Source organism: Ylistrum balloti, unplaced genomic scaffold, assembly GCF_031769215.1.
Source record: "Ylistrum balloti isolate Yb309-2 unplaced genomic scaffold, AGI_CSIRO_Ybal_v1 Utg371122, whole genome shotgun sequence".
NCBI classification, from domain to species: domain Eukaryota; kingdom Metazoa; phylum Mollusca; class Bivalvia; order Pectinida; family Pectinidae; genus Ylistrum; species Ylistrum balloti.
The window spans coordinates 149441-221529 of NW_026782616.1; the positions used below are offsets into that span (position 1 = coordinate 149441).

General features: G+C 35.2%; 5 protein-coding genes across 5 annotated transcripts in view; 1 reads left to right on the forward strand and 4 right to left on the reverse strand.

Annotated features, from left to right (window-relative positions):
• Positions 1 to 190, reverse strand: part of LOC132560828 (excitatory amino acid transporter 5-like) — a 13952-nt gene extending 13762 nt beyond the window's left edge. The window contains exon 1 of the mRNA XM_060225519.1: positions 52 to 190. Within this exon, the coding sequence (XP_060081502.1) occupies positions 52 to 190 (139 nt within the window). The remainder of the gene's footprint in view (positions 1 to 51) is intronic.
• Positions 191 to 11174: 10984 nt separating this feature from the next.
• On the reverse strand, positions 11175 to 14644 carry LOC132560839 (trafficking protein particle complex subunit 2-like protein). Its single transcript, XM_060225530.1, has 5 exons — positions 14606 to 14644; positions 13784 to 13956; positions 13286 to 13373; positions 12601 to 12680; positions 11175 to 11956 (listed from the first exon to the last, which is right to left on the reverse strand). Exons 1-5 carry the CDS (start codon positions 14636 to 14638, stop codon positions 11914 to 11916), a joined length of 417 nt encoding a protein of 138 aa, XP_060081513.1. The 5' UTR covers positions 14639 to 14644; the 3' UTR covers positions 11175 to 11913.
• Positions 14645 to 16705: 2061 nt separating this feature from the next.
• LOC132560837 (FACT complex subunit SPT16-like) lies at positions 16706 to 42708 on the forward strand. Its single transcript, XM_060225528.1, has 25 exons — positions 16706 to 16828; positions 20574 to 20672; positions 22166 to 22330; positions 22643 to 22702; positions 22963 to 23055; positions 24057 to 24203; positions 24725 to 24876; positions 25958 to 26130; positions 27974 to 28138; positions 28441 to 28553; positions 28941 to 29105; positions 29914 to 30029; positions 30714 to 30796; positions 31206 to 31276; positions 32713 to 32840; positions 33148 to 33283; positions 34323 to 34449; positions 35166 to 35284; positions 36820 to 36945; positions 37211 to 37399; positions 37861 to 38030; positions 38298 to 38427; positions 39190 to 39331; positions 40603 to 40671; positions 40859 to 42708. The coding sequence occupies exons 1-25, from the start codon at positions 16760 to 16762 to the stop codon at positions 41185 to 41187; spliced, it is 3336 nt and encodes a 1111-aa protein (XP_060081511.1). The 5' UTR covers positions 16706 to 16759; the 3' UTR covers positions 41188 to 42708.
• A 2523-nt stretch (positions 42709 to 45231) lies between these two features.
• On the reverse strand, positions 45232 to 51767 carry LOC132560838 (aurora kinase A-B-like). The gene is made up of 8 exons (XM_060225529.1): positions 51699 to 51767; positions 50618 to 50785; positions 50400 to 50511; positions 49470 to 49549; positions 47916 to 48054; positions 47016 to 47164; positions 45922 to 46153; positions 45232 to 45456 (listed from the first exon to the last, which is right to left on the reverse strand). The coding sequence occupies exons 2-8, from the start codon at positions 50743 to 50745 to the stop codon at positions 45364 to 45366; spliced, it is 933 nt and encodes a 310-aa protein (XP_060081512.1). The 5' UTR covers positions 50746 to 50785; positions 51699 to 51767; the 3' UTR covers positions 45232 to 45363.
• Positions 51768 to 60161: 8394 nt separating this feature from the next.
• Positions 60162 to 72089, reverse strand: part of LOC132560835 (aurora kinase A-like) — a 12289-nt gene continuing 361 nt past the window's right edge. Inside the window, exons 2-8 of the mRNA XM_060225526.1 lie at positions 70617 to 70760; positions 68729 to 68840; positions 65686 to 65765; positions 65253 to 65391; positions 64812 to 64960; positions 64439 to 64670; positions 60162 to 63136 (exon numbers count right to left, since the gene is read on the reverse strand). Coding sequence (XP_060081509.1) covers positions 63044 to 63136; positions 64439 to 64670; positions 64812 to 64960; positions 65253 to 65391; positions 65686 to 65765; positions 68729 to 68840; positions 70617 to 70759 — 948 coding nt within the window. The 5' untranslated portion in view covers position 70760 and the 3' untranslated portion in view covers positions 60162 to 63043. The remainder of the gene's footprint in view (positions 63137 to 64438; positions 64671 to 64811; positions 64961 to 65252; positions 65392 to 65685; positions 65766 to 68728; positions 68841 to 70616; positions 70761 to 72089) is intronic.

Consider the following 72089-nt stretch of genomic DNA (forward strand, 5'->3'; position numbering starts at 1 on the left):
AGATATATGTAAAATTTGCTATGATATTACTTAATCAGGAATTGTACTTACCGATCCACATTAGTGTGGTTTCCGAAGGGTCGAAGCGCTGTAGAAGTACGCCGAGTGCCACACCACACAGAACACCACCCATCGTCAGCACTATCAGTTTATTCCGTCGGAGGCAACCGCAGCGTCCTCCTTCCGACATTTTCTTTTATTCTTAAACCAGATTTAAACGAGATCTATATCTACTGAAAATTACGTAGGCTAATGGTATTTGGTTATTTGATGCGTCGTAATGTTTCCTCTGAATTATTTATGGCACGTCACCAGACCACCTGCGTTAATCAGTAAGGCGATACACGGACACGGAAGGAGATCCTACTACCACTACCACTACTACCACTACCACCACCACTACTACTACCACTACCATTGCCACTACTATTACTTCTACTTCTACTACTACTACTACTACTACTACTACTACTACTACTACTACTACTACTACTACTACTACTACTACTACTACAACACTACTATTACTACCACTACTACTGCTACTACTACTACTACCACTACCACTACTACTACTACTACTACTACTACTACTACCACTACTACTACTACTACTACTACTACTACTACTACTACCACTACTACTACTACCACTATTACTAATACCACTACGACTACCACTACAACTACTACTTCTACTACTACTACTACTACTACTACTACTACTACTACCACTACTACTACTACTACTACCACTACTACTACCACTACTACCACTACTACTACTACTACTACTACTACTACTACTACTACTACTACCACTACTACCACTACTACTACCACTACTACTACTACTACTACTACTACTACTACTACTACTACTACTACTACTACTACTACTACTACTACTACTACTACTACTACTACTACTACACTACCACTACACTACTACTACCACTACCACTACCACTACTACTACTACTACTACTACCACTACTACTACTACCACTACTACTAATACCACTACGACTACCACTACAACTACTACTTCTACTACTACTACTACTACTACTACTACCACTACTACTACTACCACTACTACTAATACCACTACGACTACCACTACAACTACTACTTCTTCTACTACTACTACCACTACTACTAACACTACTACTACTACCACAACTAACACTACTACTACTATTACTACTACCACTACTACTACTAACACTACTACTACTGCTAGCGTTATATTGCTACCACCACTTATATTTCCACTGTATTTATTTGTGATGATGATGTAGTTTTGACGCCTACCTTTTCGTTTGGGATGACAAGCAAGAAGACTTTCCTATTATGTTTCCTCAATGTTCATTTAGCAAAGGTCATAAGATGACGTCATCATTTGATTGAGAGTTGTTTTTGGCTGTTCCTGCCGTTTTTAGATCTGATGAATTATAAGCCCATCTGCTTGTGATTTATTGTTTCAAATTCATAGGGCTTTACCCTCTTTGACATGCATCAAAGGACTGTAGAAAAGACACACAAAATTGATATTCAAATTAATGAAAAGTTTTTTATTTGCATAGTTTGTAAATTTTCAGATACAGCAAAAAATTCATAGGCAACCATGCACACAAGACGGAAAAGTCGTGTGCTGTCATCGACATTGCCCGCAGAGTGGAGACATGGAGATGTGCTTCGTGCTATAACACCGTTTGAGGAACATGTTGGCCATCGGGGAGGGGGTTCAACTATTTGTGAATCTATTACAATACTAATCGATAATATGGTTTGGACAACGTTACACAGTAAATCCCGCTCATGAACATCGGTTATATTGATTTTTGTTATTCTGTATTGTGGCATTCATGAACATTTCACGCCACAAACATATTTTTGCTTCTCTTGGTAAATGGTGATAGTGTTTAACGAGGAAGGGATGAGGATGTCGAGTATTTCATATCATTCCAAATGTGTTTACTTTTAACTCATAAGGAATACTTTCGTTTATTTTTAGACCGTTTTCTTCCAAAAAAATGACATATTTAGTGGTAAATAACAAAGTCATTACAGAAGGACCGCATATTTACGTTACTGTTGAAGGATTGATGAACTTAAACGCTCTATGATTCGCTTTGTTCAAACGGTGCACACACCGTGTAGGAGATTCACATAATCAAGCAAATGATTTATCATCTTTGCACACATTTACATACATACCGGTTTAACATCACAATGAATGCAGGAAATATAACACTATTTGGTTAATAAAGGCAGAGAGTTATTAATAATTCAGATTGATTTTGACTTCAGATACTTTTGATGTTCCTCGTCCGCCTCCAGGGTTTCAGAATTTAGACCCTTAGCATCACTGACGAGTCCTAGAATGGCGAGATTGTTTGGTTCTCTTTTATCTAAGTTTTCATTTAAAAGTTTAATTCACTCTTCTGTCTTGTACAATCTTCGAGATTGCAGGTAGCAGACACAAGTTGTAGTTTTTGAGTCCTTGATGTTTTCTGTAGACTGCATGCCACTTTTTTTAATTCATTCGAATAGTAATAGGGTTCAGAATATACACGTGTACTAAACATTATACCGGACCTCCACCATGGCAAAACTAGTAAGACAGTCATAGAAATAACAGCTAGAACACAAGATGTGAATTGAATCTGGCCGTTTATTATAGTAAACGACATTTGTTATTTAGTAACCACATCATACATAAATATACCCAATCATAGAAGGAAAATTTGACAGCATACAAAAACATAAGACGGTACAGTTCAAGTTAAGAAGAACAAACATCGTACAAATTTATCAGATATGAAATTTAAAGAAGGAAAATTTTACAGCACATCTCTGAGTAACCTAATCAACAACTTAGGTTATGACTTTATGAAATTACAAAAACTTAACAGAGTGGATATGACGAGTCATGTACATAAGCATAAAAACGCTTGGAACAGTTTTATGAAGGATACTTCCTATACATATTTGATGTAAAATTGAAACTAATGAAAAGATCTCATCAACCAAGTTTGGAACAAATATAGCAGGCCTTGTAAGAACAATAAACAAGAGATAAAAACTCAAAAAAGGAACGGAGGAAAGTAGGGGATGGTGGTGGGCTAAAATTGTATGAAAATGTTTTAGTTTTCCAATGTTATAAATAGACTAATATAAATTAAATAAACTGGCCTTGACCGTACGAACCTTGTTCCGCCATATTCTGCTGTCAGCTTCTGAATAGAAAATGCTACGTCATTTATATTTATAGCGGTCTAAAAATAGACAATTCCGAACAATATTGTGATACAGAGTTTGTAAACTTTAAGATACTTACCTAAGTCTTTGTTTCGGTAAGTTAAGACATTTTAAACAATTTAACACTGGGATATTTAGTTAAATTTCGAAGTAAAGGTTGTGACACGGGTGCTTCCCTGGGAATTAGCTCTTTGTGCATTAATGTCACATAAAGGTTCTAAAACTTAAGACAATTCTAAGTGGTCTTCTTTATTCATCAGCGTCTTGTTCGAAAGTCACAAATCACAACGTATGATACCTATACATTACAATGTACAATTTACGATATATATATATATTGAAATTATTTTCATAGTTATCATACTGCTACGCAGGTTGTCATTACAGAAAACCCAAATAAAAAATTACAAAATAATACTAATGCTCTTTTCATGAAAGACATTGTTTTATCTAATTAAGGTATAAGTGCATAAAGCATATAGCACATGCAGTTAAACTGAAGGAGGCGGATACCAAGTTTCCGGAAAGTTCGAAAGTGACAAGAACAGCCATGGACACTACTGGTAAAGAATTCTTGAAACGTCTCTTAACCATCTATTTTTCATATGACATTGAGTAGCATTTCGGCCACTGACCAGTGGGATCTAGCCTAACTGTGTCAACGCACCTGTTGCAACTTGTCAACAATAGCTTAGATACGATTGATACCATACGATTGGGTAATGCTAACTGATCCCCTAATTGCGGAAAGTAAACTCCTACTAACACCCCCACTCTCCCGATACTTCCTCATTCAATGCCCAAATTCTACATATAAACCGATTCTGCCCGATCCAGCAAATCGTCTTTCGGTCTAGTGCGGCACATTACGTTACATGGAAAGAACATAATATCTTTTTTGGCCGTTTTTGATCAATATGAAATGATGATATTTTAACTAAGTCATTTAACACCACAATAATTACACTGAAAACAATTGAATGCCCAAAGTCTAAATATAAACTGCCCGATTCTGCCCGATCCTGCAAATCGTCTTTCGGTCCAGTGCGGCACATTCTTGTAAACTTTATTTTATTTCATTTTTTCTCTTTACAATGTTCATAGTTGCATCAAATAACAATTGAAATTGGATTTGGAAACAAGTTTGACAACTTATATTAATCCATTTCCAGTTAGCAGAGACGCATGCGGAATTGAGGACGTAGGCTGTTATTATAAGATAATATGTGAGAAAGAATAAATCAACATGCTATCTTATAGATAAAGAACAAAAAGAAAATAAAAGGGGGGATGAGGGGGGGTTGCTCAGTTATACCTCAAGTACAGAACTTACTATGAAAACACAGTAAAGACCGACCCAGACATGAATGTATTGGAGAAAAGAGACATCATTCAAATCTTTTGGAGTTAAGGATATAATCCTGAGTACATGAAAAAATTAATGCATTTTCGTCATATGACAGCTCATCATCACCGAATAGTAACAGTTTAGTAGTTATTGTAGAAAAGGAACGTAAACGAAATCGAGAGAAAAGACGGCAATGTAACAGATAATGATCATTAGTCTCCTCGTTTTCCATACATGAACATAAAGGACTATCAATAAGATTTCTACGGTATAAGTAAAATTTTAAAGAGCTACATTCCATTCTTAATCTAGAATGGTGAATCTGACCCATCCTGCTTCCGATATAGTAGAACAGTGGAACTTTATGTGAATAATCAAAGAGGTGATTTTTCAGTTTGAAAATCGATGGGTCATTTTTTATTTGGTCTGGCAAAGAGTTCCAGAGTACAATAACAGAAGGAAGAAATGATTTACTATATAAATTAGTACGACAGGAAATTGGGCGAAAGTTGCTGCCAACTCGGGTATTATGGTCGTGAATATGATTGTTTCGTTGTGGAAAAATATTCTGTAAGTATTGCAGAGCGAGACCGTGCACCATTTTATGAAAACAAATAATTTTGTGATATTTACGTCTTTGTTCGAGTGGCAACCAGTTCGTTTCAATATACAATTTTACTCTGCTAGTTAGTCTAGTACACCCAGTTACAATTCTAGCTGCTTCTACTTGGAGATCTTCCAACAAGTCGGATTGGGCTTTAGTTAGACAGTCCCAAATAATGTCCCCGTACTCTAATATAGGTCGAATGAAAGAGAAATACATAGTTTGAAGACTTTGCGATCTAAAGTAAACTTTAATTTCCGCAAGATGTTAATTTTGGAAGATAACTTGGATTTTATGTAATTAAAGTGTTCGTTCCAACCTCCATTCCCAGACCGATACAGACCAAGATGTTTATGAGAAGTAACTTCCGTAATGACAGTATTATCCATGAAAAGAGGGGGATGGGGAGGTTTAATAGATTTCTTACTTATTAAGACAGTTTCAGTTTTAGCAGGGTTGAAAGTTACCAACCACTTCTTGGACCATTCATAGACTTTATTAAGGTCGCTATTCAGTATGTCGGCGCTGGTTTTAGGAGTGTCGATAATGGTGTACAGGGAAGTATCATCAGCAAATAACTTGATGATGGCATTAATATCCTTAACGATGTCATTAATAAAGATTATAAACAAGAGGGGACCAAGAATGGAGCCTTGGGGAACACCAGTTTTTACTTCTGACCAATTCGAACTTTTACCGTTAATTACAACTCTCTGTTTGCGATCATAAAGGTAATTTCCAAACCAACTTAAAAGTGATCCCCGGATCCCAAAGCTGGAAAGAGTTTAGAAGAAGGCCCTTATGCCATACCCGGTCGAACGCTTTACTTACATCGCAAAAGACCATTCGTTTTTCCTTACCGTTGTCTAGTGCAGAATAAACATCGTGAATTATTGCAAGAAGTTGGTTGAATCACCATGTATAAAACCTGACTGATGGGAGGATAGGAGAGAGTTAAATTGTAAGAATTTATAGACATGTTTATACACGCATTTTTCCATGAGTTTGCCAACTTTAGATAACAGGGATATGGGCCTATAATTAGTAAGAGTAGACCTGCTTTCTTTTTTATGTACAGGGGTGACATTTGCCTTTTTCCATTCTAATGGAAATACGGCAAAATTCAAAGATCTATTAAAAAGGGTACAGAGAGGGTTGCACACGATATCTACAGATTCTTTCAGCAATCGTGGATTTATGAGATCCGGACCAACAGCTTTAGAACAATCAAGATTCATTATGGCATCTTTAACGTCAATAATAGATATGTTAAAATTAGATAAATTATTGTTACACTCGTCGATAATGTTGGGAAGGACAGCATTGGATTCGTCTATAGACGATTGGGCACAGAAGAAGTTATTAAATAGGCAAGCTTTCTCAAAGTCATCTGAGATAAAAGTACCATTGTGAAGTAGAGGTGGTATACAGAATTTTCCAGAGTTTGGTAACAGTAAATGTACAGTTTTCCACCAGTCCTTTGCATTGAGTTGTGAGGGAGAAGCAAGTTTTTTACATAGATTATTCATATATTTCACTTTAGCCTGCTTTATTGTATTAACACATCTATTACGGATATTGCGAAATTTAGACCAGTGAGCATCACTAAGACTACGTTTGGCTTTCCGATGAGTACGTTTCCGTTTCCGAATTAATTTCCGTATTTCGTTCGTCATCCAAGGAGGGTCGTCAGATCTAATCGTCACAGTTTTGTAAGGAATACACATTTTGGCGATATCAAGAAGGGTATTAGTAAAGTTTTTAACGGAAACATTAAGATCTTCAACTCCAATCAAACTATTCCAATTTACAGCTTTTAGTTTCTCTCTAAACAAATTTAAATTACCATGATCAAAAAGCCAAACGCTACGTCTAAATGTATGCTGCTCCGGCTTTACAATATTAAAAGAACAATACGTGGGACAGTTATATCTAACCGGATGGTCGAGAAAACCTTTCCCAACAACACATTTACCAATGATATTAATGTCACTAGTACACACTATGTCTAACAGAGACGTGGAAGCATCCGTATAAAAAGTTGGTGACTCTACAAGTTGTGATAGATTATAGGTGAGAAGTATATCACGTAGATGGGATGACTGATGATCAACTAAAAGGTTAGCATTTAGGTCACCTGTTATAACAATATTGGATAAACCTGTATTATAAGCTAGTTCGATAGACTGTGATATGTGAGACCACGTACTAACAGGAGAGTTAGGAGGTCTATAAAAAGTACCATACAAAACTTTCTCTTTCCCAAGAACTATTTCCAACCATACACATTCAATAGTAGGTAGTTCTAGATCTCGCCTTCTTATTGCGGAAATATGGTTTTTTACATAAACTGATATACCTCCACCCATACGAACTGGTCTACAATAGCAGAATGGATCAGCGTAGCCAGGAAGAGTTAAATCTGATGAACTATCGTTAACATTTAGCCAAGTCTCGGTAAAAGATAAGATGGAAAAATTGTTTAATTCTGCGTATAAGATGTCGAGCTTATGTTTGAGACTTTGAACATTAAGATGGACAAAGGAAAAGTTAGTATCAGAACTGATACGGTCACTGGTAGAAGAGAAAAGAGAGGAGTCATATGTACTAGTAGAGGAGGGACCTGGATTTATCTCTACGTCACCAGATAATACTAAATGCCATTGACTTAAAACCCATAGTAGGTATGAGTAACATAATATGTCTATAGCATTATGGATAAAATGGTAAAATAACTTGGGCCGGCACCATTGTCAATATGCAATAAGCATGCGCAGATATAAAACATACTATGATGGGATACAAGATCACCACAACAGCAAAAACCTAAAACACAACATGTCAAGGACGGTCACAAAAATTACATGATTTGCGGCCTGTACACAATTATTAGAGACACCAATTCGGGCACGATAAAGTGACAAACTGACAGGCATATAAGTAATCTCAGTGCGAATCATGAGAAATGAAAAGTGCACGAAATGATGTTCTAATAAAAGGTATACTGAGCAACAGGGGGAGGAGATAGTGGGGAGATAATTTGACTAAAAAATGTACAAAATCATAATTGAAGGGAAAGAAAAAAGAAAAAAATTCGAGAGTCAAGGAAAGGGACCCTGACGGGGAATCAATTACAGATGCCAAGGGGGGCGGGGCTAAATAATAGAATGGAGCGATAAGGGCGGTTCCGTACATACATTATTCCGGGAAGGGGCGATTAAATGATAGAGAACAGCAAATACGGATAACTCCGTACATACATTTCCCAAAATAGCACATAGAATTTTCGAATTTGGGGCCGGGGACTATAGTTCTTTACTTCACTAAATAATATTCATTGACATAACGTATATAAAGATATCCCAACGTCATCAATAACAGCATGTCGTACATGTAAGTAGGGTAATAAGATAACAATCATACAAAATATCAGTGGAACATTAATATATAACAACATAAGGGAAAATGACAACAATTTGCACCTGCATGCATCGTGCGAATATGTACAAATATACATAAATGCTAACAACCAAACTCATCACAGTGGTTACGTCATGCTTATGGTTGCTGAAACCACTGCCACCAACGACTAGGGGAAGTAACTAATACTGAAGTGTGTGAAAAAAAAAACAAAAAAAACTTAAAATTACTTGTGGTAGCAGTGGTTTACTGCACTGGTCAAGGGAGGTAACCGCTGCGAGGAGTTTGGCAAACAACCACTCACATGTACATGCATACGCTCACCTGCACACAGGCGCACGCTTGCACAAGCGTATGCACGCGGGTACGTGCTTACCTATATTCACCACACACTTGACACTCTATCATTAATGTATAACATAGTTAATTTAATTAGAAGTTAGATAGGTATATACCTACACATGTGCGGCACATTACGTTATGTGAAAAGAACATAATATATTTTTGGCCGTTTTTGATCAATATGAAATGATGATATTTTAACTAAGGTCATTTAACACCACAATAATTACACTGAAAACAATTGAATGCCCATGTTCTACATATAAACCGCCCGATTCTGCCCGATCCTCTAAATCGTCTTCCGGTCTTGCGCGACCAAAACAGATATGAGTGTTTTATGTAATATGTCTCCATTTTTCCTTAAAAACTAATCCTAATGTTTAACATATGATGGTATTAATGCAAAAGTAATTCACTAAAATGAATAAAACGGCACTATTCTACCCCGATTCTACCCCGATTCTGTAAATCATCTTCCGGTCTTGCGCGGCACAGTACGTTCTGCGAGAAAAATACAATATTTTCGCTATATTTGGTTAATTTAAACTGAAATATTTGAATAATGGTCATTTAAAAACAAAATATTTACACTAAGAACAATTTAATGCCCAAAATCTACATTTAACCCGCCCGATTCCTTAAAAACTTCTCATGTGTAACATATGCTGATATCAATGCAAAAGAAATTGATAAAAATCATCAAAACGGCACTATTTTACCCCGATTCTGCCCTATCCTGTAAAACAATAACATTTATATCTACATGTATGTTGAAAAAAAATCCAATTTGCTGAAAGAGTTAAACGGATTTTTTTCATCTTTAAGTTGAAATCTTATAACGCATCACATGTGAATTTTATTGTCACGACTCCCGCTGTTTTTCCAGTACGAATTTTGATCAATAAATAGGGGGCTGTAGGGACTAATCAAATTTTACTTCGGTCTTTTCCATGGATAAGAATTTATGAGCCAGTGTCCAAATTCGTGAGGTGTGTGTTCGGAAGTGCACACTCCTGCAAATCTATTACCAAGTGTTAAACAAAGTATATCCGAATTGACTTAAATACTTTGTTACCATCTTGTGTACTATTTTCCGTAAACATTTTACCATATCGTCACAATATTTTCTACCTTACATTACATAAGGTTATAGTACAATTCCTCCCCATTCGTTGACTAAGTACATCAGTGCTAGTCCGCGTTAAACTTGTCAGTCCAGTGTAGTCGTCAAAAGGTCACACCTCAATCTTTTTAAGGGGGGAGGGTGACGAGAAATCAGGTGACAGGGAGACAATCTGTGGTGAATGATGGGATAAATACCGCGCGTCACAACCAATGTAAAGACATTGTTATACGACAACTTTCTCTACGTGAGCGAATTATGACGACACAAGCAGGTGAAAATGCCGCGAGCGACTAGCTCACAAAAGACCAGTGCGTATACGTAATATGGAAGTGTAACGTTAGTCAGTTCAGAGACGTCTCTGGTCAGTTATTGTATTCCTTGCACGAAGTTATCGCGCCAATTGTCATCAATAGACAAGAGACAAACTTGTCGATGTCGCTATAACTGAGTTTTAGCGTGATCACGGCGATAGTTTGCATGCCCATCAATCACAACCTCCAATATACAGCGAAGATAAGAAAATAAGTAGAGAAGAAAAATAGTTTGAAGTAATGGGAGATAATTCATTCCTTTTGGGTTCCTCCTTAGGGGATTATATCGGACGACGAGGGATATTGCCAAACGTCCGATATAGAAGAGTCCCAAGGAGGAATCCCAAAAGGAATGAACATGTCTACCTCTTACCGTTCACGAATTGGTTACTGTGTTGTAGAAGGAATGCATTCATGTTACGGTATCATCTCTGCCACATTTCCAGCAGTTACTGCAAACGGTGACCATTACACGTTGTCAAATTTATTGATTATTTTGTGATATTTGAAATCTCACCGTTACATATCTGATATTTATGAAGACATGATCTTTTTAATGGTATTTATTTATCATTAATTTTCCACTTATTTATCCAAGTATTTCTCAAGGTGTGTTTTATGGTCTGTCAGTGTTATCATAACTAATGCTGAAGATCATTAAAATGTTTTAATATTGCACAAATATTATCATATACAATAGTTTCAATGTGTTGTAACCCAAAGATACAATAGCACAAAGTTCACAATACAAAAATGTCAGATTTAAAGTACCAATAGGTTTTATTTACTTTAAACAATAATTCATTCAACAATCTAACACATACATATAATACTATTAGATGGAAAAAATGTTTATTATTTTGTCAGACAAACATACATTTCTGATTTATTGAACATGCTGGCTGATCAATTGATATTCCTACATGAAGTAGTCATTCATCAACCAAAGAAAATGGTTTGCATAAAGATCATGTTGGTTATCACTCAATTATCAAACTGCAATAAAAAGAGTTGTTCCCTTTAAACCTTATTTTACAAAACCTTATCACTGATCACCAAATATTAGACTGAACATCAACATTCCAGTCAAATACAAACTCTTACAAATAGATTGGAAATCTCTGAAATCAATAAATAATATATCTTTGGAAAAATTTATTCCTATTCACTTATTTCCTTCTCACCCTCTGTTGTCTCTTTCACATTCGGAATTATTTGTTTCTCATGCACACAAATTCTTACTCTATTGTCTATAGCGACAGGGTACATGTACATCCATCCTTTCTATGTCTCCTTTCTATCTACCATTTCACCATTTTCGCTTCTCAGTTCCTCTTCTTTCTTAGAACCCCTCAACCTCACAAACATAAAAACAAACACACTCTTGGCCATTTTCAGTAGGGTTTCTACTTTCTCTTTAGCATTCATTTCATTCTTCTTCTCTTATTCACTTTGTGTGACACATAATTTAAGTACAGATATGGATTCAACCATATCAGTCCTGTTGCATCATAGACATCACTGTATTGTCAAACAACCTGCAAAACAAGAAAGGATATACAAGTTCAGAATTATTACATTACCGTATTTCTAATAAGTGAGGTTCTTAATAACTATTGACTATTCTTGTTTAAAAATTTAAGTCAGTCAAGTTAAGCCAGATTGAAAGACACGAGCATATTAATTTCATTACTCAGGAGGTAACTGAAATGTGTGGTTAAACATGGCAATACATGTGACCACACACTTTGCACGTCCTTTCTCTAAATCAAACACCGCCCGACTTGTTGAGAGAGAGAGCGAGTTACTTGGGCAGCCAATGCTCCAAGCAACTACACAAGACTGAAAATTTACCAGTAGGCTTTGTCATCAAGTACTCTGATAGAATCTTCTACAAAAATCTTACAGCACCTTTGAGTACAAGTATATGCTTGGTGACCGCATTGAAAATACCGACATCTCAACAGAACTTTAATTCAAACTCAAAAAGGATCTTGTATGAGTTTCCATTTCATATCTGATAGCTAAATATTGTCAAAAGTTTTCATTTCAGCTTGTCAAATAAAGATTTTTTAAATTTGTTTCAATGTTTACTTGTATAAGATTCCATATTTAGGAAAATCTGGAACAATTAGTTGTAAAGAAAGCTCATCACATTACAGACTCGCCTAAAGAAACTTACCTTGAGGATATGTTCTCTCCTGGAGTGTAAAAAGGATTACAAAGCATGTCTACGTAGCCATTGTGGAGTTTACGAAACATCTGAAAATTCATATATATTCATATATATTACAGCATAAAATGGTTTGTGAGAAGTGTCAGTGCAGCTATCATAAAATTTGAGACACATCTAAAAAAAATTTTTTCATTATCTCTTAAAGATTTCATCAAATATTTTTAGAAGCAGGATTATTGTACAACTGCTAACTGAAACAAGAAACAAAATCTTTACTAAACAGTCTCTTATGTTTTGATTTTGTGACACTGTTTGTGTTTAAAACAAAACTTTCTTAATCTCATTAATAAAAGATGCAAGTATAATGTTAAAATGATAGCTTTCATAAGAGAAAGAAATATTGAATAAAAGATAGGGAGAGCACAAGAAATTCTATAATTTTGTTGACAGCCTCAAAACATTGCCTCCTCAGATCATGAAGTCATCTTTAGGTTTATATCGGTGACAGTACTTTTTGGCATTTAAATATTTCATTACTGGACTCATGCTTTTCTTATGAGACTTTCTCAAATTTGAGAATCCATTTTATTTCTTTGTGACTTGGCTCATCAAAATTTTTGGAAATGGTGCTCTGGACTCAACAGAAAAAATCCTACAAAAACTGCTTTGTGATAAAGCTGATATGACTCACCCCGCGTATCTCATTGTCTCTAAGACTGGTATTAGACGACTCCACCACAATGACAAACTTCACCTTCGTATTGGTAACATAGCCATATCTATTCAGTAAAAGTTAAGGCACTGTACAGTAAGTGTCTGTTTGCTTGTACATATGACTTTAACATGGTACTCTAGGTGTAATTCTGATTACTCTTATCAACTTAGGTATTTTGAGATCTAGTAATACTGTGAAGCATTTCTGAGTAAGATATATTTTCTATGGTAAAGAATAAATTGGAAGGTCTGGTATAATTTTACTTAAACAAATTAAAAGGAAAGAAAGTCCAAAAATTACATAGGAAAAAATCATTTGACTCACAGAACAGATATGATTTTTTCTTTGATCTTCAATTAGTTTATCCTTAATTTGGCTTCACGTCTTTAAATATGTTACAATAAGATCTCCAGTTATTTAATCTTGCACATGATAAAACAGTATGTGTAAGTCATCAACTAATAGAAAGGATACACTTTATAGTCTTCAGTTGGGTAAAGAAGTCCCAGATACAGCTCCCTCAAGTCATTGGTATTTTTCCCAACTGAAGAAATCTTCTCCTCCACAACATCTAAGGATGTGTGAACTGTATATTGAAACTTCAACTCATTATCTGTTGGTATTGTCTTTATATACAATGGGTAGTTCTGAAATATGAAATTACTGTTTGCATATACCCTCAAAGGGAAGACACAAATTTACATGCCCATTTCTTGTGCATTCTTCATACATGATACAGTAATATTTGTGCAGTTTATGGTTAGATGGATTACACTAGCAAACTATTAAGTTTTGATGCATTTTCAGCAATGTAAGTATTGTGCATAGAGTTATCTTAGGTAGCAAGCAAAGTGTAAATGGTAGAGGATATCCCCCTATGATTTTTTTAATTCCACAAACTGTACATGCACAACTAAGAACTATGGGTTACCTATATCTTTTAATTATCCAATTCTAAATATTAAACCTATCTGGTAACACAAGTCTGGAATTCATCCGATACCTATACCCAACATTAGACATTTTGACCAAGACAGTCAAAAGTCTGCTGTGAAGGTTTCAAACATGACTATCATTTTAATTTTACGTCAAACAAAACTAAAATAGATGTTCCCGTCTCCCGACCTGGAGAAGTGTGGACAAAACGAATTAGCTTGTTAGCTGCCAGCAGTGCGAGAACTTATTTCGAAGGGCCTGGCACAGTGTTTGTGATCATATATCAACATATCATATCAGCTATTGTTTTCATTTCTTTAGCGACAAATTTTGCGGTACACTGACTGATCATTATACTACCTCCTTAGCTATGACAGCAACACACACCGCCATCTTCTGCTGGGTTTACACGGAACTCCTCGGACGCGATTAATGTAGTCGCCGATAAAATATTCCGAAGCGGATACCTTAATAAAGTAAAACGATAATTTTTCCGGGATTACCATTAAAGAAGCTTTGTCCCATTTTTCTTCGCTTAAGTCGATCAACGATGAGAAATTTATCATAAAATGTTGTATTATTCATCAAACTCTAATGTTACTCTTTACATCTCAATTAGTATCAATACGGAGGTTCCCCTTTGTCGCCATCCACGATACTCCAGGGGTCACGATAAAAAACATTGAAGAAAACACCAATTTGTCAACATTATCATAACCCAAACCCAAATTTAATAAAACAGTGGCAAACTATGAACAAAAGAAAAAATTACATCTAGATTCCTGAAAAGTTATCAGAGAATAAGACCAAGTTTTGCGGAAGAGCAATCATCCTTTGCTTCATCGACGAAATCCACCAAATAAATCTTGGTCAATCCAAGCAGAGACGGATATATCACATGTGATATATATACGTCTCTGATCCAAGTAAGCAATGTCGGGGTCTCAAATGAGAAAAGGGTATACATATAACAATGCAACTAACAGGTAAAGCATCAAACACGTCCAGCTTCATACCGAATAAAAATATATTAATTTCCAATAAGAGCACTATGACGACCGAGAAACTTCCCGATAATTGGCACACTGTATCTTCTGAAACAACGTATTACGAGTTTGTGCATCAGTTGACGATTCTTGTACGACATTCGTGACAATGGAACCAGACCTTTGGATATCAAATCAGAAACGTTTGTGTTTAGAACCTGCTTTGACGGTGGGCGTCGTTCCTCTGTAATAGTCAAAATAGTGTATCAATCTGTGATTGGTCAGCTTTTTACTTTTTAACGTTACCGTATAATTGATTTACCCGTTCACTAACTGGAGCAATTTATAGGACCCCGTCAAATCCGAGAGAGAAGAGCTCCAGCTCTTTTTAAAATTCTATTAGGTCTGAACAGAAGGTAAAATGGGTAATTTCAATTACAAACCTGTGAACTGAATGTACTCTAAACGAGTAACACAAATTCTTAACAGCGGTTCACGATCAGTTACTAAGGAGTTACTGTAGATATTCGACTACAGACTCGACCGGGGTCGTCAGTACTGGTAGCAATACTGATAATTGAATCAAAGCGAAGAGGAGAAAGATATTAAAATGTAAGACATTTCTCGGGAAAACTGACCGTTACGTGTAATGGTGTATGCTTCTTCTCTACAATTGATATTTCCACCTTAGAAACAAAATAAGCACTATAAAAGGGAACTACGACGGTATGAGAATCGATGTAGAAAACACAGACAACCTAAATTGGTTCAGAACGTACGGTCTACACATATTGTTCTTTACAAACGAATTCCCAAAGTTGATGATACGAAAAATAGATCAGAGCAGAAATCCAAGTCAATGATGGCCGAGTTCATCTCTGTACTTATCTATTTAAGAATGTATACCCTTTATTAGTAAATCTTACAAATTTTGAACGGTAACTAAGAATATTGAGATATCAAAACAATTTAAAAGAAAAAAACCCCACCCCATCCACCCCTTTAGATATAAATATATCCAACCCGACCATTCTTTTTTTCACATCACATCATACACTTACAACATCAGGAAATCAAAAAAACTCTCTTCATATACTTATAACCCAATTAGATTAACAATGCGGAGTTCATAGAAAATTCTCTAAAACTTGAGGACCGTGCCCGGCTAGAGACCGAGGGGTTGTACTTCCAACTCCGCTGCAAAGTTTTCATTACTCATTCCTATATAAGGAACCCAACCCCACTCATATCCAACCCTTACCTAAACCCCTCTGGATCCGCTTAAACAAAATGTGAAATACAGGCAAATGTTGCTGAGCCGCATGCGTCGTTGTAAAATTTTCTCTACGATCCCCGCATAATGGCTCGTTACCATATATGATTTCCAGGTGAGCTCGACACCTTAAATTATTTTTTCCGGAATTATTTGCCAGCATTCCGTTTCGAAAAATACAACGTACAGTGGCGATCTCCCGCCATTGAAGAGGAAAGGTGTCTTAAGTTCGCTGACTGTGCATGAAACACAGTCATGGCGAATCTTCACGCCGACAAAGATGCCTTTTATAGACGGATGGGAAGATTTTATTCCGCATGGAATGTAAGTATTCGTTTGTCATGTATGATTAAATGTGAACCAAACCTTGAGCGAGCCCGAAGATTGGATGGCATTTTTTTTTATTTACGCACGTGAGATCGTTGTAAACAATGCTGGACGGTTGGTTTGAGCGTCGTATTGTGAAGGAATGGACGGAAACGTGACAATCTGCAATATAAGTGATTGAGAAAGAGATCATGGCTGTTATTTTTTTTTGTGTGTAAACTTGCCATCACTTCTGTGATTCAATACAGGATCACCTTAGCACTAAGAGGGTCAATTGGGCATGGAGTGTTCAAAATGGGAGTCATTTGAAAGGAACTTTAGGAAAGGGGTCGAATAATAAGTTGATATTTGCAGGCTGCCAGCAGTCGATAAAAGGTTAAATGTAATGTTTTAGTCGATATGATTGTTTCCTAAACCATAATATTGGGATTCCCGTAACATCATTATCGACTGTTGAAACAACTCCAATCTAGACCATTTGTATTAGGGAGGTCGGCGACGGTCATTTACAGGCTTATTACGTTCTGTTGGAGCAAAAAACCCCATTTTTTCGGGTTTTTCACACTAAAATTAAAATATCAAATAAGCGTAGTTGGGGGATAGAAATATATCAAAATAAAGTTCAAGACTTCTATTTTCTTATTTTGGTAATTATTTTGTAATAAGATATAAATTCCTACCATTGCATGGAGTTCGAAGTGAAGTCGTTTCCAAAAATTCGGCCGCCATGTTGATTTATGTGTCAACAAGTGTGCCAAGTTCAGAATTAAATCCGCTGGCTATTACTGGACCAATTTTTACCATTAATGGCTTAAAATTTAGGAAATATAGTCTAGTTTTTGAAACTGAGTGATCTCTTTTGAAAAAGTATAGGGATCACACTGTAAAAAATATAAATTTGCAAAACAGTGTTTTTTTACCGTGATATCACTTCGCCGCGAACAGGGATCACTTGGATTATGGTAGCCTGGACCTTCATCTAGCGATTGGTAACCAAGGTTTCAACAAAATAACAAGAGCAGCCAGCGGAAATCATTGGATATTTGAATGACTTTTGCCACAATGTTTTGTTTGTATGAGTTATCGAACTTTGCTGCTGCTGCAGGCCGGGTGCAAATCCTCCCGACCCGGTAAACAAAATTGACCAATGGGACATCAGTATGTCCATTCGGAACATTTTGGGGTTTTTATGTTAAATATCAAAGGAAACATTCGATTTTCTTTAGGATTTATATAAAAGTATGTTTTAGAACAAAAGAAAAAAGGGGGGGGGGGGGGGGGGAATAGTTGCTGTGGTTAAGAAAAATATGTTTGGGGGTATAACAAAAACATTTTCTGAACACAGAACCATACTTTACTTTTCTTAATCTTTTAAGTCACAAATACAAATTATTTTCCATGAAATAAATGAATGAACATTTGATGAGAAAACAATTTTCTCTGTAAAATATCATGATTATACTCCCTCTCAACTAGCCCATTCTTCTTAACTCAGAAAGTTGATTTTGGTCTATATCTTGGTTGTTAAATTCCTTCTGAATGTAAGAACTGCCCTTCTTTATCAATGCAAGGGGGTATTGTTGAAGTGAAAGAAAGTTGTTTTATTTATTTTGTTGAAATTCTTTATATTTTTAATTGTTTTGCTAATTTATGACACTTTTTAAAATCTCTTTTATTTATTTAAGTTTTATTTTACCTTATTTTGGTTTCTTTTTAAGTTGTCAAATTTTTCAGAGGAAGAATAATAATTGTGATTTATTTTATTTAATTTTTAATCTAAATAAATCTTTTTCTAAAAAAAAAAAAAAATTATTTTGATTTATTTTCTTTTTAGTTTGTTTACACGCTCTGATATACTGATTTTCATTTTATTTTTGGTAAGTGTGATAAGTTTTATTTACAATCCAATACACTTTTTTATTTGCAGTTTGATAAGTATGTGATGATTGTTTTTACTTTTTTTTCAATACTATCAATGAATTAATTAGATAACAATTTTTATGACCGTTAAATTTTAACATTGATGTTAAAAATAACTTATGCTAGATAATGACAGATTTACCTATTTTTTGTGCTTTTATCTTAATCTTAAGGATAAACTTATAAAGACAAGAATAACCATGTTTCAACTCTTAAGGCTTATAAAAGGTGAACTAATATCAACAGGAACATTTTTTCTCAAATGATATTGTTTGTAGGAGTAAAAAAAAAATTGGGGGGGGGGGTTCACCTTCTGAGAATGTTTGATTTTGGGGTAGGGCTAGGTTTTTATAGAAATACTTGGTGCTGTTAATAGATAGAGGTACAAATATGTGCTAGTTGCATTCTACATATTTCTATCTTTAAAATGATACCTTATACACCATACAATAGTTTATATTCTTCTCGCATTTCATGATTAAACACAAATTTCAGGTTTTATCCAAAATTTTCAAAACGTAGAAAAACAACCTTAAATGTTGCAAAAAATTGTTGTTTTGAGTTAAAACTTGATCATTTGTATGTAGAAATAAGCATTCTTATATAAATTGTCATTTTATTACCACCTGGGAGTAGTTGAAGATCTTTTTGTCCTGAAAAAATGTTATTTTTCGTCTTTTCGGGGCTAAAAATATACCTCTTTGGCAGCTGTATTTTGGAGCTGTTGCTTTCAAAAAAATTTTTTAGGGGAAATATTACATATTTTCTGATAAAACATACAAAGATCAACAAGAAACACCATATAAAAAAAATTCCAGATTTTTTTTGAGCTTTCTGCATCAAAAAAGTCATTTTTTCTGAAATTTTCGATTTCGTCTCAAAAAGGGGCTGCGCAGGGTATTTGATATCAAAATATTAAAAAAAATAATGATCTTAAACCCTAACTGGAATTTTTTTTCAAGAAAATGCATTGTGATCTGTAAAAATAAGGAGATTTGGATAAATTGGGTGATTACTTTTTAAGATAAAGTTCTTCAAAAGTGGTAGTCTAGCAAAGAGGGGTGCCGACACATTTCTCAAAAAAACTAAGTCCAAACGAATAATTCCTCATGTTCAGCTGCCAATTTTTTTTTTATCTGTCCCCACCTAAACTAAGTAAATGTTTCTTTTTGAAGCTTAAGGGGAACTTGGCACCCTACAACAATCAGACAATACATATCATAACCATATTTTCAGATATAAGGCCTCAAACATGCCTCTTTTAGGGACTATTTGCTAAAAACAGAAAAAGGGTCGCTTTTCGAGGTACAAAAATTGATGTAACTTTTGAACCGCTCAACCGATTTCCAAAATTTTTGCACCAAAATTCCTCTTTCTTTGAGTTTTGTCCAAAAAACATGTTTTAAAATGTTTTCTAGGTGGTTCATTTTTTGAGCTGACCTCCCTATTTGTATTGTGGAAATACTATCAGAACATAACGTACAAAAATAACACAGACACCCCTCTGTTGATATCTATTTAACAAAAAAATCAGTTGGATGTTATGTCAATTAATGAGTATGAAAGGATTTAACCACATTAGAATTGATATTACTTAATGAAATATAATCTAAATCCACAGAAATAAAGTTACCTCCCTGATTTAGGACTTAGACGGAAATTGAAAAGAACCATTCAGGACCTGAGCAAGAACTTGTTAATCACATCCCTGAAAAGTTTTGAAAGTCCTTGAATGTAACATCAAAAAGTCCTGGAAAAAAGGTTTTTGAATTTGATGTCATAAAGTCTGTATGAACCATGTAATGTTTTAATTGTGTTACAGAAAGCATCTGGTGGTGAACCCTTAGCCCAGGTGGACGCATTGGTCGCTGCTGTAGGAGTTGACGAGGAAGTTGTGTACTCAAAATCTACAGCACTACAGGTATGTTACAATTAGGGATAGGTATCGTGAGAATTTTCATATTGCGATATATCATGATACATGATCAGCATATCGTGATACGTATCATGATATTTCACTGTAAGAAGAAATCCATCCATTTTCTTTAAGCGAAACAGTAATGCAGATTATACAATAAAACCAAATGCAAAACAACAGTTGGATTTTTAATTATTTAAAATCTTCTTTTAGATATTAGATATCCAAACTCAAACTCATATGTCGTAATTCCGGGTTTTTAGTACTAGTAGTAACACTGCATGATGATGATGATGGAACGCTCGTCGGATGATGGCGTCTTAAGTGAGTCGTAAGATTAGTTGTTCCGTTGCTGCACTTAACTACAGCTCTACAAATGTTGCACCCAGCAACATTTTCTTCGCTTCTAGCTTCCCCCTTCCAAACAATTAGGCCGAAGTGCTTCCAAACATCAGCCTTTCCCTTTGGGTTTTTCACTATGCTATCGTCCGTGCCTATGAAGGCCGCCATTTTGGATACGTTACTAAGCACTCGACGATGGATTCATCAATACTTATCGTCTCAAAAACATTATAAATTTGGATGAATTATCACAGTATTACAGATTTATGGATAAAAATAAAAGTATAAATGATTTTCATTACTAAACGAACTTTTCACGGAAACTCATGATGATTCCAGAGAGGCTCCCAGTGAGAGTGAACCGATACATCTAAGTCGTACCGCGATACATATTTTTTTAGGTCACCTGAGCAGAAGGCTGACCTATTGCCATCATGATTTGTCTGTTATCGTGCATCGTGCGTCGTTAACTTTTTATACATATTCGACTTCTTCTCAAGAACCACTGAATGGATTTTGACCAAACGTGGTACACAGTGGTACGAAGAAAAAGGGCATGGCCCCAATAGGGGCCCCAGGATGGGGGAAAAGGGGACACTTGATAGGAATGTTCTACACAAGGTCTTGGCAAGTGTTTTAACTTTTTGGGGGCGATTCAAAATCCAAGATGGCCACCCTGGCCTCTGTTTGGCTGATATTATGGACTTCCTCTTAAGAACCATTGGATGGGTACAGATGTTTTACACATGGTCCTGCACACGTGTTGCTACATTTTTGCAACATTTTAAAATCCCCAGATTATTGACATATATTCCTCAGGTGACCGTTAAGGCCCCTTGGGCCTCTTGTTAATGATGAACCTTGATATACCGGTATACTGATAATACCTCACACCCCTAGTTACAATGTTCAAATCATATTTAAACTTATAAAATTGGTAAATCATCTAGATAGTTTGCTACATGCTGTAAATGGGTTTGAATAACGGGTCTTCATTTGCAACTAATTGATGGAACCCATCACTTTTTAAATTATCTATCATTGAGAAAATCATGTTTAGATAACTTACAGTATCAATATTTTCCAATATTTCAGCATATGCTTTTTTTTTTATAAAGATTAGAATTTATGTTTTTTTAAATGTATATTTTCAGACTTGGCTGTTTGGATATGAACTGACTGACACCATCATTGTCTTGTGTGAAAATTCTGTCAACATTCTTGCTAGTAAGAAGAAAATAGAATTTCTAAAACAGGTGGATTCCACAAAGGAAAATGATAATGGTGTCCCATCCATCAATCTTCTTGTTAGAGATAAGGTGAGTATTGATATATTTCCTATTTCAAAAGATGATATTAAATAGAATAGAACTCAGGCTTATTTGCTATCAAATCAATTAATTTCTAATTATTAAGCGATTACTGACTTAAGAGAATTATTTGTTTTTAAGGACATATATTACCTTACTAAGATTTACTTTTCAAAAGAATTTTAATAATAAAATTCAGTGGTCAAATATCCTGGAGATTTCATAACTTAAGGTAAATATGTTTCTGAAAAATTACAAACTTTAAAAATTATATATGTATATACACCTCACATGCTAGATACAATCTTCTCTTCTTTACAGGGTGACAAAGACAAAGCTAACTTTAAGAAGCTAGTGTCTGCTATAAAAGAAAGTAAAAAGGTAACATAATTGTTTGACATTTCACTTTTTAGCCTAAATGCAATATTCTCAAGTGTCCCATCAGCTCGTATTATGTTAATATTAATTGGGCAATTTATTGAAATCAGAGTATGATATATTTGTAGCATAGGATATTTTGAAAAAATAGCTTTTGAGAAAGGTGATACTTAAGTTTTTCAACAGGAATAATGATATATGTAACTTCTCCTTCTTTTCAAAGTACTATCTCTCTCTTATTGGTTGTACTTGTCTACTTACAGGGTAAAACTGTTGGAGAATTTTCAAAAGACAAATTTCCAGGCGATTTCATGAGCTTGTGGCGAGCTGCTTTGAAAGGAGAAGGCTTTGAAAAAGTATATAATGTCCACATGATCATCACTTTTACAAACTTTTGTGTTGACAAGGAATAATTTCTCATGAAACAGTATGCAGCTGGTTTAATATTATGCAAAGTATCAGACAAGAAAAAATCAGGTGTTGTGTCACAACAGTGGCATGCAAACGAATAGCCTTTATATGGTAATTTAGAATTGTTCATGGGCTACTTCAAATCAAATAGAAATAAAGGATTGTTACAGTGTATATAAAATCTGATGTATATATCAAATCTAAAAACAATTATTTGAATTTAGGATGCCAATATATGATATTGTATCTTCACAGATTTTGGGTAAGATCACAATAAAAAGAAAAAGTAGATTATCAGGTTTTTATTAGAAACGCAAATGAAGATCTTTCATTTAATTATTTCTGAGGCAATCTCTCTTGTGAGGTATTTCATCTTTCTCTGTGAATAAATCCTAATACTTTTTTGATGTAAAATGTAAATGAAACCCGATATACAGTACTCCGGAATGAAGATACATAGCATGCCAGGAACTGATAGGAAGTATATTCCAGTATAAATGTAACATAGTGCATTTAACCAGTTTAAAAATCAAACACACTTGATAGAGAGGGAAGAGAAATTGTCAAAGAAATGTGTTTTTATGTGTGCTTCCCATTATAAATAACTAAAACTGGTTACAATATGAGATGATCAGTTGCTCCTTTTACTAGTTGGATGTATTACTAGGTTCTCTAACATCTAGGTATTATGAATAAATGTTTTAAAATGTCCTTTTTTGGATACCAAAAGATATGCAGAGCAAATCAGAGTACACAGTAAATCTTTTTTCAAAGAGTTAATAATCCACGATATTGACTTTTGCAGACTGCTTTCATTCAAGACACATTTCATGAATTTATAAAAGGCCATTTGTGATAAAGATATGTTTTTGATTGATTTAAGAAGGAAAACCATTGATTGTGTTATTCATTTCCTATATTAACTGTCATGTACTGTCACATGCAGGTCGATGTCAGTTCTACCATGGCATATGTGATGGCTTCAAAAGAGGAATCGGAGGTGAAGGTCATTCAACGTGCCTGCACTGTTACCTGTGATATCTTCACAAAGTATTTGAGAGATCAAATCATGGAGATCATTGATGCAGAGAAGGTGAGAATTTTGTGATACACGTACTTCAAGATTATGTCTAAAATCATAAATAGTAATGTCTGTGTAACTTGCTTTTTCCAAAGGAGCTATATGTATGTTAAGCTCTGAGTAAATAAAACAAAGTGTTGAAAACTATTGAAATTCAATTTTCAATAAACATCTTAATGTAAAGCTCTTGCAAAATTCTGTTAATACTTTATATTTCATCAAAGGCCATTTAAATACCGATTTAACCATATTTCACATGGAGATGAAGGTCATTGAGTGTGGTTAACCATTCAGATACTGATTTAACTATATTTCACATGTCCATGATCATAATTCTGGATTCTTTTATAAAACTTCCTTTTATTGCTTCATATAAAGGAACTTTTGTTATCTTTTCCAACTTGCTAAAGATATTTACAAACTTTTGAAAGGTTTTTTTTGCTATCTGCATGTGGTCTAGATCATGTTGTAGATATTTTCCCCACTATAACTTTCACACTTAAGCTAAATTGATCTTTTGGTCTACTTTTTAGAAAGTGAAACACTCCAAACTGGCTGATGGAGTTGAATCTGCCCTTCAGAACAAAAAATATGTTACTGGCGTAGACACATCACAACTAGATATGTGTTACCCAGCTATCATACAGAGTGGTGGCAAGTACAGTTTGAAGTTCAGCACCACCAGGTACAGTTTTAAATCATTTTCATTTTGGGGGAATTTTTTTTTTCTTTTTGTCTTTTATCTTCAAATTTTTGGGACAAAATCTTGAATGAAGAATAAATTCCCCTACATTTTGGTGGAAGGTTTACGACCTGTTTAGCTTTTAGAGGCAGTATTTGCAGTCTTGTATTTATTCAGACACAATAGAAACATTACTTTCTAACTTGATAACTTAAAAAGAGCAACATCAGATAGGTTGATATTGCTGTTATACATTGTTTTATGTCATTAGAAAATTTTCTTTAATTCCTTACAGACCGTGCCTGTATAATAAAGCTTAAATTGAAATATTGCTTGTGTGACATTGACTTATCGACCTGAAAATGTTTGGACTCAAATCATTTTTTGATGCATCCCTCTTTTATTGATTTATTGAATTTTTGGTCTTGATTCTTGATTTTATACTCTCTTGTCCTGTGCTAAAATAAAATGCCACCACAACAAATAATGACTATGATTTGTGATATGGGACAGACAGAAAGTAAATTGCACACAAAAGTTTTTCTGCTGATAAATCGGATGTATTCCCTCCTTACTGACTCCAGTTCTCTAAGGAGGAGTGTTCAATGCTTAAGCAAACCTGATATATACTTGCATCTATGCATGGCCATCCCAATAGACAGTTCAGCTTTTGAATTTTACATGTATTTGACCATAAATTTAAATTTGTTAAAACTATGATGAAATTTGTTTCTTTGGAAGTGCAAGTGCTTTCATTTATCAATGTACCTGTTGTAGCAAGTTCATTTCGGACTTACCTGTTGTAGGAGTTAATCTGGGACTTAAATGTTACCTGTTGTAGCGAGTTCATCTCAGACCTACAGGCAGGTTTGGATAAATTTAAGAACTTCACAATTTTGGAGATTTTGAAAAACATACCTGTAAAATCTTGAAGAGTGAGTTTGCGGAAATTACAACATAAGATATGATACATGCAATATGTTTTCTTTAGTCCTGATGACATGGAAAAGTAGGAACACACAAGACAATTACTGTACATGTTATGATTTTCTAGTATCTTCTACCTAATTATTTGTGTGTTTAGTGATGACAGTGTGCTCCACTTTGGGACCATTATCTGTGCAATGGGAGTACGGTACAAATCCTACTGCTCCAATATTGTTCGTACACTGTTTGTGGACCCTACAGAGCCAATGCAGAAAAATTATGAGTTCCTCACTCTGGTGGAAGAGGAAATTCTTGTGAAACTTCAAGATGGTAAGACTTTATACTGCAAAATACTGTTTATCAGTTTTATTGATGACAAGAATTAAAGAAGTTGGCAGAGTTTAGTGTTCAAAAGATAGTTTTTATACGCCGAAAGACGGACGTATTATGGTATCGCACTGTTCGTCCGTCCAGTGTAAACTTTTATTTGTGCGGAGATCTCCTCCTACATTTTTCAGCCGATCTTTATGAAACTTGGTAGGCTTAATCACCATGATATGAAGTTGTGTTTTCCTGAAAAAAAGGGGGTTTTGATTTGGTGATTTGAACAAGAGTTATGGCCCTTTGTTTATTTCACTATAGAAATCTTGTCCGGAGATCTCCTCCAACATTTTTTAGCCGATCTTTATGAAACTTGGTAGGCTTAATCACCATGATATGAAATTGTGTTTTCCTGAACGGAGTTTTGATTCGACGATTTGAATAAGAGTTATGCCCCTTTGTTTATTTCACTATAAAAATCTTGTCTGGAGATCTCCTCCTACATTTTTCAGCCGATCTTTATGAAAGTTTGTATGCTTAATCACCATGATATGAAATATAAAAATCTTGTATGAATATTTCCTCAAACCGATGTTTATGAACTCTTGTAGGTTTAATCTCTATAACATGATTTTATTTTTCTGAATGGAGGTTAATTTTACCTCACCAAAGGCTCTGTTTCATAAATTCCTCCTACTTTTTCGATTTTGGTAGAGGACACCAAGATCCATTCATAGTTCTCTATTACCAAATTTTAACCAACATTTTGCTAGTCACATGTACACTTACAATGAGACTCATCTGAATGGGCCTCTAATTAGTCCCCCCACCAGGAACCAGTATGGGGGGGGGGGGGGCTATAGTTTTGTGTCGATTCTGTCTGTCCTTCCGTTCGCCCAGCAATCTTGTCTGTACTAACTCCCATACAATTTCATACTGGAACTTAACTTGGCATGTGAATGCACCATGGTGAAACAGCGTGTCCCATGCAAAATGTAGGTCACTGTGACCTTGACTATCAAAGAAAACCTTGTCCTACACCAATTGATACTGAAACGTGGGTGCACCATGGCGAGACGGTATGTCGTGTACCAAAAGTAGGTCACTGTGACCTTGCCTTCAAGATTTGACTTCTATCAAAGTACACCAGGTGGAGGACTATAATTCTTGAATTATCTTCTTTGTTTTGGATATTCACGGGCGTATTTTGTTCCACTTTGCGGTAATCATTAAAATGGCTTAATGTTCTGTCATTGCTTTTTGAATACCATATTTATCTGGCACTAAACTTTATGCCTAGTAAAACGACTTATATTTTTAAGAATTATGAATAACTATTGTTGTTACTAAATAATTCCACACCCTGACTTCTGAGTTAGGTAATAATTGGTTGGCTTTTTGGATATATTGCAGGAGACATACAGTTATTGTCATCTATTGAAATTGTCACTGTTAAATGCCTTTACATTTCAGTTACACTTTCTAAAGAATAAAGGTGTTATTTACTGTCATTAGTTTTGTATAACAGTGAGAGCTTCCTGAGGAACATTCTAAAAATGTTTTAATGGACAAACTGTAATCAATCTTTTCCTCTTTGATGTAAATGCATCATCAGCTGGGTTTCAATGTGTATTTTGGCTAGAAAAAATTGAAATAAGGCTTTTTCCAGGGACTCTGTAGGGCTGAACATGGGCCCCATTCCCAATTGGATTTATTTCATAATATGGCAAAATTCAAAAAAATTTTAGTTTACTCCTTCAAATTCCTCCCTAGTTGATCATTTTTGTTCCCAAAATGAAATAAAAAGGTCCATGCCTAAATGAATTGCCATTTTAAATTTTTGTCTTAACAGGTGTTAGACTTAGTGAAGTGTATGAACATACTGTGAGCTACGTCAAGAAGGAGCGACCGGAATTACTAGACAAAATGACCAAGAATATTGGGTTTGCAATGGGTATCGAGTTCAGAGAAGGTTCACTTCTTATCTCAGGGAAGTCTAACATCAGAGCAAAGAAAGGTAAGACATTAAATACAAGAACTATCTGTCATTAGATAGATAACATTACATGTTTTATGGTGCTGAAAGCATTCGGTTAATGGCATTTTCACATTACTACATTATCCTAAGAATTCCTTTTGGTTTTTTTTATCAAAATCATTGAAGGCCTGATCAATTAACTTCAATATAGGAGATTTGAAAATTCATGTCTTTGATAATGTTAAATGTTGACAACAAAGGGGAGGCAAGTTTGTCTAATAAATTTTTAAAATAAAGTGTTTATATCATGTACATTTCAAAATGAAATTTCAATTTGACAGGGATGGTTTTCAACATCAATGTTGGTTTTTCTGACCTGAAGAACAAAGGAGCCAAAGACAAGGATAGTGAAGTGTATGCTGCCTTTCTGGGTGACACAGTCATGGTCAATGAGGTACATTGATTGACAAGGATTGTCATTGATTACATTCACACTGTCTCCTGGTGTTGGTCTATCAGAGGCAGCTTGGTCATAGTAAGGACTCCGCACGTCTTTGGCCGAAAGGTCACATTTGACAACTTCTGTTAATTTTATCAAACGATACCTATATGCATGAAAGGGGATGGGAGAGGGGGGCGGGGAGCATGTGTTTGAGATTTTCTACTTTATCATTTGTTTATATGATAATTGTATGGTAATTTAGATCTTATTTCTACTGAAGGATGACTGATAGTAGTGTGTAAAATAAGATTATGCTGTTGAATTGATTTACAAACATGAATTAAAATACAATATAACTTAATAAAGCCTGGTTATCATCTAGACTCACTTTTTACACAGGGGTCACCTTGCACATTACTGACAACAATGAAGAAGAAAATTAAGCATGTAGGAATTTTCCTGAAAGATGAAGAAGAGGAGGAAGAGGAAGAAGAGGAGGAGCCAGAACCAGAAGCACTCTTAGGACGAGGACAAAGGAATGCTCTACTGGGTACTAGGACTAGGGTGAGTTACTAGGGAGTAGGTCAAAGGTCAGTTACTGGAGACTAGGAATAGGGGGAGCTACTAGGGATGGGGTCAGAGGTCAGGTACTGGAGCTACTAGGGAGGGGGTCAAAGGTCAGTTACTGGAGACTAGGATCAGAGGTAGCTACTAGGGAGGGAGTCAAAGGTCAGTTACTGGAGACTAGGACCAGAGGGAGCTACTAGGGAAGGGGTCAAAGGTCAATTACTGGAGATTAGGACCAGGGGGGAATTGTAGTTACTAAGGCAAGTCGAATCAAAGGACTGCGATATAAGGAAGTATATTAAGTTTAAAGATGCTTTATGTATATTTTGATTACTTTACAAAATTAATTGTTACTGTGTAGGAATTGGATGTTGTGATATAAACAAATACACAGCTAATATATTGAAATGCATAATACCTAATTAGAGTTGTGAATAAAAGAACACATATCCTCTTCCAGAGATTCACTTTGAAGCTACAAATCTTAAGTTAAGTTTCACCACAAGCTTACACAAAAAAGTCGAATGCAGCTCTTGAACATGCAGCTGTAATTAAGTAGAATACAAGAGTGGTATAGCTAGGTATAACCGGGTTTACTGTGGGACTTCCACTATTGTGTTGTTCTCTCAGATTTCATAGTTCTGATATCAATAGAATAGGAGAGGTTTTCTAGATTCTCTGTTTTTTGATAAGCAGAATTGCAGAAAAGTGCAAAAAAGCTAACTTTAAATCTTCTCAAAGCCATATGTTAAAACAATTAATCATATACAAGTTTGTTTATGTTTTATATTTTCTCTCCTGTTAGACTGAGATGACAACTGAGGAAAAACGAGCTAAACATCAGAAGGAGCTCTCTGAGAAACTGAATGATGAAGCAAAAGAGAGGCTTAAGGGGATGAAAGGAGGAACAGAGGACAAAAAGTAAACTTATTTATTATTTTTAACCAACTTCAAATGTTTGACTTTTAAAAGTATATTTTGTATGCAATGCCTTTGTCAGACAGTCCCAAAAGCAGTTCTTGTAACTCAAGAACAATGCAAAGAATCATTTTCAAGTTTCATGGATATATACAATATTGAGCAAGTAGGTGTCAACCAAGTGCCATTTTGAAAATTGACAATTCTTAACATTCTCAACATCTATGTAATGGATCTTCAACAGATGAATGTGTGGCATGTCTTGTCATTTCAACAGGCAAGTGTTTGACCTGTCTTGCTTAGTGTTTGATGTCTTTGTTGAATAAAACCAATGGGTTTTTAACATGCCTTGCGTAGTGTTTGACGTATCTGTTTGTTCAACAGAAAAATGTTGGACATGTCTTGCATAGTGCTGGATGTGTCTTGGTCCTTTCAAGAGAAGAGTGTTTGACATGTCTTAATTAGTATTTAGGTTCGATGTGTATTTGTTAATTCAACAGATGAATGTTTGATGTGCCTTAGTTAGTACAACAAATCAGTGTTTGACATGCCTTGGTTCGTTCATGGGACAACCTTATTGGCTAAACTGTACATCAAACTTTACAGAGTAATTAATTGTACACACAAATAAATATCAAATATCTATGTTAACATTAGCAATGTTATAACATTTGTTTCTTTTGAAAGAGTGCGGAGATCCAATGTATCATACAAGAATCCTTCACACATGCCACAGGAGTCACAGTTACGAGAACTTAAGCTTTACGTTGGTAAGTGAGGTTATGAATTTCTGGTTCATTAGTATATAAGATATATAGCATATAGGTATTCATTTTTATTTTATCATTTTCCTTTTGTATTGTTACATTTGTCATCTGAAAAAGAAGGGATCAGATTAATTGAAATGCAGTAACTAACGATTGAAGTATATACTTTGTTAAATACATGTGGGGTCTTGAAGTATTCTTTTTGCCTTTCATCCATTTATGATGAAATGGATGCCTTGGAGTTGATTGATAAGAGTGAGCACTTTATTCATCTGTCAAAATGCTTTAAAGGATATCTATCAGAAAACAGAATCATAATTATATTTCAGTTCAAAGTTCTATGTTAACAAATGAGTTTAACTTCAAATACAGAAATCCAATAAAATTACATTTGGATGTTGTTGACTTTCAGATAAGAAGTATGAGACTGTAATACTGCCTATTTTTGGAATTCCTACGCCTTTCCACATATCTACTGTAAAGGTAAAATGTCAATCAGGGAAAGGAATCTGATGTTAAAAAGTTCTTTAATCACTTATTACCATTTTATCCTGCATGAAAGTTTATTTCACCTTCAGATGTACTGTTATCTACAGCCTATATTTACTGCAATGTGGAAGTAAGGAAAATATTGCATTTTTAACATTATAGTTTGTTTTATAGGAAATATAAATAAAAGAAAGTAGCAGTTAATTCTGTTGTCACCTGAAGCTGATCTTTTAGTGTCCGGAGCATAACTTTGCCCATGGTTAATCAATGATCATGAAGCTTGGTGTATACATTGGTCATACTAAGCAGATGTGCATTGTACCAAATTCAGAGCCCTTAAATCCTTAATTACAGAGTTATTTCCCTTGGTTAAAATTTAGATTATTGGGCATAACTTTGCTTGCATTTTAACAAGGGATAATGAAACTTTGTGTATACATTGATCATACTAAGATGATAAGCAATGTAACAAATACAGAAACTGCAACCCCTTTATTACAGTCATTGCCCTTTGTTAAAATTTTGTGTCTAGAACAAAACATTCAAATGTTTGCATATAAATTGGATAATAAAACTTCATGGATACTTTGATCATACTAATACAATTCACAGTGGACCAAATTCAGGTCCATTGACCCGTCATTTGCAGGGTTGTTGCCCTTTGTAAAAAATAACTTGTCCAGAACATAACGTTTCTTGTATTAAGGTAGGATAATGAAATTTGATGCATACATTGACCATACAAAGACAATGTGCAGCGTACCTTTGTTGGGGTCCACAACTAAAAAATTTTCCCCTTTGTTAAAAAAAATTCTTGTCTGGTGCATAACTTTGCCCACAGTTAAGCAAGTATCTTGAAACTAAGTGAGTGTATACATTGGTCATGCTAAGATGATGTGCAGTGTACTAATTTCAGGGCCATTGACCACTGGATTACAGAGTTATTGCCCTTTGTTAAAATATGTTGTTTACATTGATCATACAAAGACAATGTGCAGTGTACCAATGTTAGGGCTCCCGACTTCTTAATTACAGAGTTATTGCCCTTTGTTAAAATTTTGTGTCTGGAGCATTACTTTGCATAAAAACTGGGATAATGAAACTTTGTGTTTACATTGGTTATATTAAGAGATATCTGTATACCAAGAAGTTCAGAATTATTGCCCGGTTTTAAAATCTTGTGTCCAATTAAGTCGTTGTCTTGGAGTGTAAGTTTTACTGATACTCTTGTCATCATTTTGCTGATATTATGTTTTGCTGTCTTGTACAATATTTTTTTTCTTCCTTTTTTTTTAAACAGTTTTCTAAAATTTATTATTAAAAGCCTCTGATAATGTTGTTTAAACAGGAGATTTTTAAGTGTTCTGGTTTGTAGGCTCATCAAAATTGCTTATTGTGTAGATCATTCAGATGTCTCTTTGTTTGTACAGAACATCAGTCAGTCTGTAGAAGGTGACTACACATACCTACGTATCAACTTCTTCCACCCAGGGTCGGCACTTGGCAGAAATGATGGAAATCTCTATCCTCAACCAGATGCTACATTTGTCAAGGAAATGTAAGCTAAACAATTTGATACTGGCATTTTGTAAATGATTAATTTCACCGGTTGTGTACCATCACACAGATAGGATTGTGTTGGTGATATATTAGATTTAGAATCAAAGCGCAGTAGAAATCTATCATATAAAAACCTCCCATTTGATCTACAAAATTGTGAACTATTCCACTACCATTCTCTGATTAAGATGAAATGTTTTTTCAAATGTCTTGTTTTTATGTGACCTTAAAAAGTTTGACCAGACAGATGGCATTGTATGTCAGTTGTGAATTGTTTGATATAATGTGATAATTTTGATTTCCAGTACTTACCGAAGTTCTAATACAAAAGAACCAGGCGAGATTTCAGCACCCTCCTCCAACCTTAACACAGCCTTCCGTCTCATCAAAGAAGTACAGAAGAAGTTCAAAACAAGGGAAGCTGAGGAGAGAGAGAAAGAGGTGAATTATTACAAGACAAATAAGTGGTTTCACTTGTTCATTGTTATTATTGTGTCAGGCTTTTTTCACACTTACTTAACAATTTCTCTTTCAAAACTTATCATACTTCATTGTTAAAGAACTTATTAAAGAAATAGGGCCTAGAAAGTCATTAGATTCAATGAATATAATTCATAAAACTATAGATATTAAGCAATTGTAAGTAAACTACCAGGGAGTCACCGTAGCTCAGTCAGTAGAGCAGTGGGCCGAGAAACCTTAGGCAGAGATATGAGAGACATGGTTCAATGCTCCCCACAGACAGCAGTTTGTGTTTCTGAGGAAGCTGAAACTGATCAATCTGTGCTGTTGTGGTTGCATCCTCAACCAAGACATGTTACCCTGATTGCATTGGATGGCATATGATTGCCCTCCTGTATGATGTTCAGTAATGTAGAAACCAGCAACCACAAGGAGAGCCCACCTTAAAGTAACTGGTTGTGGAAATTAACCTAGCAAACAATTAACTGCCCTACTCTGTATATGTTTGTAGACTATTGTGATCTTGAAGAGCAGAATATTATTATAATTATTGCAACTAATGTACCTTGTGTTGTGGGTATGAGTACCTTTCTCATTGATTGTCACTATTGTGGCGTAAATGGACATTTTTCCAACTGCATTAATAAACTTTATTGATGTTAGATTGCTTTATAAAAAGACCAGACAACACTTACATACTGGCAAAACGTATGATTTGCCTGTGACACGTCTCAAGATGGTTGCTTCAAGTTTACTTGGATGCTTACTTCATTTATGTTTCCAAAAGAAAGAATGTATGTTGTAAAACTACTCGGAGCTCTTCCAGTCAAACACCTATTCCACCCTTGGACTCGAGATTTTGTGCCATCCATAGAACTTAATTGATAATTCGCTAAGAAGTAAAAGTGAGAAACTATAAATAGTGGTTTATTTTGGAGTACTGGGGTCAAGTACATGTAGATGGTTACCTCCTATCAGTTTCCTGTTTTGCCTCATTAAATCAATATGTTAATTTTAGGGAATTGTGAAACAAGACACACTTATCATCAATCCCAACAGAGGAAACCCCAAGCTGAAGGACCTCTATATCCGGCCCAACATCGTGTCCAAAAGAATCTCAGGAACTCTGGAGGCACACACCAATGGTAAGTGTCAGTGAGACCTAACATTATCAGTATGTCAAGGTAGACATTAATCAGGTGTCAAGGTTTGTGATTACTGGAGGCACACTCTTCCAGGATGTCTTGGTTTGTGATGTCTGGAGTCTTCAATTAACAGGATGTGTAGGTTTGTGGTGCTGGGAAGCATGATCCCACACGATGTGTAGCTTTGTTTTACTGTAAGGCACGATACTACAGGATTTGCAGGTTTGTAATGTCTAAAGGTACTTGGGTCGTTATTGCCAGGAGACAAAATCCTACAGTACATTAAGTTTTGTGTTGCCCAAAGGTACAATATCATAATACATATTGGGGTGTGATGCTAGGAGTTACAATCTTCAGAACATTTTAGGACCCACAGTGCTAGCCCTTTCTTATTACCTTTTAATAGCTGTGTAGAACATATAGGCTCTCAAACAAGTGCTGTTTGGAGTGTGTAAATTGTCCTTATAGCACTGCATTCTAATAGTGAATTTTAAGGTACCTACTCTATCAAAGTTTCCTTGGTATTGCTGTAGACATAACTTTACTTGGTGAATATTGCTTAACTAACTTATATTTTAACTCTTTTTCTAAGTTTCAATTTTACCAGTATACTTCTTCTATAAGAGCTTATTAAACGTTCATGCTGCAGAGTCAAAGTTTTAAACATTTCTACCATTATGTTTATCTGCAAATATGTTATGTTAAACGTTCTCCAGGTTTCAGATTCACGTCGGTTCGAGGAGACAAGGTGGACATTCTCTACAACAACATAAAGCATGCCTTTTTCCAGCCATGTGATGGAGAAATGATTATTTTGCTTCACTTTCACCTTAAGGTAAACTGCAACATCATATCTGATGGGAGGGCGGGGAGCATGAAGTGTTATCCACATCTGTCTATACTGTCCCATTTATTTCAAAACCAGTGACGCCTATTTTAACATCAAAAGATTTTATTTATATTTACCCAATATTATATTACGATATCAAGTTCTTGGCCATATCCTATTAATGTGGTCATAGGTCAAGTTTAATAGGATAAAAGGTCACATCTGAGGTCACATCTGACAACTTCTGCAAGTTCATCAAACAATGATACATTAATACATGGGAGAGGTGCATTCATGTCTTACAGACATTTTCTAGTTTTGGACTGAAATGGCTGTCATTATTGCTTGCTATAGAGTTTTATGTAAATACAGTCACACCTTATTATCTCTAACTCTTATATCTTGAAGACTTTGTATGATTTGAAGTATTTTGTTGATCTCGGCCGAACTTTACATTTAACATTTTATCTTACTTAAATAGTATAATCAGATAACCAAGGTCCGCTGACTCTGAGATAACGAAGTTTGAGTATGTCTTGAATGGAGTGTATTCTGTTACTTTAAACATCTGCCAACTTCTTTTCAACCCATCCAACTGTCAGATGTCTACCTCAAGTACTATTAACAAAGCAGTACTTTCATCATATAACTTTGCCATTGTCATGTCTCTTCAGTTTGTGGTTAGACCACTTGAGAAGTAATGCCTGGCACAACTGTCAAAGAAACTGTCAAAAGCTTGGAGAAAATTGTTAACAATCTCAGAATTTTCCTTCTGATTTTCAGTTTATATTAAGTATAATTTGATTGACTTTGTGCAATGATGCAGATTACCAGTAAATATGTTTCATTAATCTTCAGTGACTTTGTGCAATGATGCAGATTACCAGTAAAAATGTTTCATTAATCTTCAGTGACTTTGTGCAATGATGCAGATTACCAGTAAAAATGTTTCATTAATCTTCAGTGACTTTGTGCAATGATGCAGATTACCAGTAAAAATGTTTCATTAATCTTCAGATGAAATCAAAATTTCTCTTTATAAAGTACTGCAAAATGCTGGATGGTGGGGTGGGGCTGTGGTAAGGCAATTGTCTTTCACCTAGCCATCCAGGTTTTGATTTCAAGAATGGACGTGAAAAGGTTTGGGGTCACATGCCCAACCACGTGGGTTTTCCGTGGGTATTCCAGTTTCCTCCCACATTAAGACCTCTTGTGCACTTCCATCCGGCCCAACAAGAGTGATTGATATAAGTGGATAGTTTGTTTTGCAGTTAAAGTTAGTATTTAATATAGATCTGCAAAATGGGCCACCGCTGGTAATGACAGTTTGATATTGAACAATATGCTGCCACACATGGAGCATATATCTCGTTACATTTTAATACTTATATTAGTCTACAGCAATTTTGTTTCCTTTAAATTTGTTATCCATAAGATAATTACTTATTATATACATCAGTATGCAACTTACTAGGTATATATTGATTTACTTATTATATACATCAGTATACAACTTACTAGATATATATTGATTTTTATAGCATGCTATCCTGTTTGGTAAGAAGAAACATGTTGATGTCCAGTTCTACACAGAAGTTGGAGAGATCACTACAGATCTTGGCAAACATCAGCATATGCATGATCGAGACGATCTGCATGCGGAACAGGTAGCCTAATGTCACAGATCTAAGTTATGTCTCCAAAAACATAAGGTTCAAAATAATGTATGTAAACAAAGAATTTTTGCAAATCAGCCTTAATGTAACCAAAAAACATCTGTAAAGACTTTAATGTGAAGTGGCAAAATGCTTGTTTTCAGAACAAGGTGAAAGGGAATTATTTTGTTTCAGCCATTTTTTTTTGCTGGAAATATCATAATTATTGTGATGTCTCAATTCCTCTAGTATACCTTTCCTGCTGTTCTTTCCCCAGGCTGAACGTGAGTTAAGACAAAAGTTGAAGTCAGCATTCAAGAGTTTCTGTGAAAAAGTAGAAGCCATTACAAAACAGGATATTGAATTTGATTCTCCGTTCCGAGAGCTTGGTTTCCATGGTGCCCCATACAGGAGCACAGTGCTGCTGCAGCCTACAAGTGGCTGTGTCGTTAACTTAGTGGAATGGGTAAGACATTGTATATAGATTTTAGAGTTTAGAACTATTGTTTATTCAATGGATGCCGATGGGTTTTTCATCAAACACCCAACTGAAAATGCTTACATGACTTTGCTTTTTCAGGTCCAAAGATAGCCACTGTTGAAATTTCAAATAACATTTCTGCACTATATAGTGTTCAATATAGATAATTTCATCCAAGGTTGCTGAAATGTGAATTGCTCACGTCAATGTTGCTCAATATTTCTGATTTGGTTGAAGACATTACACTTGATCTACTTATCTTGAATCCTTTGTCATTGGGAGGGAAACAAATCTATCCATTCATTCATTGATGTTATCAGTGATCAGCTGGATGACTGTTGCTTTACTTTGAGAATTTTTTTTATGTAGGATGTAGGAGTAAAGTGAACTACAAATTTTCAAATAATAAGCCACTTTTAATTAAACCTATTTTCCATCACCAACAGCCACCATTTGTGATTTCCCTGGAAGAAGTGGAGTGTATTCATTTTGAGAGAGTCCAATTTCACCTGAAGAACTTTGATATGGTATTCGTGTTCAAGGATTACAGCCGCAAGGTGGCCATGATCAACTCCATACCGATGAACGTGTTGGACAATGTCAAAGAATGGCTCAAGTAAAGATACATTTTCAGCCTCCAATTTAATTGATTGTTGTTGCAGTGCTTTTTTAAGACATATAATTGTATGTGGAATTTTTCACTGAAAATAATTGTTTTACATTGTGATACTAGTATCAAACTGAATCAGTTGTAGTGCTTCATGTTCTTTAATGAAAAAGGTTGACTTAATGTTGTAAGGTTTTTGTTGTTAGTCTCTGGCAGTTTTTATAAGAAAGCTTTTGTTGTCAGTTTTTTATAAAAAGGCTTTTGTTTCTATTTCAGCTCTTGTGATGTGCGGTACACTGAAGGAATTCAGAGTTTGAACTGGTCCAAAATCATGAAAACCATTACTGATGATCCTGAAGGCTTCTTTGACAGTGGTGGCTGGACTTTCTTAGACCCTGAAAGTGATGTATGTATACGTTAATATAGAAACTTTTATGATAAGAACTAAATAGTTCTGCACCTTGTGCTCATGAAACAAAGATCAAATCCATACCTGTGAGTAATGTTAAGTGAACTTTGGTCTTACAGTAGTCAGTCACTTTAATCAGGATTTAATTAACAGATATGCAATTATCATTTTCCAGTTTGAATCATTTGTCCTTGTCCTTCTGCCATCTTCTTCACATTCTTTCTAATGACTGTCCATTCTAGGTCCATTCTTTTTAATGAATCTGTCCATTCTAGAGGGATACCAAGTTAATTCCTGATCAAAGTAACTTAGTGCTGTAAGGCCGAAAAACTTGTGCTAGAGGTGTGGAGCTGTGATGCAGGTTATAATTAGAGGTACCAACATTCTTCAGAGAACATTTAACTTTAGCATTCATCAAAATATCTCTCAAAAGCAGAAACAGATATGCAATTTATTATGTATTCTGTCTACTGGTTTTGCCATATTAGTCGAAGCCCAACTTCAGCCTGTTGAGATTGATTTATCCTGATTTAAGCTCAACCTTATCCATTAATCCTTACAGGTATTAAGGGGAAAGCCATTTGGCCTATCTACTCAGTACCTGAAGCAACAACAGCATTTGCTTTATCTTCAGACACATTTTTAACCCATTATCTGATTCAAATTGTCGTCTGTCCGTAAACAATTTTTGTTATCGCTATTTCTTGAGAAGTTTTAAATGGATTTCTCCCAAATTTCATATAAATTTTTTTACTACAGGTCGAGGAAGAGGATGATGAGGATGATGAAGATGATGAAGCATATGCTCCAACAGATGAGAGCAACTCTGAGGAAGATAGCAGTGAGGATTATTCTGAGGAGGAGAGTGACTGGGAAGGTGAAGAGGACGATGATGATTCAGGTGTGTAAAGGCTTCAAATGAATTTCAATAAGTGTCCAGATTGGGTGAAGGGTGGTAATTCTATGGTAGGATATGTTGATAAACATATTGCATTCCTTTTATTGAATATCTAGATAATACAAGATTTTGCCACTTACAAACTATTTGAAACCAGAGTACAGCAATTCTTTGACGAGACCAATTACTGAAACATTTGTTATACAGTGAGATAATATGGATATGTAGGAATCATCATAATCTTGATAAAAAATTCTTCAGTCATACATAGTTGACTTTTAGGTCACACGACTGTATGTTAGTAGTGCTTTTGATCATGTGACTGTGCGTGATTAGTCTTTTAGCTCACATGACTGTACATTAGCAGTCTTTTAGCTGATGTGATTTTACATAACTAATCTTTTAATTCTTGTGACTGTACGCAAATAGTCTTTTAGTTTATGTGACTGTACATAAGTAGACTTTAAGCCCCAGTGTTTTATGCTCCCCAAAGGGTGAGCATATAGTCGCTGATTTGTCAGTCCATCATAATATTGTTTGGAGCATTACACTAAAGCTATAAGAGGTATCAGTATGAAACTTCAGAGGTGGGTAAATCTCAACAAGGAGAAATGTATTTCCTCAGAACCATCACTCTCTTTCGCATAATGTAGGAGTTATTGCCCTTCGTTTTTTTCATACTTGAATTTTCTCTGGAGCAAGACATCAAAACCATATGAGGTATTAAAATGAAACTTTATAGGTAGATAAATCTCAACAAGATGGGCACTATACAAGAATCATAACTTTCTTGTTGCCCTTTGTAATCAGGGCTCTCGATCTGCCAGATTTGGGGCCGAATATTCCCAATGCAAAATAGTTTTTTTTTTTTCCCAATTTAGACCCCAAGTTTTCCAAATTTTAAGGAAAACACCATTATTTTTCCCAATTCTAAGGGCCCAGGGCCCCAGTCCCAAAATGGGGTGTGAGAGCCCTGGTAATTTTTCATAATTAAATTTTGTTCCATTTGGGGAGCATAACCTGTCTCTGACAGCTCTTGTTAAGGGTCAAGCAGTCGCGTGATAAAGACTTGTCTGCTGAAAGGCTATAATAGTGGATTTAAAACCTGTTAAATAAGTAATAATTGGGATAAAGTCTCTTGGTTTATTTACAGTGAGGTAAAAACTGGCAATCAATGTAAAATAATCATGTACCATAGAGGATGTAATTTTGGAAGGGTTATTTGAACTAAAGTTTGATATTTGTTAATGATTTCTTCATTTCAATATTTGTAGAAGAAGACCTTGGATCCAGTGAGGAAAGCGGTAAAGATTGGGACGAGTTGGAAGAAGAAGCTCGTAGAGGTATCCTTGTTAATTTGTCTTTACATATTTTATATAGTAGTCATCACCTACCGAAACCTTGAAGTCATTTCAAACATTTGGTAAACTTTTGTGGTAATTTGTTTTCAGCTTTCATGTTACTTTTTGATCAAACTTTGGTACCTGGTTACTAAAAAAGTTATTCATTCACTGATTTGTAATTTTGTAGCGGATGCTGAAGGTGACATGATGGCGGAAGATCCCCGTAGCCACCACAAGTCCCACCATAAGTCTCATCATAGATCACCCAGCAAGTCCTCTTCTCACAAGTCTTCTCACAAATCACCGAGTAAATCTTCACACAAGTCTTCAAGTAAATCTTCTTCTCATAAATCACCTCACAAATCACCTAGCAAGTCTTCATCACATGGAAAATCTTCCTCGCATGGAAAATCTTCCTCACATTCATCATCCCACAAGTCTTCTTCATCCTCTTCTTCAAATAAGAGGAAGCGAGAAGCAAGTGGAGAACGAAATGATAAGAAGAAAAGGAGATGAAAAGATTCTGTAACCATGTGACAGAATGATCAGAAGATTCTGTAACAATGTGACAGAAGAATGATCAGAAGATTCTGTAACAATGTGACAGAATGATCAGAAGATTCTGTAACAATGTGACAGAATGATCAGAAGATTCTGTAACAATGTAACAGAAGAATGATCAGAAGATTCTGTAACAATGTGACAGAATGATCAGAAGATTCTGTAACAATGTGACAGAAGAATGATCAGAAGATTCTGTAACAATGTGACAGAAGAATGATCAGAAGATTCTGTAACAATGTGACAGAAGAATGATCAGAAGATTCTGTAACAATGTGACAGAAGAATGATCAGAAGATTCTGTAACAATGAGACAGAAGAATGATCAGAAGATTCTGTAACAATGAGACAGAAGAATGATCAGAAGATTCTGTAACAATGTGACAGAAGAATGATCAGAAGATTCTGTAACCATGTGACAGAATGATCAGAAGATTCTGTAACAATGAGACAGAAGAATGATCAGAAGATTCTGTAACAATGTGACAGAAGAATGATCAGAAGATTCTGTAAAAATGTCAAATATCCTGTATATATAATATGGTTGTACTGAATCTTTCATCACTCTGCTACAAGTCCTCCTTATTAAGTTGTTATATCAGAACAAAGAAATGTGATGGTGGAATGTATAATGCTGACACGTGCGTAAAGGGAAGTGCTTTACTGCTATTGTATATGTTAGTGCTTCTCTTCAGTGTTGTCTCACTGCAGTCATATACACACTGACTTCTATTCTGCTATTATTGAGATGCAAGCTTCTTTTGACTGACCTCATCTGGTAGAACCATTTGTAATACTCCACACACCATACTGGCTGTCATTAACTAATGTAGGGACCATTGTATAATGATATGATTCTCCAACATTTATGTTGTCATGATAACCTTGGTATTGTAGTTTGTGATCTGTACTCCAATTCAACAATATATTTTGTCATCTTTATAGTTCTGTTTATTGTGAGGGGAAAAAAAGTTTTTAGGATTGAACAATGGCTCGGCTCCAACTTAGAGCCTTGTTCTGTTGAAAGATAAGTTTTAAGTATATCACTTCAGTGATCTATCTTCTGCAGCTGTGTAGTGTAAAGTGATCGAAACTGATACATTTATCAGGAATGAAGTAATAAGTAAATCTACAGCCTACAACAACACTTTGTAGAAATATTTATCATGTGTGAAAATATGTCGATAATTTATTACAATAACTCTTAACATTGATGTACTTCAAAAATTGAAAATATTCTTCCTTCAACAAGAGAGAACACCAGGACAAAATGACAAATATTGAAATATGTACACACGTCGAAATGCCAAAAAATGAAAATTTCTCTGAGAAGACAGTTTACAGAATTCACAGTAGAATTGACCAATTAAAACAACGTTTATCAAAGAATAGTGGCATTATCTTGTTTTGTTATAAGTGTGAAATGGTCTTGTGTTTGTATTTACCTCAGTGCTGAATAAAAATGAATGAATGTACTGTTGATTTGTTAGTATTTTTTATTCCACCAACTGATAGATGCTTTATGTCTATCCTGTAGAGTTTTTCTGTTACCACTTTTTATAAGTAACCCCAGAAAATATCTCATTGAAACTTAATTTTTTTTATATGGGTCAAGCAGTCGCCACCTTGGCGATTTGTCCTTACGTATCTGGTCACACTTAAGAGCCCTCGACCCCTCTATTACCGAGTTATTGCCCTTTGTTAAAATTTCATGTCCAGAGATTACATCTCTAATGTCGTTTCATCTAGGATAATGAAACTTGGGTGTATAGATTGATCATACTAAGATAATGTGCATTGTATTAAATTCAGTGCCTTTGACCCCTGGATTACAGTTATTGACCTCTTAAAGTTTCTTATATGGAGCATAAATTTGCTTGCATTGGAATTAGGAAAACGAACTTGGGTTTCACAAATTGATCATGCTAGGAGGATTTGCAGTGTACAAAATTCAGGATTCACAACCCCTTAAATACCGAGTTATTGCTCTTTGTTTAAATTTCTTGTCCTAAGCATAAACTCGGCATTTACATTGATCATAAAAAGACAATGTGCAGTGTGTAAATGTTTGGGCATGCAAACCCTTCCTTACAGAGTGACTGCCCTTTGTTAAAATGTTATGTATAACGGCCTGCATTTAAACTTTGAACATGACCAGGTTGAGTACATTCTTATTGTGCTTGCTATATTTTGAGCTTCATCAGCAGCTATTAGTAGCCATTTTGGTTTTTGATGTAGGAAGTTTGTTGTTAATTTTAAATAATAATTAATGATATTGAACTTTATTAGACAGTATGAGTCCTTATTTTGGATTTTGTTACCGATAGTTTTAAATAGCTAGAAAATGGATCATCATAAAACATTAGTATAGCTCGTAATTGTTAAGGATAACATGGTACTCATTAATCCAAGATGGGCACAAATTACCATTTGGGGTTTTTGATGGTCGTTATGTCTATCTCAAATGTAAGCTTTACACCATCTTGAAAAACATTAAATCTTCTCAAATTCCATTGCTGCCATTGACTTGAAAATTGATGGCGGGTGCTTAGTGAAATTCAGTTGAAACTTCTAACACTTAAATGTTAGGACGCTTTACATAGTAATTTTACAACAAATAAATCAAATCTCAGTATCGGTAAAAATATTTATTTTTCCTCTACAAAACTCATCCTGTAAAATTTCTTCCATTAGACCACACTTATACATTGTCCAGGAACATTGGGAGACACCATCACAATGAAAGACTTGTTCAGACATCAAATTATTATCTGTCCTCAAGACCTAACTTATCTTAATTTGTTGATCAGGAGTAGTAAATGAAAAATGATAACATGTTGCTTGCATACGATACATTATAAACTAAAGCAGACATGGAGAATACCTCAAGAAGTTGCAATTAAAAAAAAAAAAGAAAAAAATTTGAATCAGATTTAGGAAACAAGAATGTTTATTTATTACTGATAAAATTTAAGAGATGAAATGAAACCAGAATTCACAAATCAAATAACTGGATTGTTTCTACAGTTATCTTTGTCATTTTGACTTCTGACATTGGAAGTTTTTGACTGGAACTGATGAAACCTAACTCTAAAATTAAGATGTTAAAGTGATCAAAGAGACATGAGAATGACAATTTTGGAACACCATATTATTTTAAGATTTTTATAATACTGAAATGGTGACAACACTCAGTGTAAAGCTGTGAAAACTTTACAGCTGAAAATGATTTTGGTCTAAAGCAAAATTTAAATGCATCTTTAATACTTACCACAGGAACAAGCCTATTTGATTTCTGATAGAAACAAATAGAACTTAATGAAAATTAGTATTTTATTATAAAAAAACTGTTTGTATACATCTATTATTTTGCATGTAATATTGTTTAAAAATCCTTTTGGCATATACCTGTGGTATTATACATCTAACCTTTCTGTTTTGTATGATGATGAACTGGGTTTTATGTTTTGTGCTGTTGCAGCCCTATATCTGACCATCTTTTACTATACAAAGTGAATCACATGTTCCGTGGTGGTGTATAGACTTAGGATTAAAGGAGAAAAGAACCAACAAAAGATACAAATATAAACCATCATGATATCAATCACACATACATTCACAGAAACATTCGACACATTTCAAAATCAATCAAAATCCATACAAACTGCAGGAAGGTGATCAATATTTATATACAGCGATGTTGATAAAGGATCAATTAGATGTTGTGACAAATCCCTTGTCATATAACTGAATTGTCTTTCATATCGGTATCCACTTGCTGTTGAAATCAATCTAATGTCTTTGATTTCCAGACCTGGGTGTGATGAATAACCACAGCAACAAGTGCTGTCGGTACCTTAGTTAGATGTTGTCTAGTCACACTAACACAAATTTACACTGTTCCAAGCACTCCCGTCACTGTTTGGTGTCCAGGGAGGTATGGGTTTTATTCATGCTGGCATTGCATACAATATTACAACCAACGAACTACTTGTGCACAGTGTCTGTGGTCCTTGCATCTTGAATGAATGGCTGGTTTGGATGTAAAGTCGGCGTGATTCTCCAATATCAGAGAGCACACAATTTATCTTCCATGAAGATGATCACAAAATGCTACAACTGTAAACCAGACTATGGCGCTGTGGGACGCTGGTTTTCTTTAATCCAGGGGTGTTCCAGTACTTTTTCTAGAGTAATTCGCTGACTGGGGTCATGTTTCAACATCTGAAAGCACAAGACACAAGAACGACATCTCATCAGTAGTCCACATTACATTAGTACTGACCATAACAACAGCAAATAATTCAAGACAGAGAGTATTAAAATCATATTTTTCACTCTTAAATATTGAAATCCCAATACCTCAAGTGACAGCTCATGAAATTCATAAACAATTGATTTGTCATTGGTCATAAATAGGAGTTATAAACAGCTACGAAGCAAATTTGTGTACCATTATAACTATCAAGTGAAATTCTTATTAAACTGTGAGATTTTACAGCTATGATTGATCTATTTCAAGAGACTTACGTGCAAATCAAAAGATATTACTGACAGTCTTAGACCAAACATCAATTTATCAAATCAACCAAGTAGATTTTTAAAAGAGAGTCGAAAATGATGTTTAGGCCTTTTAACACAGCTGAAACCTTAATCAGATTGTCTTTTAGAGTTGGGTAAATATCTTACCGAACTGATCAGGTTTCTAGCTGGAGGAGATACATATGGTGGGAATTGAAGATCCACTTTTGTTATCCGTCTGTATGTGTCAGAGTTAGTCTCTGCCTCAAATGGAGGCTTTCCCACAAGGAACTCGTAACATAGCACACCAAGGCTCCACAGATCCACCTTCTCGTCGTGAAGTTTGCCTTCGATCATTTCTGGCGGTAGGTAATCTAAGGTGCCACATAATGTGGTCCTCCTGAAGAAATAAGAAACATTTGTCAGTATAATCTTATCTTAAAATAAAAACAGATTCTACATATTAGGCATTCTGAAAATAAATAGCAAGCACTCACTGTGTGCTGTAACCACTATAGCCTTAGGTTACATGATGTGCAACAGCTTGAACTAAGTAAATATTTCTTTTATTTGGAAAAACATTCCTTGTATTTTATCGATATTCATTACCTTGAAATTTTATATAATGATTTGTGGGTAAAGAACTGGTATTGAATTTGATTTTTACTTATTTGAAGTTATACAAATTGTTTTCAGTTTCATCATTAGTGAATTCAGGATTTCTTCTTAACATTCTATTAAAATATGATGCAAGATTTATCAATATAATTCAATCACTCTTTGTTGACCCCAAACTCCCATCAGGAAGTTTCCTAAAGCTTACTGCGCCAATCATTTAAATACTCCTTGACCCTTCAAAAGTGTATTACTTCTGAACCATTCAAAATCTTATTACTTCCCTACCTTTTACATAAGCTCATTGCTCCCACCCCTCAAAATTTGTAGCATCCCTTCTTTAAAAGCTCACAGCACCTAAACCTCTAAAACCTCCCTTACTTGTTACTTCTTCACCCTTCGAAAGCTTATTGCTCTCCCATCTCTTAAAACCTTTTAACTGCCTCCTACCTTTTAGAGTATATTGGTAATGGTTAAGTTCCTTCACTGGGTTTGAACAGATTTATACAGAAATCAACGACGTCCAGCACTTTGTGGTATCAGGTCTCAGGACATTTCCAAGACCTTCCAGGGGCAGTGATCTTGTTATGAACTGAAGTAGGGACAAAACTGTGAACTGACCAGTTCAGACTGGCCTTTTTACTTGCCTGGATGAAGGAGCATGGACTGACCAGCCAAAGTCAGCTATTTTGAGGTCCCCTGTGAGTCCGAGGAGGAGGTTTTCTGGTTTGATATCTCGGTGGATGACCTTTTTACTGTGACAATACAGCAATGCACTGGTCATCTGGTACATGTACTAAGGAAAAACAAATAAATGAAGAAATTTTTAAGTGTGATACAAATTAAACTGCACAATGGCCATTTACCTTTATTTAAAATACCAAGGGAAAACTCTTCTAAAATTTGTCATGTGAATGCACCATTCTATAAAACATAATCACAAGTAGATATGACTAAACCTAGAAATTTTCGGAAAAAAGTCAACAGCCTGAGAAAAATCTGCAAATAGATCAAAATGGAGCAAAATATGAAAGGCCAAATTCCCAAAGTAAACTACTGTTGCATGTCCTGGTGATAAAGTCTGAAATTTCATGTTCAAGCCAAGAGACATTTGTTTGATTGATAACTCATAAGTAAATAGTTTTACATGCCAGAAATATCTGTATGTAACAAACATATCCATATTCAGTATACCTAGTGCTGGAAGCTATCAACCTCCACACCGTAGAACGGTGGAGTCACTCCCTATCAGATATACATGGATAAAGCTCGAAATATCTATGACAGCGAGCACCACGCTGATGATGGAGGGCGATGAACAGACTACTGACGACAACCCATGGCGAATCCAGGGTCTCTGGCTAGCAGTGCTCTGGGGCACGCTCAACGGATCTGGGGAAACTGGTTAGGGACAGAAGAGATGTCACAGACTCAGTAGCATGTTTCTCACTTAGTCAGTACACACTGGGCACCACAAAAAAATATGTCCATACATTTTTTTTTATTTTAAGCATTTAGTCTGTACATGATTCACCGATTTTACTTACTGTAGCTGTTCGCTTCTCATCAAATCTTGTGTTCTTCATCAGCTCCTTGTAAAGCTCGCCCTTGGGTGCATACTCCAGGACCAAGTAGACACGGGTTTTGTCATGAAAGTATTGAAATAATCGCAGGATGTGGGGATGGCTGCAATTTTCGGAAATTGACAAAATAACATAACATTACTTTGAAAACAGAAACATGACAAATTAATCCTTTTTTTTCTGTGCAAAAAACATAATCATTTGTTTTTGAGACTAAACTTTGTTAAATGAGGCAATGAAGATTATAACTGGTTCATCTGTAACCTTGAAAAAGACCTAAGTTATAGATCTCAGTGATGTTTTATCCGTGCATACACATTTTGTAAATTGTAGAATAATGTTTTGTCTTGAATGCTGCCTCTTATTAAGAAAAGAAAATTGCATGACAAACTTCATTTCTCCCATTTGAAATTAAACAGTGATAAACATTTCAATCCATTAGATAATTACAAAGGCTCTAAAAGCTGTGCAGAAATTGGAAACAAGCCCTTGTAAGGCAAAGAATTCATTCTGCTGTAAAGGTAGCTAGATGAGAATGGAACAAGGGACAAGAGCACAAGATAGAACAATAAACATCTGTCTCATGCCAAAGAAATATTCATGATATGTATAGAAAAGGATACAAATATGGAAATGGTAATAATAATTCAAACTGTCAAGAGGGAAAACAGTGTTATATCAATTAAAGATAGAGAGACAGGTGAAAACAAAGAAATCTCTTGACAAGATTTGAATACTGAAAGGTACACAATCAAACTGCTGTTCACGAGAACAAAATCTCATGTGATTTTAAAGCCTACCAAGATTCAAAGAAATTGGTTAAAATGGACGGTTATACAGCCTACCAAGTTTGAACTGATAAAAAAAAACTGAGGAAGGAGATCTCTATACAAAATTTAAATGCTTGAAAAAACAGGTGCAATGACTCCTGTAAAGGGAAACATAACTTCATATCAGGGTGATTACGATGAAGTTTGAATAAAATTGGTTGAAAACTGAGCAAAGAAATCCCCGGATAAGAGCAACATAATGAAAACAACATGGAGCAGTAACTCTTCCAAAGTCAAATCAAGCAGTCATTCATGAAAACACAACCTTAAGTCACGATGGATAAGCTGGATGAACTGAAGTTTAAGATGGACAGACGGAAAATGTCAAACCACAATACGTTAAAATATTTGGTAATTTTTTTTATCCCAACTAGAATCAAACCATTGTGATAATACAGGACCCTGTAAAATGAGCATGAAAAACATGCTCTGTTAACTGAGTTAGAGATCAACCCACACCAACCTTTTAGCCGAGTGACCAAGACACTTTTAACTCTACATGTATATACTTGGTACTCCAATACCAAGCTAGTCCTTATATTAGGAACATCAGTATGTGATCTTTCTTCTTGTCTGCAGATCTAGTATTTTAAATTCTGAGTGATTTATTAAAACATATGAGGCCTCTGTGATAACCCTGGAATGTTTGTTATCAACTGAAGACATAATGTATCCTGTTTATGCCTACCTCAAATGGGACTGTATTTCTATCTCCCTTCGAAGCTGATGCTCAACACCAGCTTTCTGTAATTGTGACTTGAACAGAACCTGAAAGAGTTGCAAGATATGTACCATACAGTTGAATCATTATATTCTACGACAAAACAAGTATTTTTTGTCATTTTTTTTCAATACACTTAATCATATATAAAACAATAAGTAACCCAATAAACATGTCTGTTTTCATTGAAATGGAACTGGAATTTGTGGCAAAATTGCTGTTATACAGTGACAATACAGTGATAAATCTACACGCGAGTCTGGAGTCCAGTAAAATTTTGATGGGACTCATAGAATTTCTGAAAATATTTCAAATTCACAGTGTGGAACCCATTGTTTTTAGCAATAAAGTTAAAATGACTCATGAAAATAAATCATAGATCAAGTACTGGTTATATCCATTTAAATCTGAACCTATATTCCCATAGAAAATTCTGGAGAAAATGTTTTGGTGTACATCATCAGGCATAATTCATCATGACATCCAAGACAGGTAAAAGATTGAAAAAACAAGCTGTTGAAATTCTGATAGTTTGAATTTCAGTAAATGTTGCAGGATCGATAAAGTCATCTATTGCCTTTCTGTCAGAAGCCAAAATACAGCTTATATTTTCAGACACTGACCATTTATTGATTTATTTATTTATGGGTAAATGTATGTCCAATCCGAACTGAGATATTGAACCCAGGTCTCCTTGGAGACAATCATAGAGGCATGGAGTCACCTACCCGACCATTAAAGTATTATATTATGAAAACTTCAACCAAATATTTTCCATGCAGGCAAATTATTAATACATGTATTGATATATGCTGACACATTGGTTCTTGTATAAGTTTCTCTGGTATGTTGTACACAAATTTACTATGTTACTTGTTTTATGGTGAACAGTCTTACCTTTATTGCTACAACATATTTGGTCGATTTCTCTCTGGCCAGATATACATTCCCAAACTTTCCTTTACCTAATGGTCTTCCTATATCAAAATCCTGCAAACACCATTTTTTCCTGAAAAGCAGTAAGTATAATACTTCACATCAAAAATATCGGAAATCAAAAGTCTGAAAAATGTTTGAAAATTCATCACAGAATATTAGTACTTGGCAGTTCATACCTTTCTGGTTGTGTGCAGGTGTTTTCCTTGGCCTGTATCTCAGCTGTTGTACCTGGTTTGACTGACTGTACATCTGTGCTGCTAAAGTTGTTTACAGGTTTCAGTACTCGCCCAGGCTCTGTGGCCATTTTCAAAGACTGGTCAAAACTGCACTAGCTAACTGGACACCTAGAATATCAAGGTCATGTCTGTAAGCAACTTGCTAACAAGTATTACAATACTGCCAAAACTTTTCTTAACATGTACATTGGATACCAACGTTGAATTCTGTAATACAATTACTGGGTGGGGTGGGGGAAAGCGAACTCCCTAAAGGCATTGTCAGGAGTCTTTTTGTTTTGTTTTTTAGGCTTTTTTTCAAATAGATTTATTGTAATAAGTTTAAAGTATTCACACCAATTATTGCAGTACAATAAAAAAACAGCTTTTTGCTCCTAAATATACATATAGTTTAATCATAAGCTTATGTACACCTTGCAGTCAGTTATTGTGAAAACATGTAATTTCGTGTGACGGTGTGTTAAAAAGTACTTCATGACTTACTGCATAATAACTATTCTGATTTCAATGGATTTTTCTCCTTTGAGATGAGAAAACATTCAGGTTCCATTATATCTGACCTTATCAACATTATACTTTCTTGGCCTTGTGGTAATGTGTATAGAGGGGGGAGCAGGGTATGGCAGGCCAAGTTGTCCTTTATTCATAAATCAATATTGAACCTGTGCTTTACTAAATGATCAGATATCCAATTTCTAATGTAGTACCTTATTTACTAAATTTAATATATTATTCCATTCATTATGTAAGATGTATCTTATTAGCTTATCTTTGAGAAATTTTACTTCGTCCATTCAGTTATACTTCATAATTTCACTTCAATATTCATTTGATATTTCTCTACTGGTGACAATTTATAGGAATTCGTCAAAGAGAAATATCTGCTTTAAGTCCAGCTCTTCATGTGAATCCGAGTCGAGACAAAAAAATGAGTAGGCCTCGGCTGGTTTCACCTGTTCAACCACTGCCATACGTATTTCTCATCATCTCTTAATCAAACCAAATATAACATAATAGTTACCTTCTGATATAACCACCGAAACCTCTTATATTTTAGAGAAAAACTGCCAACGATAGGATAAATCAAGAACGATATGCTTCCATTGTTGACAACCTACCAGCGGGTGCTATTTCCCGAAGCCCTTGTTTGAAATTCGTGTCGGGGCATTTCATTGGTTGTAATATTTAGAGTCATTAAAAGACGCCGCAGTCAAATAGGATTATTTTGCACAGGCCAGCAGAATATACCGACCACAACAAAACGTAACCGATCACTACTTGTATTTTTTCCCTTATTTATTCATTTAAAGTTGACGTTACTCATTGTGACGAGGTAATATATAAACAACAAAATGCCAGAAAATGGGTAATTGTGGTGACTTCACTTTCCAAGAATTGTTCAAGTGTTATGGAGAGGAGGTAACTCGATCGAAACCGACGAGAATCGGCGACAAGTTCCTGATATTTTTCTGTATGGGCAGCGAATACTAAGGACAATAAGTTTTTACCTATAGATTGAATATACATGGATTTTATACCGTTCTTCCGAAAGGATAAGCAAAACCAAATAATATGTCAATCAAGGTTAAAGAAATATTCTAACAAGTTTACGTTATTACAGCCATTCCAGAATAATTGACCCACTTAGAAGAGGTTGAAACTACCTTGTGTCGCAGTGTCGACAAAATAAATATTTTACAACAACTTTCCTGTTCCTACAATTTGTTCTAGGTATTGTCTGACAAAATTAATTACCTTGTTCACAACTAACACTTATATTTTTCAGAAGCGGATGGCATTATATTATAGTAAATAGACAATAATAAACGATTTTGCAATGTCGCTTTAGTTGTCTTTGATATTGACAGTTGAAGCTCACACAATGTTGTGGCGAGGTATGTATAAATCAAGTACTGTTTCGGTTGCTAAAAATACGTTACATGACAACAAAATACTTTTTACAAGCCCTCTCTACGCTACTGTTTTTAAAACCTAATGCAACATTGTCGCCTTAGACGGTCTGACATCCGTAACGCCTAAAACTATAACCGGTGTTTCTATATTTTCTGGATTTGTTGCTAAATAACTTCACTAAAATCACTCGTTATACATCACTTACGATCGCCATTGCGTTTATTTTAAAACAGACAGACAGACAGACATTCTTTATTTCCTCTTTGCAAGAGATTATTGTCAATCAATACAAAATAAATATATTTACATTTTAAATTACATAAAGATATTTCTCACAGGCAGGGAAAAGAGAATTACATCAGTGCATCCATCTCGTTAACCATTCCTTTCAAATTAACTGCCATATTTACCATCAAAAGCTCCCATTCCGATTTATCTAATTGTACATTCGTTCGGTCTCCTAATAGAAAGTTACACTGATTTTCATCGTTTAAATTTGAAAACAGGATATAAGATTGCACCTCTATTGCATTCACCACACCGTCCATCAACACATCACGACTTTGAAACAATTTTGGACACTCTATCAAAAAGTGAAACACAATGTCAGAACTGGACTTTCCACATAATTTACAAAGTACAATGTCTTGTTCAAACATAAATGAGTACTTCATTAACTCTACTAGGTTCCACATATATTTATGCGACTTTTGTTTTCTACTTAGCTCCAGTATAGGATTAATTCCTTGATAACAATGAATGGCAGCATATCTGGACAGTTCAGTTTTTGTAGACAGCTTTTCTCTCCATAGTATATAATAGAAGTCACTAACGCACCTTTTCATAAAATGCTTCCAACATAATTTTGGCGGCAAAACCTCGTTGGTTAGAAAGTCCATAATAAAAGATTCTATATTAAACTTTTCCATGATGCTACACACATCTGGAATAAATCCTATTTGTACATCAGATAGCTCCCCAAACATGAATTGACATAATCGAATAACGAATAATGACTCCCAAATAAAGCGTATATTTCCCAAACATAGCTTATTCCAAAATAACAGTTTTTTAATTTCAACCTCACTCCATACATTAAAAGCTCCTAGACATTGCGTTGTTACAGAAGTTGATGACGTTTTAGATAGTCCGATGCACCGTCTACAGGCATACCTATACATTACCTCTAATTCTATAACAGATTTATTAGCATAATTGTTCCAATGTTCGCTTCCATATAGCATACAAGGGTAAACGATTGATTTGATAATGTTAAAACTTGTCACGGGATTGACAAGTTTGTCAAACACGTTCTGCTGATCAATATATACAACACATCGCAATGTCGCATTTAAGGGCCTGACATCCGTAACGCCTTTAAATTGAATATAAAACTACAGAGAGCAAAAGTTTTGCATATATTTGAGTTAAAGTTAAAAAAGTTTAAAAAAAAACACGAAACTGACCTGATATTATTTGTTCTGATCAGTGAAATAGAAATAACAATGCTGAAATCTGACTTCCATAACGTCTGACATCCGTAACAGAAATTTGTTGAAGCCGTATCGGGGTTCCGCCAGGGCATGTATTCCAAATAAGGGAATCGGATGTAACTGAAATAACATACAAAACATGGAAGAGGGTACAGGACGGTGATAAATATAGACACGAGGAAGTAGAAGAAACGGAAAAGAAGGACGATTTCTTAGACAAAATGAAGACCGATCTTAGCGAATTTAAAGATCACATAGAAAGAGTAAAACATCAATACAGCGAACTTAGGAGACTTAGAGAAAACCTCCCCCAAAAGCATGCAGTGGTATGGATGGACTTCGCAGAAAACTTCCAGTGATCTTCAGTTGAAGAAGTTCAATCTGCCTATTGGAACATTGCGATGGTTAGCCTACACACAATGGTGGTATACTTTCCGGATAATCAGCAAGATAACGCCAAATCCATGCAAAGTTAGGTCGCAATTTCCGATGTCCTGTGCCACAACGCAACTGACGTTTATGCTATACTGTTGAAGGTTATTCCTAAGATAAAGGAACTTGTTCCAGACCTTGAAACCATACATTACCTGACAGATTCTCCAACCAGTCAGTACAGAAACAAAACAATATTTCAATTAATTTCACAGCATAAAGAGGAATTTTGCGTCAATGCACGATGGAACTACCTGGAAAGTGGTCATGGGAAAGGGCCGTGTGACGGCCCAGGAGCTAGTGTAAAAAGAGCTGCTGGTGACGCCATAAAACAAGGCAGATCTTCTATCCAAAATGCGGATGACTTTTTCAAATGGTCAAAATCTGCTGTGGAATGCGGCAGTAAAGTGTTGTACGTTCTCTACACGCAGTCAGACTACGACGAAGCCCAGGCACTACTCTCCCAACGTCCAACTGCACGTGCAGTCCCAGGAACTTTTAAAGTTCACTATGTGTCGTCATATGTACCAATGGAAGTGTATACCAGGAACATATCTTGCTATTGTGACCAATGTCTAGTGGACGTTGTCTCAACCTCATGTGACGGTTACACAAAACACAATCTTGCTCCAGTAAAAAACAGAAATCAAACATCGACAGTCCATGTAGTGACAAATCAAGAAACGACTACCAAAGAAACAAACGACAAACCAACAAAGGAAACAGAACATACAGAAAATTGAACAAACGAACCTAAAGAAGCCGATGTAGTCATGGACGAGCAAGACCTACCAGGGGGGGTCTACAAAGAATGGTGAACATGATGGCGACTTGGCAGTTGAAATTTCAATAGACGATTGGGTTGCTGCCATTTACAACACAACATGGTACATTGGTCAGGTCATCGAAGTAGATGAAAACGACGGCGATGTTCTTGTTGACTTTCTGGAGAAATCTGGCAGAGTAGCAACCACGTTCAAAAAGCCTTTCAAACCGGATCAAATATGGATTAAAAAAACAGAATATTTTGCATATTCTGTGCACGCCGCCAGTCCTCGTTGGCAGTCGCGGGAGATCGCTAAAAATTCATGATCTTGACTTGGAACTAATTAATCAAAAATTTGAAATATAACCAATTAGTGCATGTGAGATTTTGTGGCTCTTTCATGGTTTCGATCTGCCTCGTATAGGAATTAGCAAATTCTAACTTCCGTAAAGAAAGCATATTGTTGGCCTAAAATCATTTCCACAATTTTGCAGTGTGAATACAGAAAGTAAATCTCATAAATATACAAATATGAACTAAAAGTAAGACTTTGGCATGTTTCTGAAGCATATAATTTGAACTTATAATGTCTTTATCGAATGTCAATCTGACTTCCGTAACGTTTTAAGATATCCTTTTGAAACGTATATAATTTTGTCTGAAAATTTGTAAATATGTCCAGTTATTGTTAAATGCATTTTTTCCGTTCCAGTTGTTCTAAAGAACTGTATGTTATTCTGTTAGTTTCTTTACCGGTAGGTTGTGTTGTTACCTTCTGACCTCCGTAACTAAAATCCTTCTGTATATAAAACTTGTTGCGCAATCAAATCATCGTTTTGCACAATTATGACACTTTTTAAAATACCCAATGATATCAAAGAGTGAAATAATGGATTGATTGATGCCAATAATGGCATAATAAACGTGCATGATGTTGTTGTTTTGACGAATAATAAAATTACATGAAAAATGTTGTAATGTTTCATGCGATTTCTCATTGTCACAGTGTGTATAATGAACGATATGTATAAAATGTTTTCTAGTCTTTATTCACATCAAGTACTTTATAGAAATCAGAAAAGAAAGGTACGATAAATCCATTACTTTTCTCACCAGTGGTAATAAAATATTTTCTAACCTCCGTAACGACAAATTTTGTTAACTAATTTGTGGTTCAGACATTTTTTGATTTAGAAGAGCCGTGTGTGTGAAAACTTGTCAAATCACTCCCGTAATATTCTACTTCGATTTTAAATACATTCACTGAATAGAAAAACTTTTTTTTATTTTTCATCACTTTTCATACAATAGTGGGTCAATTATTCTGGAATGGCTGATTAACGTATATAAGTATATATATATATACGTGTATAAGTAGCGATTCTTTTTAAATTCTTTATTTTAGCTATCAAATATGTAAAAAAAAAAAAAAAATCTTTTTCAACATGTTCTTGTCAGTAAATCCATATCAACCATTTTTATACAATTTCCTAATTCTAATTTGAAAAAAATGACAATTCTTTCTTGTCTCGATAATCCCTTCGGCCGATGGACACCGAAGGAACTTTATAACGGACAGAAACCATGTGTTTTCATGTCAAATCTCTGTATGTTTCGAATTCTAGACACTGAGCATCTATGTGTCCGCAACGAAAACAATTCTCGATGTCACACTTCGAGGAAAGTAGTCTACCGGTACATCTCTGACACGTTCTAAATGGATTATCGGGACACCTTTTACACTACCGCTCTCGATTTAGATTGATAACTTTGTTTTAGTTTGAAGTTCTATGTATGTGATGTAATTTATGTAATATTGGTGTCTTGATAAAGGGACAGGTTGTCTCGAAAATTTGACTTTGTGCTTGTCCGTACTGTCCGTATAACTTCCTTGATCATATATATATCTATTCCAGTAATACACATCCAACAAACATTTGTTTGTGTTAGGATCCAGTATCAATATTGGACCATACCGTCGATATTACTATATATATGTAACAAACAAAAACTTGACCACACACATTTCATTGAAGATGTTAAAAACACCAGAAACTTGCTACAGGGAAAGCTGTTGTGGGTAATTGTAGGAAATGATTTTGCATTCATAAGTCAGAAAAAGGTACACAAATTAAAATGGCGAACTTTATATCAGCGGTTATCCAAAGAATGTCTAAAGTATCTCAACAAGAACGGGACTGTGTATTGCATCATTGTCGATATATGTGTGATGGTGGAACAGGTTCAAAGGATGACAGCCTTATCAGCATCATATCCGGGAAGGATTAGAGACACGGAGTGTTTACGAGGAGATCTGCTGTGATGTTTTAAAAGTGTGTGTATATGTATTTAAAATGAGTGTTACATATTACGTTGTGTCAAGCCGAACATACCAATCTAAGACACAGTCCGTGTTCTCAGCTTAATACTGGGTCAAAGTACGGACCGTGTGTTTGGGAATTTATACTAAGCAGATACCAGTGGAAAAAACATTACATATCTGTAATTATATCGTGATGTCATATATTAATGTGATCCCAGGACAAGATTGCTTGTATGTAAACGTGCACTTTTGAGTGTGTGTGTGTGTGTTTGTTTGTTTGTTTTTTGCGTTTTGTTAGGTTACCTGAGACAAAGTCTCATGGTGACTTATTATGATACCCTTTTGATACCCCTGCTAAACTTTGAACTTCAAAAAAAATCACTGCACCGATTTTGATAAGTTACACTGATTGTTATAGAAATAATGCCACTGAAGTCAACTAGTGCTTCTCGACAAAGAATTGTTAAACAAAAGTCTACTTTTCTCTCAGTTCTAGTGCGAGGTATATAGAATTAATATATTCGGTAGGTTCGACGTCTTATTCAAACATATCACAATTTCCTAGCCTTTCACAAATAATTGTTAAAATGCCGGGTATCAGGTAACAAAGTAAGCACAGAAATACCCATTTTCCACACACCTTTATAATACAGAAAAGAAAACGGGAAATTATTTCATGACAGTTTTAAAATTTCCAATTTCTGATAGAATTATCTATGACATTAAAACAGGGAAGTTTTGCTAATTAGTGTTCTCTAGTTCTAGTGAATTTAACTGTATTATTGCTTTTGGGAATAAAACAAATGAGGGTCAATATCACATATGAATATGAAGAAATTGGGACACATCATAAAGCATTGACGTATATTATCAGCTTGGCCGTTAGTTGGTTTGTACCTGGTAGTACAACCCGTGATTTACAAAATGTGATGGGATTGTCCTTGCCTGTTAGTATCTTATTGAATTTGACTCCACTAGTATTCACCAAACATGTCTTGATACTTTGTCGTACGTGAACTTACACTGTTATAGTGATTTATTGATATGAATTAACAATACAGACATATTCTATAACGTGGATAAAGAGATGTTTTTATCCATCACGTGGTAAAACACACACAATGTAAAAATAATTTTGGTGTCCTTCATTAAAAACATCTAAGGAAGTCACGTGCGGAGAAAATGCTGTTTATGACAACACAGATAACATTGATCTACTTCCTTGTTTATTAACCATCAGAGGTCATGGAATGGTTGAGTAGGTGGCGACATCGTGTCTGATCACACAGCGTTCATTTCTGACATCCGATAAAAAAAAACTTCCTTTATGTCATGGTAACGCTGTTCCTGATGGAGATAACATTCGAGTAGTACATTTGTACAGGAAGAAAATGGTTATGCGTATGTGTTGTTCGTAATATTTCCTGAAATACCCAGCCCAATAATGATGGTAGGTGGAAGGACAGGACACTACAATAACATTGATTTGTATGCAACGACATCGTTGCTTTAATGGGCCTGATGTCTTTAGGCCTTTCAGCAGATAGATGAAAATATATACCCACGGGAAACTGACACGAATTCCCAACCCACGAACCATATATATGCCTATTATACAATGATTTTGTAATACATATTTATGGTCTGTGGGTTGAAAAATTGTGCCTAGTCCCTGTGTTTATACCTGAATCGGTTGGCCGGGGAAACCTTTACATGAAGATGCCTAATGTAGGAACACGAAAAAAAAAACACAAAAATTGGTCAGGGAAAATGTCAAGAATTGATAGATGCTAAGCTTTTGTGCAAGTTGTATGCCTTTCTCTGTTGACCTTGTGTTTGAGACGGTCTATATAACTATTAATTGTCGTATAACTGGTTTTAGACATCCACAATAATTTTTCAAAACATTCGTTGTTCATGTTCATTGTAAACCAACCAAAATACCTCCTGATTATTTTCTATTGATTTTTTTTTTTTTTTTTTCAGAACATGATCATCTGATAGTGGGCTATTAAAATCGCTCCATGTCCGTCAATAATTAGTCATCATGGATTTTGACCATAACAATTCATGGCTATATCATGGAGGGGTTTTAAATTTCATTTATGAGTCAGGAAGTAGAAAAGAAGTTAAAAGATCTGTTAAAGAGGAAATACAGATGAAATGAAGGTTGATGCCAAATACCTGATAAAAGCATCAGGCAGATCTATGCCATCAATATTTTGTATATTATAACTAGTTGCCAAAAAAAGAATACCTTTCATTGGTAAATTATTTATCTGTGAAGAATATGTCCATAAACACTTTCTAAATCACAATGTTAATGCTTTACATAAATTTATCAACCTTTGAAGGCCTTTTGATTCAATTATTTGTCCAAACATGTTTTCAGTTTATCTTAGACCAATATAAATTCATTAATACAGCTATATCAAAATTACCTGAAACACATTATTTTGATATATTTCAACAGACATTGTGAATTCAACCCTTATATTTAAATATATATATATTGTGCCAAAAATAAGGTCCAACGCATCTGATGATATTGCCTTTTTATTTACATAATAGAAATATGCATGTGTATCAATATCACATTACATCATTTTATTTGTCATACATAACATCAACTTACCAAGAGAAATACGTCATTTATACTCATATATTACTCACACAATGTTACATTCATGATGAACTAAGAATAGCAAATGGCCTCTAAAATTTGTAGTTTTACTTGTTGGGTAAGAGAATGTTTAATTTTGGCATCAACAGCTTTTGCAAAGTAGGAGAACACATAATTAATTTCACAGAAAAAAATGTCATCTAATACACATGAATTTCCTTTCGAAAAGATTTCATCTGAAAATGGAAAAAAGAAAAAAAAAACCCACACAAAGAACAGGCACACAGATATGTTTTACACTGACAATAAGTTCTGGACAGTTCAATGAGAGATCATAGGCATGCTGTGTAATACAATCATGAAATGAATAATAAGAAATACTGGTGTATATATCAACTTCCTAGACAGGCATGGAATATATCTTTGGCAATAAGCAACTTCTAGCACTGCAAACTATATCCAAACAATTCAGTGCCCCCAAATTTGTAATTTTCTTTAATTCAAGACTGCTCTTTGGGAAACTTGTAATATTTTATATCAATGCAAATGCTTTGCTGACTTAGTGGTGTTGGTTAAAAGAAGACCGCAGAAAAAAGTTTAATAACCCTATTTTTATACTGAATTTTTGCTAAACATTTAAATTATATTACAAATGTACGTCGATCAATCTTGTTAGCTCAGATGGAAGTACAGGTCTTATTTATCATAGGGAACGACATGCTCGGGCAGGTGGCCTAATCTACATTTCTGATCCCTGAGGATCACCAACTCTGATCACCTGACACGAGAAGGCACATACATTATAACTGTGCCACCCAATCACAATCAAAACAGCATTCTTATTATTTGTTAATTTGTTAAACAATCGTAAGTTATTTCATTTGATAATTCTATTCAATAAACATACTGGTACCTACATGTCTTCAATAATCCTTGTCAGAATAAGTAGAGAGGAAAGACTTCAGGAAAGTTTAAATAGAAGAAGCAGGTATTTTGGTCCCTTCAGTATCAAGGGGTCATCACCAGTGGGTATATATATTTTAAAAGAGTTAAACACATACAAATGTTTTACATAACTCAATAGCAATATTCGTATAAATCTTTTTAAAATTTGGCATGAAAACAATCATTTGTTTTGTTTTTTCTAATCTGAAAAGGCTATTCAACTTTTCATTACCGAGATGTGTTGCCAATATGTCATCGCCTGTTTAATTACCGTAAGTAGATACACAAATGTGTACCTTAGTCTATTTTTACCAACCTTTATTCTGCTGTCGTTGAAGTCATCACACATACAGTTTTGTTTATATTTATTTACAGAAGTTTGTATCAGATTGATGATTTCTAAATAACCAGTTAAAATACAGTAAATCTATACAAAACGAGTACGATTATGCTTCAAGTTCACACCTTGACATTTTTTTTGCGTATTATGCCTGAAATTAAATGTCTCGCACAAGAGCTTGGTACAGACACTCACTGGTAAAAACCAGAATAGACAAACAGCAAGACATCATCATTACATCAATTTGAAGAGAACATACATAAGGTTAAAATGGTGATATAAGACTTTCAATTAAATGACTATGTAAGCAACACCTGTGACATATTTGATTCCATTTTTGATGAATGATTAAACATGTACTTGATCTGATTTTATGTGCATTCATCATTTAATAACCAAAACAAAACCAAACATCTGATCAAAGACATGTTTAAGGAATGACTTTGTGGGATTAGCAAAACTCCACAAATAACTCTCCTGTTAGCTTGACAGTGGAAGATCCCTGCTCAATGAAAGTAATTGTAAATGAAGAGTTTCATGCAATGAAACCTCCCTAAAGGGTATCTCAAATATTAAGATAATTTTTGTTCAATCCCTTAATGACTGTATTTTATGATGCACTATTAAGACATCCCTGCTAGTCCACTTTAAAAACGACCGGTTTGCATTGATTTTGACCTCACTAATCATATCATAAAATGAAGATATAATAATGACAAGATTTTTTTCCCTATGAAACGACTTAACTTGTGGATACACATCAAATCCAACTAGAGACAATAAATAGCACTGCAATCAATAAAATGTCACGTGTTCCTGTCATTAGTTTAACCTATAGGCCACACAAAACAAATTATGTGATTCTCATAATTTCTATCAAACATTTCACAACATATCAAAAGAATTGAGGTCAATGTACATTTCATGAAAGAAACATTTTTCTTCAGCCAAACTGATCCAGTGTTTTTAAAACCAATAGATTGCTATATTAGACAAGGACTGTTAAATTTAGCATTTCCCTTTAAATGTTACACTTCTGGCATCAAATGATTTTGATATATATCCACAAAAACGTATTCATCATCCCTTATTAAAAAACACTCTTTAACTACTAAAAATATTCACACCTTTTGAGTATCTTGATAACAGTGCAGTATTTCGTGATAAGAATTATTTCAAAAAATTCTTTTGAGTAAAGATATCAACCACCAAAATGTAAAAGGTAAAGAGCAGAAAAAACATGTGGCTGGCATCAGGAGCAGAAATTCCTGAGTAAATGGTATCTAAAGTCAATAAATTATCACAATATACAACGTCTCCTCTCTCCCACGGTGTCAAGGATGTCTTTGTGATCCATACCACTTCCACAAGATACATCAATAATCTCCTTCAACATCCAAAACCTGGAATTTCCGTTGCATAAGTTACACAGGTAACCTCCACTTCTTGAAAATAAAGACATGTCTATCCTGAGAATACAGACATGTTGTCCTGACGATCACAAAAATGCTTTAGAGAAAGAATTATAGACTAGGATGTTACAGGATGTAAATTGTCTTTGATCCAGGGATGTTCCAGCACTTTGTCTAAAGTAATCCGCTGATTTGGATCACGTTTCAGCAGCTGAAAACAGAAAAAACATAGGAATCATGTGTAAGAAAAAACTTCATAAAAATATAAACAAGTAAGTATTGAGCAAGAGGCACATGGGCCTATGAAGACCTATATATGAAAGAGGCCAAATAGACCTACATCGCTCAACTACTCTACAGTTTACAAAGTAGACATCGTCTGTTCATAAAAACATTTTCCGCAAACTTGATATCCTCTCCATAATACAAACTACTACACTAATACCATGATTCAGGACCTATTGCTTGTTGAAAAAGAGAATTTAAAGATCTCGACTCATTTGATCCCAGAGACCTTAAGGTTGGTCAAGGTTAATGATTTAAATAAATTAAAAAAATTGTCAAAGTAATTAATTTAAAGAAGCTTGGTAGTGCGTTATCCAAGCATGCTACAGAGCCAATATCAGCACCCTGAGCCTTTTGGTTACTAAGAAGAAGTTGTTTAAAGATTTTGACACATCTGTCTCCAGAGACCTTGGAAATGGGTCAAGGTTAATCACATAAATGAATTTGGAAGCCTTTCATCCAATCATCTTAGACCATCACTACAGCATCCTAGACCTTTTACTTAACGAGAAGTTGTTTAAAGATTTCAACAAATTTGACCCCTGTATCCTTCAAAGTGGGTCAAATAAACTCATTTGAAAAAACTTGAGGGCCCTTCAACCCCTCATCCTATAGGCCAAATATCAGCATCCTTGGCATGTTAGTTATTGAGAAGTCATTAAAAACCTTTAAACATATTAAATCCCTGTGACCGTGAAAGTGGGTCAAGGTCACCCTTTTAAACTTTGTACCCTTTATCCTATCATGCTACAAGCCAAACAAAAGAACCTTTGGCCTTTTGATTATTGTGAAGAAGACATTTGAATGGAAAGGTGATGCATGGCACATGATGACAGAGAAAAAAGCTAATACTCAATCTGAAACACTTGATTATATGACAAAAGATAGGAGAAAAGTGAAGCAGTCAAGGATATCTTATTGTGATTCATCAAAGAGCTATGATTAATTAAATCCACGAGAACATTATTTTTATTGCAATCTTCAAATCATTCTATATATGATTAAAAGTGATAGTTATTCACAATCCGTTTCAGTAACAGAGGGTAAGGCAAGTACTCCTAAAATGTGTTACAGTCCTACTGGAAATTTGCAGCTATAATCTGGAAAATAGAATTGTACACTAATAACTAACTTCAAGACAGAAAGCAAGAAGTTGACTTTTGAATGTTAATAGAAATTCCATTGTAATAAGATTTTAAACAGCATAAGAGTGTGATTCACTTCTTACATTTGTGATAAGATTTTTAGCTGGAGAAGATACATATGGTGGGAACTGAAGATCAACTTTCGTTATCCGTCTGTATGTGTCAGAATTCGTCTCTGCCTCAAATGGAGGCTTTCCCACAAGGAACTCGTAACATAGCACACCAAGGCTCCACAGATCCACCTTTTCGTCGTGAAGTTTGCCCTCAATCATTTCTGGTGGTAGGTAATCTAATGTGCCACACAATGTGGTCCTCCTGGAGGAAATAAATTTTAGATAAATGTAACATATGCCGTCATGGATCTACACTATTTGCAACATTGATATATTTGCCACATGTTTATATATTCAACATAAATCCTCACTATATTCAGATCAGTACAGATAATTCCCTTACCTGGATGATGGTGCATGGACTGACCAGCCAAAGTCAGCAATTTTGAGGTCCCCTGTATGACCGAGAAGGAGGTTTTCTGGTTTGATGTCTCTGTGGATGACCTTTTTACTGTGGCAATACTGCAAGGCGCTGGCCAACTGGTTTATATACTGAAGATATATAAACAATGTCAGGCAATCAACAATTATTTCTCTTTAAAGAGAGACTTTGTTGAACAGATTGAACATGCTTCACAATAAAAATGACAAGAAATCAGACTTTTAGAGTCTGAAATACACACTTTTATTATCCACTAAGCTTCTTCTTGTTGAAAAATAGATTTTTGGGAAATTTTCCTTTGTTATGTAATCTTTTGTTAGGATATTTAAGTGTAACTTTGGACTTAACACATGCTACTTTTTATCTATAAATAAAAACTGCATGAAACCAGATATAGCTTACATTAACTGTTCTCTTCTCATCAAATCTTTTGTCCTTCATCAGCTCCTTGTAAAGCTCTCCTTTAGGTGCATACTCCAGGATGAGATAAACACGGGATTTGTCATGGAAATATCCAAACAACCTCAAGATGTTTGGATGTCTACAAAATTGGATCATAACTTTGTAATATACATCTGCATAAAATAGAATTAATATCTGATCATAGTTCCAAGTTCTGGTTGATAGACATTGATCTGTCCTTAGTTTTTTATTGACATTCCATACTAATATGATAAGAATACTGAAGAAAAACTATTTCTACAGCAAATGAATATATGACTGTAATATCTACATGGTAAATAAGGTTACTACCCTGTAAACCCACACCTCTATTACTCCTGTTAGGTACTTGATCAGTGAATATTGTCTGTTGACTTATCAGCTTTGTGCTTACCTCAGATGGGACTGTATTTCTATCTCTCGTCGAAGCTGATGCTCAACACCAGCTTTCTGTAATTGTGACTTAAATAGCACCTGCAAATATTACAACAAATCCGTAACATCAACAGAACGTTTTATGCTCATGATACCAATTAAACATCCATAAAATATATATGTCACTGACATATGACTAATGGTATACTTTTACATTAATGAATACTCTTTTCACAAGCCTGGGAATAATTCCATAACTTACTTGAGAATATGAACGTATGCTAGGGCCTGCCTTAAACCCCTCCCCCACCATCCAAGAACAGGCTGACAAGTAACCTCTGGGTGTTCTCTCCTTGCCTGTACTTTACTGACAACAGAGACCCATTATCATTTGTTTGTCGATACAGTGCAGCACAGTCAAAATATAATGGGCATTGGTTTGTCTCTGTTACAGATCAATTAAGGGTGTTTATAAATAACAAGCATCTCTGTGGTACTGTTTACATAATATCTACAGTCCCATACGTTTTCTTTAAAATTAGATTATATCGTTTACTGAGTGTTATTTAATATTTTGTACACACTGTTTAAAAAAATAAAAAATATTGTCAACTGAAATGGAATCATTTCATTATATCCATAGAATGCAGAAGTGTCAGCATTCAGTTAGCTGGTCACATTACACCACCATAGGGATTCACTGAAGGTATGGAAGGATTACACCACCATAGGGATTCACTAAAAATATGGAAGGATTACACCACCATAGGGATTCACTAAAAATATGGAAGGATTACACCACCATAGAATTCACTGAAGGTATGGAAGGATTACACCACCATAGAGATTCACAGAAGGTATGGAAGGATTACACCACCATAGGGATTCACAGAAGGTATGGAAGGATTACACCACCATAGGGATTCACTGAAGGTATGGAAGGATTACACCACCATAGGGATTCACTGAAGGTACGGAAGGATTACACCACCATAGGGATTCACTGAAGGTATGGAAGGATTACACCACCATAGGGATTCACAGAAGGTATGGAAGGATTACACCACCATAGGGATTCACTGAAGGTACGGAAGGATTACACCATGATAGGGATTCACTGAAGGTATGGAAGAATTACACCACCATAGGGATTCACTGAAGGTATGGAAGGATTACACCACCATAGGGATTCACTGAATGTATGGAAGGATTACACCACCATAGGGATTCACTGAAGGTATGGAAGGATTACACCACCATAGGGATTCACTGAAGGTATGGAAGGATTACACCACCATAGGGATTCACAGAAGGTATGGAAGGATTACACCACCATAGGGATTCACTGAAGGTATGGAAGGATTACACCACCATAGGGATTCACTGAAGGTATGGAAGGATTACACCACCATAGGGATTCACAGAAGGTATGGAAGGATTACACCACCATAGGGATTCACTGAAGGTATGGAAGGATTACACCACCATAGGGATTCACTGAAGGTATGGAAGGATTACACCACCATAGGGATTCACTGAAGGTATGGAAGGATTACACCACCATAGGGATTCACTGAAGGTATGGAAGGATTACACCACCATAGGGATTCACTGAAGGTATGGAAGGATTACACCACCATAGGGATTCACAGAAGGTATGGAAGGATTACACCACCATAGGGATTCACTGAAGGTACGGAAGGATTACACCATGATAGGGATTCACTGAAGGTATGGAAGAATTACACCACCATAGGGATTCACTGAAGGTATGGAAGGATTACACCACCATAGGGATTCACTGAAGGTATGGAAGGATTACACCACCATAGGGATTCACTGAAGGTATGGAAGGATTACACCACCATAGGGATTCACAGAAGGTATGGAAGGATTACACCACCATAGGGATTCACTGAACGTACGGAAGGATTACACCATGATAGGGATTCACTGAAGGTATGGAAGAATTACACCACCATAGGGATTCACTGAAGGTATGGAAGGATTACACCACCATAGAGATTCACAGAAGGTATGGAAGGATTACACCACCATAGGGGATTCACAGAAGGTATGGAAGGATTACACCACCATAGGGATTCACTGAAGGTACGGAAGGATTACACCACCATAGGGATTCACTGAAGGTATGGAAGGATTACACCACCATAGGGATTCACTGAAGGTATGGAAGGATTACACCACCATAGGGATTCACTGAAGGTATGGAAGGGTTACACCACCATAGGGATTCACTGAAGGTATGGAAGGATTACACCACCGTAGGGATTCACTGAAGGTATGGAAGGATTACACCACCATAGGGATTCACTGAAGGTATGGAAGGATTACACCACCGTAGGGATTCACACCACCGTAGGGATTCACTGAAGGTATGGAAGGATTACACCACCATAGGGATTCACTGAAGGTATGGAAGGATTACACCACCATAGGGATTCACTGAAGGTATGGAAGGATTACACCACCGTAGGGATTCACTGAAGGTATGGAAGGATTACACCACCATAGGGATTCACTGAAGGTATGGAAGGATTACACCACCGTAGGGATTCACTGAAGGTATGGAAGGATTACACCACCGTAGGGATTCACTGAAGGTATGGAAGGATTACACCACCATAGGGATTCACTGAAGGTATGGAAGGATTACACCACCATAGGGATTCACTGAAGGTATGGAAGGATTACACCACCGTAGGGATTCACTGAAGGTATGGAAGGATTACACCACCATAGGGATTCACTGAAGGTATGGAAGGATTACACCACCGTAGGGATTCACTGAAGGTATGGAAGGATTACACCACCATAGGGATTCACTGAAGGTATGGAAGGATTACACCACCATAGGGATTCACAGAAGGTATGGAAGGATTACACCACCATAGGGATTCACTGTTAAACTTAACAGAAAACGTGGGGATACCAATGTCATATGAGGGTATGAAAACACATGACATTCAGAATATTTCACTATTCTTTTTAAAGAATGAAGGTATTAAATATGCCATAACGGAATGGAAGGTTGGTCTCACCTTAAGTGCAACAACATATTTAGTCGATTTCTCTCTGGCCAGATATACATTCCCAAACTTTCCTTTACCCAATGGTCTTCCTATATCAAAGTCTTCCAAAGTCCATTTTTTCCTGAAATTAGAAAAAGAATACACTGATATCTGTTGATTGCAGTATTACAATTTAGACTTCTGATCACAGAAACTAATAACAGTTTGAAGTTCCATTCTCAGAAACTATATCTGATTAGGTGGCCTTTATCTAAAGGCATTAGAAACCTTCTCAAATTAGTCAAGAATCATTTGGCAACTCTTCGCTTTTTAGCTAATACAAAGACTTTTTATCCATCATTACTTCTAAAAGGGCAATATATTGTTCTAAATAAAGTAACAGTTCTTCAACACATGTGCAGCCAGTTCCTTCTGAACTATAAGCTGTGGATGTTAAGTCCCATTATATCATTGGCTGACAGTTTTGGTTTCCCATGTTGTTTAATTATTAACTGTTTTGTTTATTTCACAACAAATTCTGACAGCATATTCCAATATGGATCTGCAACAAATTTGTTAATACCAAATTTTGGAAAAAGAAAACATTTTCTTCACTGTAACATCTGTTTCATATAAACAATATTGAATAAAAAAGTGTCTATACAGTCTTTAGTACACAGTACATATCTCCTTTTAGGGAAAACATGTCCATAAGTATTGTGAAACTATATTTTAAAGGAAGACTTGTAATTTGATTAAAATTTTGTACTTTGTTGTTTCTCTCCTTAAATGTACAAAAACACAAGTGCAAATATGTAAAACATAAAGTGAGGAATTCCTTGGCAGTGATAAATATATATGCCAGTCCTAATTCCTGTGCTCTAAAATTTTGATGGGAATAGAATGATAACTGGAATTCAAATTCAAACTATCATTGTGAGGTCCAGTGTTTTTAGCAATATACAGTGCAACCTCCCTAAACTTCACAAAACAAATCACCTCTTGATACCAAACACAATAGCCATGTACGGAATGATGACCTCTTTATCATAGTAATAAAGACTTTCCCAATATCGATACCTCTCAATACCAGGGCTCTCACACCCCATTTTGGGACTGGGGCCCGGGGGCCTTAGAATTGGGGAAAATAATGGTGTTTTCCTTAGAATTGGGAAAACTTGGGGTCTAAATTGGGGAAAAAAAGATACTATTTTGCATTGGGAATGGGGCCGAATATCGGCTCCAAATCTGGCAGATAGAGAGCCCTGAATACTGAACCAATTTTATGTCCGAAATGATTGAAACAAATTGAAAATCACTTCACCAAAGCAAGGAACACAGATAAATTGAAAATAAGTACTGATGCAGAGTTAGAAAACTGCAGTTTATCATCTAAATTGTGGCTAATTAAATGATGTTATTTTAACACATACAGAATGAAAATATTAATCAAGTGTTATTTCAGAGGACAACTTTTCTTACTGATTAGCAAAAATATATATTCGTTAAATATATAGGTTGGTTAGACTTTCGGATAAGCCAACCTCCGACCAGGGCTTTGTTGCTCCTTAAGTAACATTACTTTGAGATTGCCAGGCAATGAGCAGATTTCATTTCTACGAAGGCCAAATGTAGTATACAATTATCACTATAAAGTTGCAATGTAAATGCTGAATGTGAATGGAATTGTTAAAATTATATTAAAGTCAGGACCGGTCAACTTGCTTCACTTCCACAAACTGAACCCTCTCTAAACTGGCCCAATATTCATGTCCCATACATGGTCAGTTTGAAGAAGTTTCATCGTAGTTGAAAAGGGCTCACGAATATATACTGTCGATTCATCACTGCCCTGGTCAACAAAATGTTAAACCTAGACAACCATTATTTTGAGAATTTTTGAGAGAATTTCTTTCACCTTGCTGCTTCCGTCACAGATGTAGTTTGAGTTTTCTCCTTGGTCTTGGCTCCACCACTTGTACTTGGTTTGACTGCAGCAGTGAGATCTGGACCACTAGAACTGTTGACAGGTTTCAGTACTCGGCCAGGCTCTGCAGCCATCCTATAAAACACAGAGAAAAGCAATTTCAGATTTTACTAGAAGTTAAATGGTAAAAATTCTGGTTTACTGACAATGTCAATTCATAATAAGCAGACCATTAGCTTTTATACTAACTCATTAAGGATATCCCAAGTAAAGTTTTTAGGATTCTTGAAATGCATCCCCCATGAAAATTGTAAGAATGTCTCACACAACAATATTCATTAATTCAATAAAGTGATTATGCATATAATCAATATGAAATTTTGATGAAAATCCAAGGATATCTCACAAGTGGGTGACAGCCTCAGAGGACATGTTCAGTTGAAATGCTAGAGCTAATTATGTTTGCCATAGTTTCAATAAAATTGTGAGTGTTTACATGAATTGTATCATGATTTCACCTCTGAAAGCTGCCAGATACCATCAGTGTGGATAAACAAAGTTCCAAGATGTTGCAGACATTGCATGATCCATGCAAGTTGGCAAATGTTATATATAGAAACTTTTCTCTAAAATCAACATAAAGACAAATTAACATCACCACAAATGCAAACATTTCTGGTCAGCTGACAATAGGTCATGAAACTGCTGACATGAAGCAGCTGTCAAACCTTATTTTGTTTATGATCAGTATCAGTGAATGTCAGTTTCATTGGAAATAAAATCAAAATTAACTTATAAAGGACGAAAAACCAACAAAACACAAAGGAAATTCATACGGAAACTATATCTAATACAAATTCCATGAAATTCAAGCTCATTTCCGAAAGTCATGGCCTCTCTATATGAAATTTAAGGCCCTCTAAGACTTTAATGTCATTTCCAAGGCTTTTCAAGACTAGGAATTGTTTAAAGAGCTTTTCAAGGCCTGTATGAAGCCTGATACAGTAGACATAGCTCTAATAAAGATTATATGAAAATTTGAATTTATAGATATGCCCATTTTAATTTCATAATCGTCTGTTTTTGAAGTAGTTATTGTTAAAAGGACACCTTTAGCATTATATTGACAGAACAATTAGTTTCACGTATGAACTCTATTTTGGGATTCTCCATTTTGTTGAAACCAACCAAATCTGTGTACAAGAATAAATTATGATATCAGTAGGATTAACTACATTTTCAAGTGAACTCGGGTCAGAGAGGTTGATCTAGATCCCAATTCTAATTAGCTTGCATGCAAGCTTAAGATCTGTTTCCATGTGGGTGGACATCTCTCTGTCTACTCCGATTCGTTTATTCCCTGCTGTCACTTTTAGACATTTCTTTTACCAAATGCTTGCTTTCATTTTTTTCTTTGCAAGAGGCGAGATATTGAGTGGGGAGTGTTATCAAAATGAATAGCCA

Bases quoted from the DNA above. Each gene is read 5' to 3' on its own strand.
- LOC132560837 (XM_060225528.1), top strand. From the start codon at position 16,760: ATGGCGAATCTTCACGCCGACAAAGATGCCTTTTATAGACGGATGGGA. The intron at 28,554-28,940 runs GTACATTGATTG...CTTTTTACACAG, and splicing joins ACACAGTCATGGTCAATGAG to GGGTCACCTTGCACATTACT. The intron at 30,030-30,713 runs GTAAACTTATTT...TTCTTTTGAAAG, and splicing joins GGAGGAACAGAGGACAAAAA to AGTGCGGAGATCCAATGTAT.
- LOC132560838 (XM_060225529.1), bottom strand. From the start codon at position 50,745: ATGGCCACAGAGCCTGGGCGAGTACTGAAACCTGTAAACAACTTTAGC. The intron at 48,055-49,469 runs GTAGGCATAAAC...CGAAAATTGCAG, and splicing joins GAAATACAGTCCCATTTGAG to CCATCCCCACATCCTGCGAT. The intron at 45,457-45,921 runs GTAAGATATTTA...TTGTGCTTTCAG, and splicing joins CTAGAAACCTGATCAGTTCG to ATGTTGAAACATGACCCCAG.
- LOC132560839 (XM_060225530.1), bottom strand. From the start codon at position 14,638: ATGGCGGTGTGTGTTGCTGTCATAGCTAAGGAG. The intron at 13,374-13,783 runs GTATCCTTTCTA...TTTACTGAATAG, and splicing joins CCAACTGAAGACTATAAAGT to ATATGGCTATGTTACCAATA. The intron at 11,957-12,600 runs GTAAGTTTCTTT...CTTGTTTTGCAG, and splicing joins GGAGAGAACATATCCTCAAG to GTTGTTTGACAATACAGTGA.